This window comes from Salvelinus fontinalis, chromosome 17, assembly GCF_029448725.1.
Source record: "Salvelinus fontinalis isolate EN_2023a chromosome 17, ASM2944872v1, whole genome shotgun sequence".
Lineage (NCBI taxonomy): Eukaryota > Metazoa > Chordata > Actinopteri > Salmoniformes > Salmonidae > Salvelinus > Salvelinus fontinalis.
Window position 1 is genome coordinate 45,649,822 of NC_074681.1, and position 60,459 is coordinate 45,710,280.

Genomic DNA, 60,459 nt, shown 5'->3' on the forward strand with positions numbered 1-60,459 from the left:
GAGCATTTGTGTGCCCAGGCCCCATATTGAAAGGACCCCACCCATGTAGCTGAGAGACATTTAAATAATTTAGCAGCTGCTTTTTTCCCCAGAGCATCTTACAGGAGGAACTAGGGTTAAGTGCCTTGTTCAAGCACATAGACAGATTTATCACCTAGTCAGCTCAGGGATTCGAACCAGCAACCTTACGGTTACTGGCCCAACGCTCTTAACCGCTAGGCTACTCTGCCCCGGACTTGGATCTGCTACACTCCTCCTCTCACCGGACATCGAGGGTGTCTGACGCACCGGCTCCTTCGTCAGCCACAATGGGTTTTTCCTTCCAGCAAGAGTCACAAAAACTGCCGGACCTCCTCTGCCATCTCACCAACCGTTATCATTGGCAGTTCTATGGTGACAAACATCTCAGTTTTCAGGCAAAAACATTGTGCTCTCCTGGGGCTCGGGTACAGGACATTACTGGGCTGGTACCTACTGTTTCTTGCTAGTCCATGTGGCATCTAATGACATTAGGGTGGCTAGCTCAGAACGGCTGAAACAGTATTTTTATAGAACTGATTGGAACTCTGAAAGACTCTAAAAAGCGTCCAATTATTTCAGGCCCAGTGCCATCGCTGAGTCGTGGCAGCGAAAGATTCAGTAGGTTGCTGGCATTACATGACTGGCTATGAGTCTACTGTACTGGACCCTGTCCTTACATTTCAAGGCTGCACTGAGACATTGACTTTTCCACAACCCAAGTTTCGGGCAGATAATCCCAACCATAAATGATCATCATTATCAGCATTCTGCAGGCCTGCAACAGGTAACCCTCATTGACTCTTGTTTTAATCCACATCCTCATTCAAAGCAAAGTCCCAATTGTACAATTCTAGACAATCTTGTATGTATACCAATTCAAGCTAGCCCTATGGTATTTTCAAATAAGGGGTTACCAACTGAGCATGGTATGCTTGTATTAGAGACTCTGTCTGATCTGAAATCCCACGGCATTGGACTAATTAATGTAAATGCCAGAAGTTTGATATCGAAAATTGATTTTATTATAATTCTGGCCTCTTAAACCAACATGGACATTCTTGTAATATCTGGCTAAATAAGACTGTGCTGAAAACTGATGTATCTCTGACTGGTTATAATGTTTATAGATGTGACAGAGTTGGCAGAGGTGGAGGTGTTGCCATATTTACAAACGACAATTTAAATGTTTCTGTAGCAATTTGAATGTCTAGTCCTAAATCTGGGCCTTGGTAATAATGTCCAATTTACGCTAGGGGGAATTTATCGCCCTCCCTCTGCCTCAACATGTGCTCTTAGCAAGTCAGACATTTGGCTATCTAACTATGCTAAATCGGAATTATTAATTTTGTGTGATCTTAATCCTGATTGGTTGATGGCAGCTTCTGATATGCTGAAAAATATCTACATTGAGCTAAATCTAACTCAGATGATAACTGAACCAACTCAAGAAGTATCAGAGAAACTTAAGGACAGAAATTTAGCTTGGGCTAAGGCTGACTGATTTTAAGTCACACTGACAGTCCTTTAGAAATAGATGTTGATCCCTGGTTAGAAAAGCTAAATAGACATACTTCTTGAACTGTGCATCCGAAAATGGTGGGAATCCAGCTGCCTTCTGGAAGGTAGTCCAGTCTCAAACAAAACTCCATCCCCTCATTACCCCAACAGGTTATGACAGTCTCTGATCCCATGACAGATAAGATGGGCATTTGTGGTGCTTTTAATAACCACTGCCTCAGCGTGCCAACTAAACTCAGCAAAAAAAGAAACGTCCCTTTTTCAGGACCCTGTCTTTCAAAGATAATTCGTAAAAATCCAAATAACTTCATAGATCTTAATTTTAAAGGGTTTAAACACTGTTTCCAACGCTTGTTCAATAAACCATAAACAATTAATAAACATGCACCTGTGGAACGGTTGTTAAGACACTAACAGCTTACAGACGGTAGGCAATTAAGGTGAAAGATATGAATACTTAGGACACTAAAGAGGCCTTTCTACTGACTCTGGAAAAACAGCAAAAGAAAGATGCCCAGGGTCCCTGCTCATCTGCGTGAATGTGTCTTAGACATGCTGCAAGGAGGCATGAGGACTGCCGATGTGGCCAGGGCAATAAATTGCAATGTCCGTACTGTGAGATGCCTAAGACCGCGCTATAGGGAGACAGGCCGGACAGCTGATCGTCTTCGCAGTGGCAGACCACGTGTAACAACACCTGCACAGGATCGGTACATCCGAACATCACACCTGCGGGACAGGTACAGGATGACAACAACAACTGCCCCGAATTACACCAGGAACGCACAATCCCTCCATCAGTGCTCAGACTGTCCGCAATAGGTTGAGAGAGGCTGGACTGAGGGCTTGTAGGCCTGTTGTAAGGCAGGTCCTCACCAGACATCACCGGCAACAACGTCGCCTTTGGGCACAAACCCACCGTCACTGGACCAGACAGGACTGGCAAAAAGTGGTCTTCACTGACAAGTCACGGTTGTCTCTCACCAGGGGTGATGGGGGTTTATCGTCGAAGGAATGAGCGTTACACCGAGGCCTGTAATCTGGAGCGGGATCAATTTGGAGGTGGAGGGTGGTCGGGGGGGTGTGCAATCTCAACGCTGTGCGCTACAAGGAATACATCCTCCTCCCTCATGTGGTACCTTCCTGCAGGCTCATCCTGACATGACCCTCAAGCATGACAATGCCACTAGCCATACTGCTCGTTCTGTGCATGATTTCCTACAAGACAGGAATGTCAGTGTTTTGCCATGGCCAGCGAAGAGCCCGGATCTCAATCCCATTGAGCATGTCTGGGACCTGTTGGAGGATGAGGCCTTGGGCCATTCCGTCCAGAAATGTCCGGGAACTTGCAGGTGCCTTGGTGGAAGAGTGGGGTAACATCTCACAGCAAGAACTATCAAATCTGGTGCAGTCCATGAGGAGATGCACTACAGTACTTAATGCAGCTGGTGGCCACACCAGATACTGACTGTTACTTTTGATTTTGACCCCCCCCTTTGTTCAGGGACACATTATTCCATTTCTGTTAGTCACATGTCTGTGGAACTTGTTCAGTTTATGTCTCAGTTGTTGAATCTTGTTATGTTCATACAAATATTTACACATGTTAAGTTAGCTGAAAATAAACGCAGTTGACAGTGAGAAGACGTTTCTTTTTTTGCTGAGTTTATTTGATAAAACTTTAATTCCAGCAGAGGGAGTTCTTCACTCATCCTGATTTTCATTTCAACCATTTGATGTCTATGCTGTACCTTATTAAAGATCCAAAACATCCACTGGGGCTGACTCACTTGATCCCTTTTGGCTGCAGCTTTCTGCCCCACTTATTGCAGAATCATTAACCTATATTTTTAACTTGACAATTGAGGTTATTTCTGGGGTTACCCCTAAGATCTGGAAAACTGCTCATGTCCTCCCCCTACACAAAGGTGGAGATCCTTCTGACTTGGATAACTACAGTCCAATTTCCAAGCTATCTTGCCTTGCTACAGTTTTAGAGTCCCTAGCCAACTCTCATCTTAGAACTTTTCATTCTATTCTTAAATGAGCACCAATCTGCTTTTAGACCTACACATGACACTAAGTCAGCGGCTACCCTTAGATGATGTGCTATATTGTTTAGTTTAGGCCATACAAATCATTGTCCTGCCTTATTTAGTGACCTGTCGAAGGCATTTGGTACGGTTGACCATTTCTTACTTGTTCAAAGGTTGTCTGAAATAGGCCTAGATCAGGCATCTTGCAAGTGGTTCAAGAACTATCTAACGGAAAGGACACAGTGTCTGCTTGCTGACGGTATCAAATCTAGTTTCCTAAATGTTTACGAAAGGTGTGCCGCAGGCGTCGCTTTTGGGCCCTGTTCTCGTCACTATTTATATAAATAATATTAGTGTATCTGTTAAAATCTGTAACATTCATCTCTATGCGGATGATACAGTAATTTAGTCCTGTGCCCCCTCAATACAGCAGGCCATTCATGACCTTCAGCATGGTTTTGACTCAATTCATAAATCTCATATTGATCCAAAACTACTGCTAAATGCTAATATACCAAGTTTGTTGTTCTCTAGGTCTCATAATATTGACCCCTGAGGGCCTGCATATTTCCTCATTGAAGGGATCCCAAATGGTGCAAGTTCCCCATTATAAGCGCTTGGGTATTTGGATTGATGATAACCTCTCTTTTTAAAACACACATTAAGATCGTTTTTTTAATATGTAAAAAAAACTGTCTCGCTTTGGAAAGTTGAAGGAAGATTTTTCAAGCAACGCTTCTCTCAGTACTTGATTACGGTGATATAATCTAAATGCCTGCAACAGCCTCTGCTTTAAAACATTTAGAATCTATCTAAAGGTTCTGATTACCAGCATGGTAGACAGCACTGTTTTTTTTTAAATCATTGGGGAATTTTTTTGTACACATCACTGCGTTTTGTATACAATAGTTATGTTGGCTGGGAGTCTCGGACTACCAGAAGGGCCCAGCATTGCCAACTTTTTGTAAATAAAGCAGTTCTTCAGAGACTCCTTCAGCTCACTTATTAACTGGAGATCCAGCTATTTTTAGACCCGCTCTCTGGTCTGCCTGGTTCTGGAGGTCCCGCGGGTCGCCACTGACCTGGAGGAAAATGCTTTTAGTTTGTATGCCCACAGCTCATGGAATAGCCTTCAGGCCATCTTGAAATTAGACTTGCTTGTCTCCGTTGGGCAGTTTAGATCGAGTTTAAGGGTGTGAGTTGTGTTTGTTTTAATACCTGTAGTCTAATCAGATGGGACATTTACCTAAATCTAATGAATTCTAATAATAGCAGATAGGCAATTGCGATAGATAGAGCTGTGACCATGATCGTGCCATTTCCCTGGGGAATTGGCTGATGTATTTTATAAATTTGGCGCATTACAGGTTCATCTGAAAATATTAAACATTTAATAAGTGTGAAGCAGAGGTTGGTATTAAAAATATAGAGTAATATTGTTAGGGTGGACTACAATGAAAACATTGCCTTCTAGTAAGGAGAGAATAATCATGGTTTGGTTTCTTTTATTTTCTAAAACCTTACAATGCGTGACAGTGACGATGACATTGATAAAGAGGGTTGATGTAAATTTAATGAGTGCTGACAGTATGTGTATCTAATATGTTATTAGTGTTTTTTGGGGGGCTAAAACTCTAATTATGCAATATTTTAGTAATTTGAAGAAGCTGAGGTTTCAATACAATGTTTAATGATTGAGCCTTGAGGTTGTAAAATAGATTAGCTGCGGTTGACCTCGAGCGGGCTGTAAGGACGCAGTGGGACATTTTGCAGCAGAGATCCGAATAGTTGAATCGGAAACGTTCTTTGACAGTTTCTGATTACTGTTGCTGGTTTTATAGTTTAGGTAACACCAGTGAATTTGAGCAGGAAGTTAATGTATTCTAACGTTATAATCTGTTTCCATGATGTGGAACAGTGTCCAGTAATTAGAGTAGATTGAAATAATTATTGACTATTGCGCTGATGAGACAGCACCAACTTTTTGAAGGTTCTACATTTGTTAAACAACAGGTTTATATTTTGACTATATTAATGCAACAGGTTGCAATGATTAGATTACAGGTTATGAATATGGGTTAGTGCCGAGGTATCTTAAAGGGACACACACATGGAATTATTTTTATCTTTTAATTGAACACATGTAAATTCTTTGGATAGGAAATGTACTGGAAACTTACTGTACACCTGGGATACGATATGTATGAAATGTTTGACTGTTTTTCATTAATTAGTCTAATACAGTTATTTGAAGGGTTTATATGACCTCTGACCTGACTTTCCAGTGTGGTTTGATCGCCCTCAAGGGAAAGCCATTCAGATGAGGAATTTAAGGTCAGTTGTAATACTGATTTGAAGGTAATTTGTAATACTGATAATTATGATGAAGTTTATAGTTCATATCCCTATTTGTGATTTGGACAAACAGGAAGAAGGAGAGCGTTTGAATGAGAGTAGGCTGTCTTAAGTCTATTTTCCTATGACCGTATGGGTGAAATATTTTTTTTTTTTAACTTTTGACCCATTCTATACATCTGTCAGGAGGATGTACTTTGCTATAAAATGCTGTGGCTCAAATCCGCTCGTTGGGCTCTCAACGAATCATCTAAGGGTGGTTCGTCGACCAGCTTCATTATTGCAATAATTAATCTATGTTTTTAATACATTTTGAATAAAGCAATATCCTGATTGGTGATTGACCTTGTCTCTCCTCATTATTGATTAGTATTTCCATGACAAAAGTGAAAGACAAGAATTAATAAAATAAATAATCACAGCAAAGTAGTTTGCGAGCTACAAAATGAATATCTTGACAGTCTGAGGCAGGGTGCTCTGTAATCGTCCTACTCCAACTATTGACAGGGATAATGTGGCATTTCTTATTTGTCAGTAATAATTAAATTACTGGCTCCTGCCTTGATGGCTGTATTAGATTTACACCACTTGTCCTACAGATTTTTGTAGTCCTGAATTATTAGTGAAAGCTAAAACGCTCCTTCTCCCAGAATGTCATGCTAGCGATAAAATGATCTGCTCCTGCTAGCTAGCAACAGATCTACTAACTAGCAAGCTAGCTACATTACTGAGGTTGTAATGTTCTACATTACTACGGTTGCTGTGTTTACATCTTGCATTAATGGCATCACATTTCTATAACAAAATAAATAGATTACAAATTAATAAAAAATACTTTGCCTGATAGCAGTTTATCGGATGGAAATCTCTCTCTTGAGATGTCACCTGCTGTCTACTACCTTAGATACGGATAACGGGATTAGCAGACGTGATCAGCAGAGATAGTACATTTACTCCTGAGGTGCTGACTTGCTACACCCTCGATAACTACTGTGATTATTATTATTTGACCATGCTGGTCATTTATGAACATCTTGGCCATGTTCTGTTATAATCTCCACCCGGCACAGCCAGAAGAGGACTGGCCACCCCTCATAGCCTGGTTCCTCTCTAGGTTTCTTCCTAGGTTTTGGCCTTTCTAGGGAGTTTTTCCTAGCCGCCGTGCTTCTACACCTGCATTGCTTGCTGTTTGGGGTTTTAGGCTGGGTTTCTGTACAGCACTTCGAGATATTAGCTGATGTACGAAGGGCTATATAAAAAATAAACTTGATTTGATAGTACAGTTTAGTACCATGGATAGTACAGTTTAGTACTCTGAGGCATTTGCCTGCCCAGCTAGCGAACATAAAAATGTGTTCAGAAGAAATAAATATACACAATATGTAAAAAACAGCTTCTCCCTCAACAAAGATCGATCATCTCGAAAACTAAAGCAGATACAGTAGCTTGCTAAGGCCCACCACCTAAGGAGTTTACAGAGCTTGTCTCAACCTGTCCTTCTTTTTAGGGAGCGTGCAATTGGCATGCAAGAATGTCCCCCAGAGCTGTTGCCAGAGAATTTAATATTAATTTCTCTACCATAAGCCGCCTCTGTCGTTTTTAGAGAATTTGGCAGTACGTCCCACCAGCCTCAACCACGTGTATGGCGTCGTGTGGGCGAGCGGTTTTCCAATGTCAACATTTTCAACAGAGTGCCCCATGGTGGCGGTGGGGTTATGGTATAAGGTAGGCATAAGCTATGGACAACGAACACAATTGCATTTTATCGATGGCAATTTGAATGCACAGAGATACCGTGATGAGCTCCTGAGGCATTATTGTCGTGCCATTCATCCGCCACCATCGCCTCGTGTTTCAGCATTATGTATTCCCAGTCACGTGAAATCCATAGATTGGGACCTAATGAATTTATTTGAATTGACTGATTTCCTTATATAAACTGTAACTCAGTAAAATCTTTGAAATTGTTGCATGTTGCATTTATACTTTGTTCAGCATAGGAATGTCTCCTTTCTCTTTTCGTCCATCATCACTCTCTCCACCTCCTTTTTGTTCTCCTTCATATCCAATTTGACTATCAAAAAATGTTGTTCTACTTTTTCCAATAGAGTGGCTGGAGCTTCTCACTTTTTCTGCACAATGATAAAGATAATCTCATAAAGCAAAACCTACTTGGCCAAAAAAACAAAAATGTACTATTAGACTACATATCCCATAAGCCCACACAATGTCGAAATATTGGGCTCGTTTGAGTAATAAGGTGAACACAACAGACTGTAGACGAAAGTCCAGGAGTGAAGTCGGGGGAGGTGCATCTGCGACAGCTGAATGTCAGACACGTAGTTTTCCAACAGGAAGGCTCAGTGCAACATGGAGGTGTGGCAGTTGTTTACAAACATTTTTCTTTGTAATGTCGAAATAACAAGTGTCCAACTTCCATATCACACACGCACAACTGTAAATATATATGTGTACATTGTGGGGTACTAGGGGGTAACTGATAAAAACTGATTCAAACTGATAAAACTGATTCAATGGATTTTAACACACCCCTTTTTTGTTTTTGTCCTGGCACTACATAGCTAATTCAAATAACCAACTCATCAAGTTTTGATTATTTGAATCAGCTGTGTAGTGCTAGGGTAAAAGCCAAAACGTGCACACAGGTGAGGCCCCAGGACCGAGTTTGGGAAACCCTGCCCTATTGCAACACACTTTGGAAGGCGACTTGACAAAAGTGATCCGCTCGAACGCGCCCATTATCACCTCATTTCCTGTCCGACGGAATCAAGTATTTCCGCCGTATTACATTGACAGTTTAGTCTTCCGCATAATATGCCAAAGACAGCGAGAAGAAAACGATAGGTAGCTAGCTATACAATTAAAGGTAAGATAACAATTTCATTGCAACACAGCCTATGTCATTTGCATACGTTCATTAATCATTATTACAATGTTTTCAGTGTTGAAAACATTTGCTCCAATGAAGAATAATTTTCTTGGGCGCAGTACTGCCTGCTCACGAGCTGCCCAAAACGATATCGGTGGACTGTCTTGTTTTTTTCCTCGAGCGTCGGTCGGGTCTATATGTTGTTGTGCTGAATTCGATGCCATATATGGACATCTATTTAACCAGTTTAACGGATCATAATGATTTAATATTACTAACCCCAATTTGCATTAGGTAAAGTAACTGCACATTTGTGATTAGTTGATATAGTTGGAACAGAACTTGCAACAATGTAGCCAATTGCCCAATTACAAGAAACTCACATTGCAACATTAAGCACAACAGTGAGTGGTTAGTTGCAGTAGTCTCGCGTTGCGCTAACTCAAATCACGTCTTAGGGAAGACTGGACTCATCTATAGACGTTGTCTATACTCAACTTGTCCCAAAACTAATGATAGCATTGCATGTTTCACGCAAAATGTGGCATTTATAAAAACTGAACTAGACTTGAGAATTTGCTTGTCCTCCCGCAAACTTAGACCATGCGTACGACAGTTTCTAGTGGTTGAAGTATTGCATTGCAAGAAGGCTAAAGTAGCCTAGTGCAGGAATATAACACTTATTCATAACAAAAACGGGTAGATAAATTATAATATGAAAACATTTCCCGTTAGAGAGAAGAGCTAAAATCGATGCATTCTAAAATAATTAGAAAGGCATTAACGTTACATGTTATATTTCAGTAATTTAGCAGATGGCCTTATCCAGAGCAACTTAGTACATTCGTCTTAAGATGGATAGGTGGGACAAAGCACAGTCAGTCATAGTATGTACATTTTCCCTCAATCAAGTAGACATCTAATTCCAACTACTTATTTAATTTCCATGATCATTGCAGAATAAATTACTCACCTTTTCTGACTGATGGTTTCATACTCACGAAATAGCCTACAACAGGTTAGGATAGGGTACCATTAATCCCACATCTAATTTTTCCATTGACGTTTGTAGGCTACGTCTGAATACTGTAATGTCATATTTCGAGTAGACTGTCATTTATAAACATCATACATTGCACTGTGTACAAAACATTAGGAACATCCCCGTTTGGCCTCAGAACAGCCTCAATTCGTTGGGCATGGTCTACAAGTTGTTAAAAGCGTTGATGCTTCCCACTGTTGCTAAGTTGGCGGGATGTCCTTTGGGTGGTGGACTATTCTTGATACACACGGGAAACATGTGTGAAATACCCAGCAGCATTGTAGTTCGTGACACACTAAAACCGGTGCACCTGGCATCTACTACCATACCCCGTTCAAAGCCACTTACATTTTTGGTCTTGCCCATTCGCCCACTGAGTTGAACACATACACAATCCGAGTTTCATCATATATTCCCCATTTCCACAAGGCTACTACTAGTCTACTTTTGCCTGTTTGCAATGCAATATTTCAACCACTAGAAACTGTGCGTACACATTGTCTAAAGCCCTCACTCAATTCTGGACCTCTGGAAACCACCTTTTTTTTCAACGTTCCCCTCTAATCAGGGACTGATTTAGACTGGACACACCAGGTGGTTTCAATTAACTAACTATCAGGTAGAACAGAGAACCAGCAGGCTCCTGGCCTTGTAGGGTAAGAGTTGAATGCCTCTGGTCTAAAGATTGCAGGAGGATAAGCACAGTCTTGTCAAGTTCAGGTTTTATTAATGCCAACTTTGCGTGAACTGGTGCACGCAAGTTTTGGGGCATATTTTGTTTGTACAACACGTTTAGAAATGAGGCCCCGGGGATTGGCAACTCCAGACCTCTGGGGCCGGAGATGTGTCACTCTTTTCCCCCATCCCTAGCAAATACAGCTGATTTAAACTAATTGCATTCTAAACTGAATATCATGATTAGTTGATTATTGGAGTCAGGTTTGTTAGCTGGGGCAAAAGTGTAACACCAATCAGGCCTCCGAGGACTGGCGTTGACCATCCTATCAATGTAGAAAGTTGCCATTTCTACAATTGATTAGACTAATGTAGCTTCTGTACCTACTGTGTTATTGTACCTTAGGCCAGTGTTTTTTTTTATAACCCTGATCATAATTTTTTTTGAGACCTGAACTACCTCACCTCGTTAAGGGCTTGATGATTAGTTTTCAAGTAACCTAACATAGCAGATGTAAAAAAACGCCTGAGCTGCGTTTCTTTCTTTCTGGTCCTGATGAGGGGAAAAAACTGTCGGGAGGTTCTCTTCTGCATTGTTCAACCAATCCAATAAATGTGGCGGAGGAGTGTAGATGGCGTGTCGCCTTGTTAACCTCTCTGGGATCGTTCGGGACGTGAGCGTCCCACCTCGCCAACAGCCAGTGAAATTGCAGGGCGGAAAATTCAAACAGAAATCTCAATTAAAATTCCTCAAACATACAAGTATTATACAGCATTTTAAAGATAAACTTCTTGTTAATCCAGCCACAATGTTCGATTTCAAAAAGTCTTTACGGCGAAAGCACACCATGCGATTATGTTAGGTCAGCGCCTAGCCACAGAAAACCATAAAGCCATTTTCCAACCAAGGAGAGGTGTCACAAGTCAGAAATAGCATTAAAATTAATCACTTACCTTTGATGATCTTCAACTGATGGCACTCCCAGGTCTCCATGTTAGACAATAAATGTTTATTTTGTTCGATAAAGTTAATCTTTGTCCAAATACCTCCTTTTTGTTTGAGTTTAGTCCAGTAATCCAAATGCACAAAGCGCGGGCACAAAGTCCAGACAAAGTCAAAAGTTCCATTAAAGTTTGTAGAAACATGTCAATGTTTCTAATCAATCCTTAGGGTGTCATCATAAATATTCAATACTGTTTTCATTAGAAAGGAAAGGGAACGAACCTCTCGCTCACGGGCGAGACTAAACTAAAGGCTTTCAGCCTGACCACTTGTTGAAACGGCTCTTATTCGCTCCCCTTTCACAATACAAGCCTGAAACAACTTCTAAAGACTGTTGACATCTACTGGAAGCCTTAGGAAGTGCAATCTGACCCCATAGACACAGTATATTGGATAGGCAATCACTTAAAAAAACTACAAACCTCAGATTTCCCACTTACGGGTTGAATTTCTCAGGTTTTTGCCTGCCATATGAGTTCTGTTATACTCACAGACATTATTTTAACAGTTTTGGAAACTTTAGTGTTTTCTATCCAAATTTTATATTCATATCCTAGCTTCTGAGCCTGAGTAACAGATAATTTACTCTGGGCATGCTTTTTATCCAAACTTCCCAATGCTGCCCCCATTGGGATAGCCCAATGAATTTAACCGAGTTTATAAACCGAGGCGCAACATCGCAAGACTTCTGTGAACGCAATCGAAGCACACTTGGGCCCGGTTTTCCAAAAGCATTTTAAGGCTTAAGTTCATCGTTAGAACCGTCGTAGGAGCAATTTTAGATCTCCGAGATGTTTCCCAAAACCATCGTTATTAACGTTGCACTTGTAAACACTTGTAATCTAATGCCTGCCTTAGACCACTCGTAGAACAGTTAAGTGCGTCGTTAGATGCTTTTTTTGCCCTCCCAAGTCACTTTATCCACAAAGATCTCCGCTAAACAACTTCAGATCAAAGTTGGCTACCAATACAAAGTTGCCAATGTCTTTGCATTTGATACAAACAAGCGACGTTTAAAAAATATGCTTTAAATCAAGACAGAGATGACTGCATTAAAATATAAACAGTAGTATATATGTCTATTTCAATCATATTGAAATACATTAAATGTTCAATTGAGTTATTTTGCTACTTGTAGGCTACTGTCTGTAATTTGTCTCAAATATATTTCATGTGTGGCTTAACGTGTGCAATAGTGTGCCAAATCTGTGATTTTTGTGCATTTTTATTGGATATACATTAGTATAGGCATCTGTGATTTAGTTCATTTTTATTAGGTAAGCATTAGAATAAGCCGCCTCAACACTTGCAGCCGTAGGTGGTAATACCTCAATAGGAGCAATTTCAGTATTGTGAAATAATTCTGTTCAGGAAATATATTTGAATGGAGAAAGCTAATTCTAGAGCAGCGCTCCCTTTCTTTCGATCCTATCTGTATCGACACATGCTCCAATGATGCACTTAGCAACCGTTCTCTCTGCATGGTGTTTTGGGAAACGGCCGTTGTAGGAAAAATACAATGTTAAAACACTTGTAAGTTCCATCGCTATAGGGAAACCAGGCCCAGGCAAGGAGTGCCTTTTGATTTGATGACCGTTAGACCCGATGACGTGTTTCTGCGCATGAGCTTAGCTAGCTAACGTCGAAGACATCGCCAAACGGGGAAGCAGTTTCTGCCTATGTTTTGGGGGGCTATATCAGCTTTAATATGGCATATAGATTGTAGCTTCCATCAATGTAATTGTCTGCATCATGATGCGGTTAGGGGAACATAAAGGAAAATATGTTCCCCTAACCCCACCACTAATTGGAGTAAACTAATGGAAAACAAAACTTAGGCTTCTACTTCCAGCTTATACACACTATATACATTTTACGGACACAACATATTTTACAATTGTTCTTTTTAATCCCGTCCTTCAGCTGCTCTATTTCCCCTCCCATCTACAGTGCATCCAGAAAGTATTCAGACCCCTTGACTTTTTCCACATAATGACAGAACAAACAGGTTTTTAGAAATGTTTGCAAATTTATAAAAAATAAACGGAAATATCACATTTACATAATTCAGACCCTTTACTCCGTACTTTGTTGAATCGCCTTTGGCAGCGATTACAGCCTCGAGTCTTCTTGGGTATGACGCTACAACCTTGGCACACCTGTATTTGGGGAGTTTCCCCCATTTTCTTCTCTGCAGATCCTTTCAAGCTCTGTCAGGTTGGATGGGGAGCGTCGCTGCACAGCTATTTTCTGGTCTTTTCAGAGATGTTCGATCGGGTTCAAGTCCGGGGTCTGGCTGGGCCACTCAAGGACATTCAGAGACTTGTCCCGAAGCCACTCCTGCGTTGTCTTGGATGTTTGCTTAGGGTCGTTGTCCTGTTGGAAGGTGAACCTTTGCCCCAGTCTGAGGTCCGGAGCGCTCTGGAGTAGGGTTTCATCAAGGATCCGTCTGTACTTTGCTCCGTTCACCTTTCCCTCAATCCTGACTAGTCAATGCTGCCTCCACCGTGCTTCACCTTAGGGATGGTGCTAGGTTTCCTCCAGACGTGACGCTTGGTATTCAGGACAAAGAGTTCAATGTTGGTTTCATCAGATCAGAGAATCCAAGCTGGCTGTCGTGTGCCTTTAACTTAGGAGTGCCTTCCATCTGGCCACTCTACCATAAAGGCCTGATTAGTGGAATGTTGCAGAGATGGTTGTTTTTCTGGAAGGTTCTCCCATCCCTAGTCCCCAGCTCTGTCAGAGTGACCATCGGGTTCTTGGCCACCTCCTTGACCAAGGCCCTTATCCCCCGATTGCTCCGTTTGGCCGGACAGCCAGCTCTAGGAAGAGTCTTGGTGGTTCCAAAGTTCTTCAATTTAAGAATGATGGATGCCACTTTGTTCTTGGTAACCTTCTATGCTGCAGACATTTTTTGGTACCCTTCCCTAGATCTGCGCCTCGACACAATCCTGTCTCGGAGCTCTACGGACAATTCCTTCGACCTCATGGCTTGGTTTTTGTTCTGCCATGCACTGTCAACTGTGGGACATTACATAGACTGGTGTGTGCCTTTCCAAGCATGTCCAATCAATTGAATTTACAACCGGTGGATGAAGTTGTAGAAACATCTCAAGGATGATCGATGGAAACATGATGCACCTGAGCTCAATTTCGAATCTCATAGCAAAGGGTCTGAATACTTATGTAAATAAGGTAAATTTGAAATATTTTTTTCATACATTTGCAAACATCTCTAAAAACCTGTTTATGCTTTGTCATTATGGGGTATTGTGTGTAAATTGATGAGTGATTAAGTGCATTTTCTAGTCTTAGAATAAGGCTGTAACGTAACCAAATGTGGGAAAAGTCAAAGGGTCTGAATATTTTCCGAATGGAGTGTATGTACAGTATGTGTGATGGGATGTATGGATAGAATCTGTAGTATATCTGAAGAATATATGTACAGCAATAGTTAAATATGTTATGTACAATATACATTCAGTCACACTTGAGGGAGGCTTTTAATGCAAGTAATGAGGATGAAAGGTTTTAAGCCATAGATGGCTCTGCTTTCAAGTATTATTTTACATGGGGTAATATACTAAAGTAAATGGCAGTAATGCAAATAGGTCTACTGCCTGCATTTGAAATAAAAGCAGGCAAGCAAATCGAATTGACCCTTACCTTGATGTGAAATGTAAACCGCATGTACTGAAGGCCTGGCTTTTCTCTTTTTCAGCTGAGGCAGGGATGCATCTGACATCCACCTGCAGCAATCGTCACTGGATGTGATAAGTAGGCGTGCCTTCTTCTGACCAGTCGACGGGGCCAATACCTGCAAGCAGCAGGTGTGGGCACACCCCTTGAGTGGTGTGCGTTGCCAAAGCTCCTCGGCCTTTACTGTCATTGGCTGTGACTGGAGGAGCAACCAAGTAGCTGACTGACGCTTCATTAGTGGGTGGAGCCAGCCCAGAGTGAAAGGCGTGGCCAGTTATGGAGAGCATAAGTGGTAGCAGCGTGGACTCGAGAGCCACCCTTCGGGGCATAAACACCACACCTCTCTTGGCCCGCATAGAGTCTTATGAGGCGAGCGAGAAGAAGTGTATCTCTGATGTCAGGAGGACATTCTGCCTCTTTGTCACCTTTGACCTCCTCTTCATCACCTTGCTCTGGATCATTGAGCTCAATGTAAGTTTAAATTTTTTTTTTATCCACCATGAAAGTGAATACAGACTCCTGGTAAGTGCAATCTGGATATGTGCGAACTCCTGTAATGAGGTATTTCAGTCCCAATTCAATTCCATTATAATGAATCGCTCCTGTTAACGTCATGCTCCGGTTTAGTGCACACTGTCACTAGATGACAGTTGTACCAAGCTGTTGTATTTATCAGGCCCTTTCATAGCTTATTAAAGTATTGATAGAGCTCAATATTGACTACTGTAGTTTAAGATAAATGTATCGATGTATGAATCATTTTGATACCTTTTGTTACTGGGAAAAGTTTGCAGTTACTGGTAACGTGTATCCAAAGGGCACTTAATTTACTATAACAGGCTTTTAAAAGCTATATGGCTTTTTCTGAACAATTTCTACTTAAAATATCAAAAGCACACTTTACAATAAAATGTGTACATTTTTTTTTTTTGTCCTGCATACTGAGTTTACATAACACGGCCTTTTACTTCCCAAAACAGGGGTATTTATTATGCCGAGTTTTGCAACCGTTTACTCCAAACGGAAACCGTTTTGCAAAAGAATTTTGTTTCAATTGGAAAACTTCAATTAGGTACCTTTTCGTTCTGTTTTGTTCTTAAACAGTTTCCATTGCAAGACGTATTGAATACACTCCTGGTTTCAGTGTCTTTTCACTGTGGTAAGATAACACTTCTCATTGTTAAACAGATTAGGCCAATTGTAACCAGCATTGGCCACTAGACTATTGCCAGCTGATCTCTCCTTAAACCATCAAAACACACTAAAATCACCCGCACAGCTGATCTCAATTGCAACCATCATCCGCCACCATTTCCCCGTTCCATAAAGTGAATGGCAAATTTACCATTTACTTGTAAGGCGTCTGTTTCTCAAACTCAACACTCTAATGTACTTGTCCTCTTGTTCAGTTGTGCACCGGGGCCTCCGACTCTTTCTATTCTGGTTAGAGCCAGTTTGCGCTTTTCTGTGAAGGGATTAGTACACAGCATTGTACGAGATCTTCAGTTTCTTGGTAATTTCTCGCATGGAATAGCATTTATTTCTCAGAAAAAGAATAGACCGATGAGTTTCAGAAGAAATTCTTTGTTTTTGGTCATTTTGAGCCTTTAATTGAACCCCCAAATGCTGATGCGCCAGATACTCAACTAGTTTGAAGGCCAGTTTTATTGCGTCTTTAAATCAGCACAACAGTTTTCAGCTGTGTTAACAAAATTGCAAAAGGATTTTCTAATGATCAATTAGCCTTTAAAAAAAATAATCAACTTAGATTAGCTAACACAACGTGCCATTGCAACACAGGAGTGATGGTTGCTGATAATGGGCCTCTATACACCTATGTAGATATTCTATTTAAAAAATCTGCTGTTTCCAGCTGCAATAGTCATTTACAATATTACCAATGTCTACACTGTATTTCTATGGTATTTTAATGGACAGAAAAAAATGTGCTTTTCTTTCAAAAACAAGGACATTTCTAAGTGACAAACCTTTGAACGGTAGTGTACATGTAGGTAGGGGTAAAAGGAACTAGGCAATCAGGATAGATAATAAACTGAGTAACAGCAGCGTGTGTGTGTGGGGTGTAGTGTGGGTATAGTTCAGTGAGCGTGCATAGAGTCGGTCCAAGAGAGTCCGTGCAAATGGGCAAGGTGGCCATTTGATTAACTGTTCAGCAGTCTTATGGCTTTGGGGTTAACGCTCATTAGGAGCCTTTGGGTCCCAGACTTGGTGCTCCGGTACCGCTTGCGGTGCGGTAGCAGAGAGGACACTCTGTGGTTTGGGTGGCTGGAGTCCTTGAAGATGTTTAGGGCCTTCCCGCCTGGTCCTGGATGCAGGGAGCTCGGCTCCAGTGATGTACTGGGCCATATGCACTACCCTTTGTAGTAGCGCCTTACGGATACCAAGCAGTTACCATAACAAGTATTGATGCAGCCAGTCAAGATGCTCTCAGTGGTGCTGCTGTATAACTTAGTGTGGATCCTAGGGCCCGTGCCGACTCTTTGGGGAAGAGGTGTTGTTGTGCCTGTTGGTGGGTTTGGACCATAATAGGTCCTTCGTGATGTGGACACCGAGGAACTTGACGCTCTCAACCCGTTCCACTACAGCCCCGTTCATGTGAATTGGGGTGTGCTTGGCACTACGTTTTCTGTAGTAAACAAAACTGCCAGGTCACTGACCTCCTCCTCCTCAGGCTGTCACGTCATCGGTGATCAGGCCAATGTATTCAACTTTTTCTGGCCCATGGTGTTGCGTGTGAATGTTTATCCTTTTAAGTTTAGAAAAGAGACATTTTCAGTCTGACATTTTAAACCTAGACTTGGACCACACACCCTCTCCACCGAATAGCAGACGGGAAGCAAAATAGTGATTGCTTTGTGTCACAGTTAGCCATTGATTCCTTCCAAACCACACATTGTTGAATTTGCAATTTCTGCCTTGTGTAATGTTTATGTCCAATGGCCGATGAGCACCGATATGTTTTATCATTAATTGAGAAGGATTTGCCAGTAGATTGTCAACGATGATAACTGCTTGTCTAGTTAGCCAGCTAAGATTTTGCTTTTGACGTGATCAGTCCATTCAAAGCTATGGTAAATATAACATCATTTGATGTCTTTTTATCAGTGGCCAATGACCTCGAGCTTTGGACGGGCACTTCTAATGTAAATCTATGGCAGCACCCAAGGGGGCTTGAACTGCGTAGTGCTCCCTGAAGATTCTGCGGCAATGTAGTGTCCCCATGAGTGACAGAACACTGAGCCAATCACAGCGCAACTAGACAAAATGACCAACACGTACGCTCTGCTTTTGCTAGCTGCTCCTCCGAAACACCTGCATTTTGGAGCTGCCTTACTCAGGAGTCCGTGTTTGTTTGCAGCTTTATTAACTCAAGGATAGTTTTTTTTTTTACATTCCACGAATCGCTTTCTCCTTTGCTTGAGTCTCATATTGCAGGAGTTTCCCCTTGAAATCATGTCCGTGGTAAGAACAACTTGGTTGCTGATTTTGTCTTTCGAGGGTGGGCAGTCAAAGTTTTTTTGTTTAGTCAGTGTGTAGCCCTGGCATACATTTGACTGCATGTATTTCCGTATTGAAAATGAGCATTGCTTTGGTTAAATCCCCAGTGATGATTAAATCCTTCCAATAGAAAAAATAGTTACAAATTGAACTTTAATTAAATGAGTTGACTCTTCACATGGGAAGATTTCACTGAACTACAAAAGAAAGGGAATATTGAATGATCCATCGCATCTCTTCAAAAATGTTTTCAACATACATCTGTAAAATGATACATTTGTGGCCTGCTGGAGGTCATTTTGCAGGGCTCTGGCAGTGCTCCTCCTTGCACAAAGGCGGAGGTAGCGGTCCTGCTGCTGGGTTGTTGCCCTCCTACGGCCTCCTCCACGTCTCCTGATGTACTGGCCTGTCTCCTGGTAGCGCCTCCATGCTCTGGACACTACGCTGACAGACACAGCAAACCTTCTTGCCACAGCTCGCATTGATGTGCCATCCTGGATGAGCTGCACTACCTGAGCCACTTGTGTGGGTTGTAGACTCCGTCTCATGCTACCACTAGAGTGAAAGCACCGCCAGCATTCAAAAGTGACCAAAACATCAGCCAGGAAGCATAGGCACTGAGAAGTGGTCTGTGGTCACCACCTGCAGAACCACTCCTTTATTGGGGGTGTCTTGCTAATTGCCTATAATTTCCACCTTTTGTCTATTCCATTTGCACAACAGCATGGGAAATTTATTGTCAATCAGTGTTGCTTCCTAAGTGGACAGTTTGATTTCACAGAAGTGTGATTGACTTGGCATTACATTGTGTTGTTTAAGTGTTCCCTTTATTTTTTTGAGCAGTGTATGAACATAAGATTCAACAACTGAAACATAAACTGAACAAGTTCCACAGACACGTGACTAACAGAAATTGAATAATGTGACCCTGAACAAAGGGGGGGGGGGGGGGGGTCAAAATCAAAACAAACAGTTAGTATCTGGTGTGGCCACCAGCTGCATTAAGTACTGCAGTTTATCTCCTCCTCATGGACTGCACCAGATTTGCCAGTTCTTGCTGTGAGATGTTACCCCACTCTTCCACCAAGGCACCTGCAAGTTCCCGGACATTTCTGGGCGGAATGGCCCTAGCCCTCACCCTCCAACAGGTCCCAGACATGCTCAATGGGATTGAGATCCGGGCTCTTCGCTGGCCATGGCAAAACACTGACATTCCTGTCTTGTAGGAAATCATGCACAGAACGAGCAGTATGGCTAGTTGCATTGTCATGCTTGAGGGTCATGTCAGGATGAGCCTGCAGGAAGGTACCACATGAGGGAGGAGGATCTATTCCTTGTAGCGCACAGCATTGAGAATGCACCCCCCCCCCCCCCCCCCCCCCCCACAGACCACCCTCCACCTCCAAATTGAACCCGCTCCAGATTACAGGCCTCATTCCTTCGACGATAAACCCCCATCACCCCTGGTGAGACACAACCGTGACTCGTCAGTGAAGAGCACTTTTTGCCAGTCCTGTCTGGTCCAGCGACGGTGTGTTTGTGCCCATAGGCGACATTGTTGTGGGTGATGTCTTGTGAGGACCTGCCTTACAACATGCCTACAAGCCCTCAGTCCAGCCTCTCTCAACCTATTGCGCACAGTCTGAGCACTGATGGAGGGATTGTGCGTTCCTGGTGTATCTCGGGCAGTTGTAGCCATCCTGTACCTGTCCCGCAGGTGTAATGTTCGGCTGTACCGATCCTGTGCAGGTTTTACACGTGGTCTGTTAGGACGGACAGCTGATCGTCCTCGTGTGTCTCCCTGTAGCGCTGTCTTAAGCGTCTCACAGTACGGACATTGCAATTTATTGCTAATTCCTCTTTTTTAGGTTTTTCCAATTTTTCCAGAAGCTGTTTGTTTATGGACTCCTCAATCAGTGTCAGCTGCTTGCTGTTGTACTGTGCTTTTTTGGTTCTGAGTGTACGTTAATACAGTTAATGTCTCACAGTAATGAAGGTGTAGTTCACCATTATTTGGGTCTCTGTGCTTTTGGTTTGATAGTGTTCTAATGTTTATTTATTTTTTCCCTTTATCATTTTACAATCTGCATAAAAACAGTTGTCATCTGGTCTTTTTGTTTTTTATCCATTTTTTTTTTTGCCTGAATATATCGCTGATGTTTTTTATTGCTAGATTGATGCCTTAGTGTTAGTGGATGTACTATCCCAGAAAGTTATCTAAGAGTGTTTGGATATTTTGGTTACTGGTTGCTTTCTGGTATTCTTCTGTGCTGTTTTGGGCTCATTTGTATGCATTTCTGATGTTGTACAGCTTACTGGGCTGTGAATGTGTGGTTTCCATATCTGTTCTTTTGAGGAACAATGTAATTTTGCTGATCAGACAGGGGTGTTAGTGGCTTGACAGTGAATGAGCTCAGAGCGGGGTCAATGTCTGTAATCATACTGTCCTGTGGCCAAGAGGTGAGCAGTAGGTGAATCTCCCCAAAGAGTCCCCCCGTAACCTACCATTGACAAAGTACAGACCCAGGCTTCTACAGAGCTGCAACAGATCCCTTCCGTTTTTGTTGACGGTGCTGTCACTGTTGTTTCTATGGGAGAGATTAAGAAAGTTAGAAACATAATGGCCTGTAATAAAGCTGTCCCCTCGTGTGCTCGTTAGATCAGGTAGTGTTCCTGTGCGCGCATTTGTGTCTCCACAGATGAGCACATTTCCCTCTCCTCCTCAAGGGTGGGGAATATCTCCTCTAACTAATATGGGGATTCTGATGGGTGTGTATATAATATATATATATAGTGCCAATGAACACATATTTTTCTGATATTACAAGTGATTTTCCAACCAGATGTGATGATATTTACAAATTGAGGGGATCAATTTGATTTTGTAGTTCGGATTTGTACCAAATGTTCAAACCTCCAGAGCCGCTTTCTCTCTTTCTAGTGTGTAGGTACCCAGGCGCAGCACTGCCTAGTTTACCAACCCTTGAACTGTGACTGTCTCCCCTCATTCTTTCTACTTATGGATTACCACTACACACACACATTATGTTCTGGTGCATTTCGGGCAATTTAAAGTATTGATTGGGAACTTATTTGCGGAGGAATGTAACTTTTTCTGGGTGATTTGGGATGTTTTATTTGTGCTTACCCTTTCTGTGTGTGTGTGTGTGGGAGTGCTACAAACAAAAGACAATGAATACATTTAAAACTCATAAATGGAATGAAATAAACCAAAATGTGTTCCAGGATGGCACATCAATGCGAGCTGTGGCAAGAAGGTTTGCTGTGTCTGTCAGCGTAGTGTCCAGAGCATGGAGGCGCTACCAGGAGACAGGCCAGTACATCAGGAGATGTGGAGGAGGCCGTAGGAGGGCAACAACCCAGCAGCAGGACCGCTACCTCCGCCTTTGTGCAAGGAGGAGCACTGCCAGAGCCCTGCAAAATGACCTCCAGCAGGCCACAAATGTGCATGTGTCTGCTCAAACGGTCAGAAACAGACTCCATGAGGGTGGTATGAGGGCCCGACGTTCACAGGTGGGGTTGTGCTTACAGCCCAACACCGTGCAGGAAGTTTGGCTTTTGCCAGAGAACACCAAGATTGGCAAATTCGCCACTGGCGCCCTGTGCTCTTCACAGATGAAAGCAGGTTCACACTGAGGACGTGACAGAGTCTGGAGACGCCGTGGAGAACGTTCTGCTGCCTGCAACATCCTCCAGCATGACCGGTTTGGCGGTGGGTCAGTCATGGTGTGGGGTGGCATTTCTTTGGGGGGCCGCCTCCATGTGCTCGCCAGAGGAAGCCTGACTGCCATTAGGTACCGAGATGAGATCCTCAGACCCCTTGTGAGACCATATTCTGGTGTGGTTGGCCCTGGGTTCCTCCTAATGCAAGACAATGCTAGACCTCATGTGGTTGGAGTGTGTCAGCAGTTCCTGCAAGAGGAAGGCATTGATGCTATGGACTGGCACGCCCGTTCCCCAGACCTGAATCCAATTGAGCACATCTGGGACATCATGTCTCGCTCCAACCACCAACGACACGTTGCACCACAGACTGTCCAGGAGTTGGCGGATGCTTTAGTCCAGGTCTGGGCGGAGATCCCTCAGGAGACCATCCGCCACCTCATCAGGAGCATGCCCAGGCGTTGTAGGGAGGTCATACAGGCACGTGGAGGCCACACACACTACTGAGCCTCATTTTGACTTGTTTTAAGGACATTACATCAAAGTTGGATCAGCCTGTAGTGTGGTTTTCCACTTTAATTTTGAGTGTGACTCCAAATCCAGACCTCCATGGGTTGATAAATTTGATTTCCATTGATAATTTGTGTGTGATTTTGTTGTCAGCACATTCAACTATGTAAAGAAAAAAGTATTTAAAAAGAATATTTCATTCATTCAGATCTAGGATGTGTTATTTTAGTGTTCCCTTTATTTTTTTGAGCAGTGTATATCCTAGATGGGTGCCCCACTAAGCGCCATCTCTGGGTTGGCATTATGCCCATTATCTTAACACCGCCCATCTGACACTCCAGGCAGGCTAGCGAACTCTCAAATTATAGTATTTTGAACATCTGTCTGACACACACACATTTTTATTTCCTTACAGGTCTGAAAGATAATCCACACAATCTTCTGTGTCCCTGTCCGATTACGAAAATCATGTCATGAACATTTCCAGCGAACTCTATCAATTTGCTTTGTTTAACTTCAAGTAGATTTACAATTCAACTCTTGACTTGAGGTTCCCCTTGGGGGCAGAGGTGGTTCCCACTGATCCCCCCCCCCCCCCCCCCCCCCCCTCCAGCTCAGAGGACTTCAAGAACATCACGCTGTCTTCCAAACCGTTGTGATAAAATAAATGTTTTATTGAAAACTTCACCAATGACTCCTTGTCTTCTGTACTCTATAAAAATGTTCATATACTGCTGTATTCTAGTAGGAGTGTATACAAGTGTAGTAGTCTGAGTGTAGTTATTTGTAATAAAGTGTGATCTAACTGTCCCACAATATAAAGTACTAAGGTTGACCAATTATTTGACAAAGTTTAACTTTGCCTATATTTAAGTAACTTTTTAAACTTAAACTACCACAAAAATACTTCACTACAGGTAAAGCAAGTCTCAATTGTATTTAATTTAAAATGGCCTAGTTAAGTTGATCTTCAATAACATTATATTCGCGGAAGAGGAGCCTCGACGTAGGCATAATTTGGTTGAGTAATTGTCTGCAATTAAATGTTAACTAAATCATAGTCTACATTTACAGTCCAGTCAATTTTATTTCAGTTGTAATGTCACATTCTTCCATTTGTTCCTGATAAGATGTTTCGTCATTGGGGCAGGAGTAGTGACCTTTTACCATGCCTTTTCTGCTGTCTACTATTAAGCCGGCTTGACTAGTTTTTAAAAATTTATTCTGCTGTTTTTTTCATTGCAACTAAGGTTATTTTAGCTCGGCTCGCTGCGTAATCTCCCGTTAGTAGTGTGTTAAGAAATACAGCAGTAACCTGCAGGTAAGGCGCAGGTTCCGCGATTTAGTTGCGAACAGGCCAGTGTTCATGTTTGAATCCGGTTAAGGTTGAGCTTATCAGTTACAGGGTTATCATTAGGGCTCATAATGGAAAATGAAAATGAGCTTTTGTTATTGGAGAAGTCCAGATAGTTCCTCCCTGGTTCGGTCTGTTTGATTCCATTTCTTTTTGAGTATGTTGGTGTAGTATGAGTGCATTTATGGTTATGCAACCACAACTTTGAGAAAGGGCTCCACAGGAGGAAGTCTTTTTTTTTTTTTATCTTCCTTTTTTTTAACTACAGGACAACCTGTTTGTACCAGTTTCTACACTGACCCTTTGACCTTTTTTAAAATAGTAACACACACACAGACTTCTCAGGCTTTTCAATCTATAAATGAACTGATATCATCCTCTTCATGAAATATTAACTCTTCTGTCTACATTGCCAATGCCAACATTTAGTCGTTACTAAAGTGCATGCAAATCACGGATAACATAGCAAGTCGCATATTTGAAAGGGGGAACATTTGAAAATGTTTGGTATTTTAAGAATTCATTTAATCTGTGACAAGATAACTCAATGTATTGACTACAGATTTGGGTATTTTGCACCTGTCTTATCTGTCAAATCCATTCCTTTTTTGTTTTTGTCTTCATAGGTGAACGGAGGAATCGAGAAGCGGCTCGATAAGGAGGTCTTACACTATGACTACCACGCCTCATTCTTCGACATATTTGTAAGTCCATTATGCTGCATCTTTGCTCAGTCAGAGTACAGTGCTCATTTGTTATCCAGCTCAGGCAGACATGACGATGTAAATTGCGACTGAATATCCCCTAGCTCCTGGCTGTGTTGCGGTTTGCAGCCCTAATCTTGGCCTATGCTGTTTGTAAACTGCGTCACTGGTGGGCCATAGCGGTAGGTGAACCATCCTATGACTCAAACGCATTTTCACATTTGCTACACTAGAGGACGCTGTTTCCCCTGTGCAGGTCCTGTTTTACATGTTCATTGTGCCTGTTTTCAGTCAAGCAATCAATCGAATAGACAGTAATTGCATGGCAACACATTTCCTGTTTTTTTTTTGTTTTTTTTCAATAGTCCACTTATGATGCAGTGACATTTTCTTTTCATGATTTCATTTTTACTGACGTAATATATTTAATGCCAACTACAAGTAGTAACTGTTTTCTGATCTGTCTTTCCATCACAGATAACCACAGCAACCACAAGTGCTTTCTTGATCGCAAAAGTCATTTTATCAAAGGTATGTTTTTATTAAAGTATGTCTGACATAATTTTAACAGGAGGAATGAAAATATATTTCATCATTTGAATACAATAGGAGGGATATGCAATACATCTTTGCAATACATCTAACATATTTGAAGGATGGTAAGATGTTTGTATTTTCATGTTTGGATTGTGAATCGAATAATGTAAGCATTACTGTAGGTCTTGGTGTTGGCACATTGGTTCCTCCTTTAATAGTTGCGAGCATACGCCGTGGTAACTTAGAGGTACCCAGCGTCACGGGTTCATTGCCTCAGACCACCACAAGGGGGAGTTAGAGCACTCATTATGCATTTGGGTCCCAAGGTTTGTATATGACTAATCATTTTGAGTGATTCCAATGACGAACTTGATGCGAGCCACCCGTCCCTGGTGACTTTCTTCAGCAAAGATGGCTGACTAAACATTACGGGGGAAGCAGATGTAAGTAGTTACAACGTCATAACAAGTTAAGCAAAACATTTACAATTGAGAGGAATGTGGTAGTTAATGTAGAGACAAACGATTGTGCATATTTTTTTGTCATAAAGTTCATTTACGAAAATCGCTATTTAGCAAGTTTTGTTTTAGTCATATCTAATACCAGGTGTATCAAACTCCATTCTTTGAATGATGCTGTGTCTGCATGTATGTATTACAATTATACACTTCAACAATGTTTACCGCTCCTGGGACATCAATGATTACACATTGTAACTATGCAATAGACTAGAAACATGATTTAAGTAAAGGCTGCTTTATAATTCATATATACAGAATAAAAAAACGGTACATCCTGCCAGCACACCCACAAGCGTGCTGAATGACGCGTGGAAGAGAGCGAGGAACGAGATTGGATTAACAATCCAGGCTAATTGTCTGAGACAATTAGCCTGGATTGAAACAAGCAGGGAGCAGGTTTCGAAACATCAACATTCTAGCCAGAAGTCCAGCACGCTATCGACTGTGCCCAAATGAATGAATTGGGGTTGGGGCCGATTGTGGCTAAAAACACTATCAAGGGGAAAAGGTATTCGTTTTTCACAGGCATAGCAGGATGGGCTATTAGCTGAACAATAGACTATTCAACTTTTTTACAAAATAATTGTCTAATAGCCAAGCTAGGTGTGAACCCCCCCCCAACTTGCAACAAATCATTAGTATCTACCTACACACATTTAATGTTCTGGGGGGAAAAAGTGTGTGTTTCATTGGTCCCGAGTGGTGCAGCGGTCTAAGGCACTGCATCTTTGTGCAAGAGGCTTTTTTCTACAGTCCCTGGTTCGAATTCAGGGTGTATCACATCCGACCGTGATTGGGAGTGCCATAGGGTGCACAATTCGCCCAGCGTCATCCGGGTTTGGCCGGGGTAGGCCGTCATTGTAAATAAGAACTGGTTCTTACCTGACTCGCCTAGTTAAATAAAGGTTCAATTTAAAAATCAACTGGCAGCAACCGCAGTGCAATCAATAGGAGGTGAACAGTGGCTGGTGCTGAAAATATAGCAAACTTGTTATGCAAGTGTTGCACACCAACAGATCAACAGACCAAACCTACACCAGTCGAGCAATTCATTTTAACAATTTAAATTTGACTTTCCAATTAAGCCCTCTTGTTTGCAGTCTATTTCTTCGGAGCTTAGACCTATATAAAATAACTTAGCCTACCTCAGCCAGTTATGAGGCTTAACAGCCTAATAGAGGTAGGATTTATTTTATTAGGCCTACTTACAATTGCAACTGGTCAAAAATTTTGCATCGTAGCACTTAGCATTTTTTAAAAGTCTTCACGTTCAAACTACTGTCCCTCAACTTGCAATGTATTTGATGCTTAAGTACTGTAGTGTTACATTTCTAACTCAAAACACAATTTCTTCATCAACATCTTTATGCTTTCGTTAATCTTCATGATTAACAAGCAAATTGCTCAAGGGCCACGGTTGATTCGACAGTGACGATGACGTTTATTAAATGTCTCGCCAGCCTTGATCCATGCCTGGGCCTGCACGACGCAATGTTCTTTGTTTGTCAGACGAATTATTGGAATCATTGACTCACTCGCGCGTTGAAAAGGGCGAGGAACGAGATGGGAAAAGGGCGAGGAACGAGATGGGAAAAGGGCGAGGAACGAGATGACGTCACAATCCTTGCCAGGTACACCTGTGAGCTCTGGAACTACACCTCAGACAGGCAGAGTCAACATACGTGACGGCTTCGTCAGGTCTTCGGTTCACCCTGACATTTCCATTCCTCTTCTGACAAACAGAACTTGACCAACTGCTCACCAGGCACAGCAAGGGCCGCCCGGACCGTTATGCTGTTCTGCCATTCCAAGGATGTGTAACCGAAGAGATGCCATGAGTAGGCACAGAATACATAGCCTTCCCGCTGTGGATGTCTATTTCAGCACCATTTCACGCTGCTCTTAGACAAGCATGGAGAAATGAAAATGTTAAAATATTCCATGATATTCTTAAGATATGTGTTGACTGAATATAAGCAAGTGATGTCTGCTAAATAATCAAGTTAGGTTTCTCCAGAAACCAAATGGAAAATGCCCCTTTAGATATTAATTTAGAATCCTCCAATCCTCTATATGTAATTATTGGCGGAGAGTCACGTCATATTTTTCGATATACTGTAGGCCTACTGTAGGTGACATGAGTCTCACTAGTGTTGAGTAATGTGCTGTTAAAAGTGGTGTAGGTCTTATTTATTTAAAGAGCATATTGACGTTAGAAGCAATAGGATTTGAAGCAAAAGCCTACAACTATTTTAGCAATGTTTCGCGTTGCTCTGAGACAAGCATGGGGACTCTGAGACAGACTTCCTCCCCATCAGGGATTTGAACCCCGGTCTCTCGTCTGCACGACACAGGAATTCTTTAGCTAAATAGCCCAGTACTGTACGGCCGACCGTCGTGTTGTACAGCGCCATATTTTCCGTTCCAGCAGGTACCAGTCAAAAGTTTGGATACACCTACTCATTCCAGGATTTTTCTATAATTGTACTATTTTCTACATTGTGAAATAACACACATGGAATCAGTTAAGAACAAATTCTTATTTACAAGGACAGCCTACTCCTTCCTCCCCAACGGGCCGCATTCTGTAGTACAGACAGCCTGTTCTCCCTTATGTAAGAAATTAGGCACTTTCCCATGTTTACTACAGTATTTATTGTAGACTGCACATTAGCCTAATAAACAAATAAACACATTTTTAAATAAAATAATGAAAGTATTTCAAAATGCAGATGTTATTTACTTATGGATCCATAATGAATTACTATGGGAATAAATATCACTGATTTACAGAAATATTGGAGCAAAGTTGTCTAATGAAGGCAAAAAATGTAGAAATCCTGTAGCCTACTCCCGACCGGCACATTGTACAGCGCCATATTTTCCATTCCATCCTAACGGAGACCCTGAGGGTTTCGTTTTTCTTTTTTCTCTGAACAGAAACACCATAATATTAATCAAATGAATTAAGCCACATTTCTTAATCAATCCCATATACTATGTTATTACAAAAAAGGTTTTAAATTCTCTGGTAATGCCAATACGGAATACTATCAAATGCTTCTCAAAGATGCCCTCTGGTGGTCAAACTAGCAATAAGTTGCAGAAACAAATGGCTCGCAATTAAATGACGTGCCACAGAATGCTGCGGCAGCACGCAAGGTGTTCCGCAGTTAGACGCAACTTTTAAAGGAGGAATCGCTGTACATGTTTAGTGTCTGTGCATGTCAGTGTTTTTGACAGTATGCTTATGTGTTTTTTGCTATTTGAACTAAGAGCAAGTTAGTTTTTTGTGTGTGCATGTTTCAGCTCCTTTCCCAGGGGGCCTTTGGGTACCTGCTGCCCATCGTCTCTTTCATCCTGGCCTGGATAGAGACGTGGCTACTAGACTTTAAGGTCCTACCTCAGGAGGCTGACGATGAGAACAGTGAGTATAGGAAACTCTCCCATTGCACTCCTAGGGTGCATCCCAGTAATATCTCCTTTCTCCTGAGGTGTACACCCGTTCACTACTTCCCACAAATCTAAAAGCATTGGATTGGTGGAGGTATGGGCTAGAGGGAGTCTTCACCACATGTTCCAACAAAATAAGTAAATGAAGGGAAAGGGAAGTGAACAAGTACACACTTTGGGAGGAAGCGATAATCTTCTAAATTGACTTATTTGGATTTATACTCACAGTTTATAGAAACGGAAGAAATACACATTTTGAATCATAATGTAATATAAAAACACATGTAGAGGCAAATGGGTTACATATCCTTTTGTCTTGATTGGAGTCATTTGTATTGTTAAAAGCTCAAACTATTGTAGTGGGTCTCTTTTGACTAACAAACTTGCCATTGCGCTTGCTGCCACAGTGTTTTCCTTCACCGCATTCAGCAAAACATCACCGCATCTGTATATACAGTGCGTCTGGAAAATATTCAGACCCCTTCACTTTTTCCACATTTTGTTACGTTACAGCCTTATCTTAAAATGTATTAAATACATTTTTCCCTCATCAATCTACACAAAATACCCCATAATGACAAAGCGGAAAACAGGTCATTCAGACCCTTTGCTATGAGACTCAAAATTGAGCTCAGGTACATCCTGTTTCCATTGATCATCCTTGAGATGTTTATACAACTTGATTGGCGTCCACCTGTGGTAAATTCAATTGATTGGACATGATTTGGAAAGGCATACACCTGTCTATATAAGGTTCCACGGTTGACAGTTCATGTCAGAGCAAAATCCAAGCCAAGGATTTTGCGTTACACCTGAATTCAAAATGGATTAAGTTGTTTTTTCTCACCCATCTACACACAGTACCCTATAATAACAAAACATGTTTTAAGAAATGTTCATTACTTGCAGAAATATCAAATTTACATAGGTATTCACACCCTTATAGTCAATACATTTTAGAATTACCTTTGGCAGCGATTGCAGCTGTGAGTATTTCTGGGTAAATTTCTTGACAGCCTTTTAAAATTCTTGCCATAGCTTTTCAAGACGATTTTAAATTAACTGTAACTAGGCCAATCGGGAACATTCAATGTTGTCTTGGTAAGCAACTCCAGTGTATATTTGGCCTTGTTGTTTTAGGTTAATATTATTTAGGTTATTGTCCTGCTGAAAGGTGAATTTGTCTGTTGGAAAGCAGACTGAATGAGATTTTCCTCTAGGATTCTGCCTGTGCATAGCTCTATTCCGTTTGTTTACTGCTGAACTTATTTAGGCTTGCCATAACAAAGGGATTGAATACTTATTGGCTCAAGACATTTCAGCTTTTCATTTTTAGTTGATTTGTACACATTTCAAAAAACATAATTCCACTTTGACATTATGGGTGTATTGTGTTTAAGCCAGTGACACAATCTCAACACATTTTTATACAGGGTATAACAAAACAAAATGGGGAGAAAGTCAAGGGTTGTGAATAACTTCTGAAGGCACTGTACAAGTGGTACTATGTTACAGCGACACTTACGTGTCATCGTTGTGTTTTCATCCCATCAGGATTTCTTTCTATAATGGACGCCCCTGAAAGGGCCCCCTTCATGCAACCAGGACCACTTTCAGATGGGCAGTTCTACTCCCCACCCGAGTCTGTGGCAGGTGAGAATGTGTGAATCTAAGGTTTGAATTGAAATTTTACAGGCCTGTTTGTGGATTGTTTTCCATAGCGAATGTTGTGGCTGTTTAAACTGGGTTTAATCTCTGTGTGGGATTCACAGTGTATAAGTGTCTTTTAAACAACGTAAATGAGAAATATTGTTTTGGCACCAACGACTGGTATGACAAATATTGGAGAAGCTCTCTGGCGACCAAGACAGCATGAAGTGTCATCAGAATAATATTTGATCTCATATCCGTATACTCTGATATGTGTCACCGCATGGTGATATTGTCATTTTCAAATCCATTTATTGCACAACTTATTTATGCTATTTCCTATGTCTGTGTGTGTTTTGGCATTTTCTTAGATCTATTTGATTTTTTGTTGTTTGCTTGCTCCGTTTGTAGACTCTGATGAGGAGCTTCTGGAAGATAAACACGACACGGAGAAGGCTCTTATTTAGCAGGTAGCTATACTGTCTTTACCACTCAAACTAATGAGGCGGGTAACTGAATAAAATCAATAGTCTTTTGGTGTTTAGAATGGTGCATATAATAGGTAGGATTTATTTATAGCATCATAAATAAGCGTTTATAACATTCCAGCGTTATGGACGTTACATTTGCACGCAAAATCACAACTTTAGTCTCTCACAGAATGGATAAACAAAATAGAAATTGGCCTTTTTGATCTGTGTCTATAGTACCATTTAGGGCAGTGGTATTCAAACTTTTTCTGCGGGGACCCCACCCCAGATCTAATGACACAACCTTCAAATCTGTACATTTTGATTTTTACGTCAACAAATAACTTTAAATTCATTGCATTTTCATCTCTTATCAAAATTAAAAGAAACAAATACATATTTTTTTCTCTAAAATAGTATTTAGTTCATTATTTTTCTCAATTTTTGTATATGGTCCCTTAGAATCTGTCCTCTAAATGTTTTGTTCCTAAATTATTCTTGGATTTTTTTGGGGGGTGACCCCACTGCAGTTCTCCCGTACCGCGACTTTGAATTCCACTGCCTTAAGGCGTCTGCATGCTTCCCAGCCGAAACAGTTCGGAAGAGTTTGTGCATACACTGCTGTTCAAAAGTTGGGGGTCACTTAGAAATGTCCTTGTTTTTTGAAAGAAAAGCACATTTGTTTTGTCCATTAAAATAACATAAAATTGATCAGAAAAAATACAGTGTAGACATTGTTAATGTTGTAAATGACTATTGTAACCGGAAACGGCAGATAAGAAATACAAAATGGAATATCTATATAGGCGTACAGAGTCCCATTATCAGCAACCATCACTCCTGTGGCACATTGTTAGCTAATCCAAGTTTATCATTTTAAAAGGCTAATTGATCATTAGAAAACCTTTTTGCAATTATGTTAACACAGCTGAAAACTGTTGTGCTGTTTAACCTGTTTGGGAGGATGAACCGCTAGAGGGATACCTACGACAACATCCGGTGAAATTGCAGAGTGCGAAATTCAAAATACAAAAATCGTAATATTAAACATTCATGAAAATACAACTGTCATACATCATTTAAAAGCTTAACTTCTTGTTAATCCAACCGCGTTGTCGGATTTCAAAAAAGCTTTACTGCGAAAGCATACCAAGCAATTATCTGAGGACAGCGCCCCACATCAAAATACTTTTTCAACCAGCACAGGCGTCACAAATAGCGATTAACTTCTCATGGGCAGGTGGGACGGTAGCGTCCCATCCGGTGAAATAGCGGAGCGCGAAATTCATACTACAGAATTATCATTATTTAACTGTCATAAAATCACAAGTGTAATACATCAAAATAAAGCTTCACTTCTTGTTAATCCAGCCGCTGTGTCAGATTTCAAAAAGGCTTTATGGCGAGGACAGCGCCCCACATACAAAACCATGAAAAACATATTTCAACAGGCAGGTGCGACATGAAAGTCAGAAATAGCGATATAACATATTCCTTATCTTTGATGATCTTCTTCTGTTGGCACTCCAAAAGGTCCCAGTTACATCACAAATGGTCCTTTTGTTCGATTAATGTCCTTCTTTATATCCATAAAAACTCAGTTTAGCTGGCGCCCTTCAGTCAATAATCCACCCAGTTTCCCTCCATCAAAATGCATACAAAATGAATCGCAAACGTTACTAATAAACTTTTCCAAACAAGTCAAACAACGTTTAATCAAACATTAGGTACCCTAAAACGTAAATAAACGAACAAATTTAAGACGGAGAATTGTTATCTTTACCGGAGAAAAATACCAAAAAACGTGCTCTCTTCCACGAGCTTGGAAACACTACAGACAAAATGGGAGCCACCTAGAAAAACAACAATTTCTTGCTCATTTTTCCAAAAAAACTGCCTGCCTGAAACTATTTCTAAAGACTGTTGACATCTAGTAGAAGCCCTAGGAACTGCAATCTGGGAGGACTTCGCCTTATAATAAAAATGACAGCCATTGAAAATAGTGGTAGGCTGAATTTTATTTTTGATGGTTTGTCCTCGGGGTTTCGCCTGCCATATCAGTTCTGTTATACTCACAGACATTATTTGAAAAGTTTTAGAAACTGTAGTGTGTTTTCTATCCGAATCGACCAATTATATGCATATCCTAGCTTCTGGGCCTGAGTAACAGGCAGTTTACTTTCGGCACGCTTTTCATCCGGACGTGAAAATACTGCCCCCTACCCAAGAGAGGTTAAATAATCACTTACCTTTGAAGATCCTCTGTTTGCAATCTCAAGGGTCCCAGCTACACAATGAATGGTCATTTTGTTGGATAAAGTCCTCTCTTTATATCCCAAAAAATCTGTTTAGTTGGCGCCAATGATCTCAGTAATCCACTCGTTCAACATGCATACAAACGAATCCAAAAAGTTACCTGTAAAGTTCGTCCAAACAAGTCAAACGATGTTTCTAATTAATCCTCAGGTACTCTAATATCTAAATAAACGATAATATTTAAGACGGAGAATAGTATGTTCAATAGGGAAGATGAATAACGAAGAACGCACACCTCACTCACGCGCCAGCAAGACTTCTTTTATAATGAGACACCTTGGAAAAACTACACCTACTCATAAATTTTTCAAAAAACAAGCCTGAAACCCTTTCTAAAGAAGTTTGACATCTAGTGGAAGCCATAGGAACTGCAATCTGGGTCCTATCTATATTTGTTTTTCCCATAGACTAGCATTGAAATGGCCTGTGACCTCAACAACAACAAAAAATTCGGATGGATTTTCCTCTGGTTTTCGCCTGCCATATCAGTTATGTTGTACTCACAGACATTATTTTAACAGTTTTAGAAACTTCAGGGTTTTCTATCAAATGCTACCAAGTATATGCATATCCTAGCTTCTGTGCCTGAGTAACAGGCAGTTTACTTTGGGCACGTCAGTCATCTGAAATTCCGAACAATAACCAGTATGCTAATAAAGTTAAAGAAGCAATACAACTGACCTTAGTGGGTTCGATTACAGGCTCAAAATGGCCAGAAACAAATAATTTTCTTCTGAAACTTGTCAGGCTATTTTCATTCTGAGAAATTAAGGCTATTCCATGCGAGAAATTGCCAAGAAACTGAAGATCTCGTACAACGCTGTGTACTACTCCCTTCACAGAACAGCGCAAACTGTCTCTAACCAGAATAGAAAGAGTGGGAGGCCCCGGTGCACAACTGAGCAAGAGGACAAGTACATTAGAGTGTCTAGTTTGAGAGACAGACGCCTCACAATTCATCAACTGGCAGCTTCATTGAATAGTACACGCTAAACACCAGTCTCAATGTCAACAGTGAAGAGGCAACTCTGGGATGCTGACCTTATAGGCGGAGTTGCAAAGAAAAGCCATATCTCCGACTGGCCAATAAAAACAAAAGATTAAGATGGGCAAGAGGAACTCAAAGACTACTGTATTTCTGATCAATTTGGTGTTATTTTAATGGACAAAAACTGTGCTTTTCTTTCAAAAACGAGGACATTTCTAAGTGGCCTCAAACTTTTGAACAGTAGTGTATATTATGATGACGTTTATGTGTATTTTGTACTTCAGTAAGAGTTTTTTTTCGGTTGTTTGGTGGGGGCACTTTTTTTTTCTCAAGGCCAGCCGAAGTTTGGGAGCCGACATGTACGCCCCTTGGTCTGAGATTTGTTAACGGTAGGGATTCTTCAATAAAGTTTGTCATTCATGAGAGATGACTCGTTTTCATGCACCTTTATTCATTGAGAAATACTGCACCAACCATCTTAGTTAGATGTAGAATTGCACGACTAAGATCTCAACGTCAAACTTAATGACAGATTTCTTGAGTTTTCTTAGATTAAATCTGACTATTTTCAGGATGTGTATACTGGCAACGGCATCTCAAAATGGACAAATAGTATTATTTGCCACTTTTTTCTCATTTTTTAAAATGTATTATTATAATATATTTTTTACCCCCTTTTCTCCCCAAGTTCGTGGTATCCAATTGTTAGTAATTACTATCTTGTCTCATCGCTACAACTCCCGTACGGGCTCGGGAGAGACGAAGGTCGAAAGCCATGCGTCCTCCGAAACACAACCCAACCAAGCCGCACTGCTTCTTTAACACAGCACGCCTCCAACCCGGAAGCCAGCCGCACCAATGTGTCGGAGGAAACACCGTGCACGTTGATCAGGCACTGCGCCCAGCCTGCCACAGGAGTCGCTGGTGCGCGATGAGACAAGGATATCCCTACCAGCCAAACCCTCCCTAACCCGGACAACACTAGGCCAATTGTGTGTCGCCCCACGGACCTCCCGGTCGCGGCCGGCTGCGATAGAGCCTGGGCGCGAACCCAGAGTCTCTGGTGGCTGCGATGCAGTGCCCTAGACCACTGCGCCACCCGGGAGGCCCCTTTTTTCAAATTTTTCAAGAGAAGGTATTTTTTAAGGGAGTTTGAGCACACTCGTCCGGTTTGCCTAGTAGACTTCGGCTGGCCAAACTGAAGCATGCTGACGCCTTTAGGGGGAGTGTATAAGTGTATATTGATAAAAGTGAACTTCAAAAATATTGTTATGTTGGAGAAATAAAACAAATAAGAAGCATTATGGATGTTACATTAAATAGACCAGCTTTTTGGGGAGACTGAACATATTAGCAAAAGTCTGTGCGTTTCTAAGTCTTAGGTCAAAACATGGATAGCCATTCTCAAGGAATTGAAAAAGGATAATATGGAAAATATGGCCGTTTCCATGATTACTTTAGAGCGCAAAAACAACCGTTTTGGATGTTAGTCTGAAATCATGAAATCTATCATGTCATTTGGAATGTTTAAAAAAAGACAGCATAAGGCATTGTACCTGCATAATTACAGTTAGCCTTAATAGTATACACAGCCAGGCACCACACCCTAATAGGTTAACCATTTACCAGTTGATTGTACACCCAAAGATAAGTGTTTTTTTTTTTGTATAAAAAGTCATCTGAAATATTGTAATGCAGATGAGGCATGTGCCTATACTGCCAATCCACTTTCTGAACACTGGATGAAGTCTGTATATTTTGGGGGGCTTTCATTTGAAAAAGACACTCCAGGACTATTCACAGTTTGTTGATTAGCACTCTTATCTTTCTATCTAAAAAAAAAAGTGTACTGCCATGTATGAGAAATCAATTTCAGCATATGTTTTCCAAGATAATCGTAGCTAGAACACATCATTTTCAAGATATCAACAATTGCGTCACTGAAAGTATGAAGAATATATTTCAGAACAAGCACATAAAATGTGGTGAATGCACAAGCTTCTGCTAAGATACAAGCTAAGATATGATAATTCAATATCCATCACATCCACAACCGTTATGGATCTCATAATGCTAAAAACGGATATTAAAATTCAAGAGAAACCAATTACAGACCATATAAAACCTTGATGAAAGAAAGTTGGCTTTACAGACAGTTTCAAGATCAGATGTAAGGTGCATGTTTTACAAAAACTTTTCGTAAAAAACTTTATGTACGGTTGAAGTCAAGTGTTTACATACACTTATGTTGGAGTCATTAAAACAAGTTTTTCAACCACTCCAAAATGTCTTGTTAACAAACTATAGTTTTGGCAAGTCGGTTAGGATATCTAATTTGTTCAACAATTGTTTACAGACAGATTATTTCACTTATAACTCACTGTATCACAATTCCAGTGGGTCAGAAGTTTACATACACGAAGTTGACTGTGCCTTTAAACAATTTGGAAAATTCCAGAAAATGATGTCATGGCTTTAGAAGCTTGTGATACGCTAATTGACATAATTTGAGTCAATTGGAGGTGTACCTGTGGATGTATTTCAAGGCCGACCTTTAAACTCAGTGCCTCTTTGCTTGACATCATGGGAAAATCAAAAGAAGCCAAGACCTCAGAAAATAAATTTTAGACCTTCACAAGTCTGGTTCATCCTTGGGAGCAATTTCCAAACGCCTGAAGGTACCACGTTCATCTGTACAAACAATTGTACGCAAGTTTAAACACCATGGGACCACGCAGCCGTCATACCGCTCGGGAAGGAGACGCGTTCGGTCTCCTAGAGATGAACGTACTTTGGTGCGAAAAGTGCAAATCAACAGCAAAGGACCTTGTAAAAATGCTGGAGGGAACAGGTAAAAAAGTATCTATATCCACAGTAAAACGAGTCCTATATTGACATAACCTGAAAGAACGCTCAGCAAGGAAGAAGCCACTGCTCCAAAACCGCCATAAAAAAGCCAGACTACGGTTTGCAACTGCACATGGGGACAAAGATCGTACTTTTTGGAGAAATGTCCTCTGGTCTGATGAAACAAAAATAGAACTGTCCATAATGACCATCGTTATGTTTAGAGGAAAAAGGGGGTTGCTTGCAAGCCGAAGAACACCATCCCAACCGTGAAGCACGGGGGTGGCAGCATCATGTTGAGGGTGCTTTACTGCAGGAGGAACTGGTGCACTTCACAAAATAGATGGCATCATGAGGCAGGAAAATGATGTGCATATATTGAAGCAACATCTCAAGACATCAGACAGGAAGTTAAAGCTTGGTCGCAAATGGGTTTTCCAAATGGACAATGACCCCAAGCATACTTCCAAAGTTGTGGCAACATAGCTTAAGGACAACAAAGTCAAGGTATTGAAGTGGCCATCACAAATCCCTGACCTCAATCCTATAGAAAATTTGTGGGCAGAGCTGAAAAAGCGTGTGCGAGCAAGGAGGCCTACAAACCTGACTCAGTTACACCAGCCCTGTCAAGCGGAATTGGCCAAAATTCAACCAACTTATTGTGGGAAGCTTGTGGAAGGCTACCCGAAACGTTTGACCCAAGTTAAACAATTTAAAGGCAATGCTACCAGATACTAATTGAGTGTATGTAAACTTCTGACCCACTGGGAATGTGATGAAAGAAATAAAAGCTGAAATAAATCATTCTCTCTACTATTATTCTGACATTTCACATTCTTAAAATAAAGTGGTGATCCTAATTGACCTAAAACAGGTCATTTTTACTTGGATTAAATGTCAGGAATTGTGAAAAACTGTGTTTAAATGTATTTAGCTAAGGTGTATGTAAACGTCTGACTTCAACTCTGTTACATTGCCTGTAAAATCCCCTTTAAAATCCGTAAATTTCAGATAGAGATGTTTCTTTAAATTATTATTTGTTTTGCTATACGACCCCCTCGTCTGAAGTCTGTTTGTAGCGTTCAAACCGAACCTGCTCTTTCCATGATATAGACTGACCAGGTGAATCCAGGGTGAAAGCTATGATCCCTTATTGATGTCATCTATTAAATCCACTTCAATCAGTGTAGATGAAGGGGAGGAGACGGGTTAAATAAGGAATTTCATGCCTTGAGACAGTTGAGACATGGATTGTGTATGTGCCAATCAGAGGGTGAATGGGCAAGGCAAAAGATTTGTGCCTTTATTAACGGGGGTATAATAGTAGTGTGTATCAAGAATAGTCCACCACTCAAAGGACATCCAGCCAACTTGACACAACTGTGGGAATCATTGGAGTCAACATGGGCTAGCATCCATGTGGAACGCTTTTGAAACCTTGTAGTCCATGCCCCGACAAATTGAGGCTGTTCTGAGGGCAAATGGGGGTGCTACTCAGTATTAGGAAGTTGTTCCTAATGTTTTGTACACTCTGTGTAAATTGTATTCGCAAAGAAATGGGGAAATTATGTTATTTTATACCACCACAGTTGCTCAGAGGAAGATTTTGTTCAAGTTAATAAAACTAAATTATTGCCACCCCGGTTTTCAATGCTCTGGCACCTTCACCTCTGAGAGGATATTGCCACTGACTTTTTACAAAAGGTTTTATGAGGTTGAAAAACAAATTAGGAAGGATCTTAGACCATTCCTCCATACATAATCTTTCTAGATAATTGATATCCTTCGTCTGCGCTTATGGACTGCCCTCTTCAATCAAACCAACAGATTTTCAATGGGGTTCAAGTCCAGAGACTGATTGCGGAATGTTGATTTTTTGGTAGTCAATTGACCATTTCGTTGTGGATTTTGATGTGTGCTTGGTTAATGTTTTTTGGTGGAAGATCCGCTTGCGGCCAAGTTTCAGCCTACCTGGCAGAGGCATTTTAGTTTTAGACTAAAATGTCCTGGTACTGGGTCAAGTTCATTTTGCCCTTTTTGACCTTAACAAGGTCCCCAAGGACCAGTGGAAGCAAAGAAGCCCCATAACATCAAAGATTCACCACTATATTTTATTGTATGTATGAGGTACTTTTCTGCATGTGCATTCTTCTTTTGAAGAATGCCAGTGCCGTTTAGCAAATTCCAGGTGTTTACGTTTGTTGGATGACATGAAAATGGAGCTCTTTGGCTATGCAACACCAGTGGTGGGTCTGGTGTTGAAAGAAGGATACGTATGCAGAAAAGTACCTCATACTTACTGTAAAATATTGTGGTGGATCTTTGATGTTATGGGGCTATTTTGCTTCCACTGGTCCTGGGGCCCTTAAAGTTAACGGCGTAATTAACTTTACCCAGTACTAGGATATTTTAGTCAAAAACCTGGTTGCCTCTGCCAGGAGGCTGTTTCATAAAAATATTATAATTTAATATAGCAATATAATATACAATATATTTCAGTATTTGTATTTATTTTAAGAATGCCAAGAATTTTGGATCTGACTGTATGTATGTTTCTAATTCCTAATATTGAGTTACACCCCCCACCTTAACCCTCAACAGCCTCAATTCGTCAGGGCATGGACTCGACAAGATGTCAAACGTTCCACTGGGATGCTGGCCCATGTTAACTCCAAAGCTTCCGGCAGTTGTCAAGTTGGCTGGATGTCCTTTGGGTAGTGGACCAATCTTGTGGGAAACTTTTGAGCGTGAAAAACCCAGCAGTGTTGCAGTTCTTGACACACTCAAACTGGTGGGCCTAGCACCTACTACCATAGCCCCCGTTCAAAGGCACTTAAATCTTTTGTCTTGCCCATTCACCCTCTGAATGGCACACATACACAGTCCATGTCTCAATTGTCTCCAAGGCTTAAAAATCATTCTTAAACCTGTATCTTCATCTACACTAATGAAAGTGGATTTAACAAGTGACATCAATAAGGGATCATAGCTTTCACCTGGTCAGTCTGTCATAGGAAGAGCAGGTGTTCTGTTTTGTACACTCAGTGCATATATAGTACCAGTCGAAAGTTTGGACACACTTACTCGTTCAAGGGTTTTTCTTTATTGTAGAATAATAGTGAAGCCATCAAAACGAATAAATAACATATGGAATCATGTAGTAACCAAAAAAGTGTTAAACAAAATATATTTTAGATTCTTCAAAGTAGCTGCACTTTGCCTTGATGGCAGCTTTTTGCACACTCTTGGCATTCTCTACCAGCTTCATGAGGTAATCAACCTGGAATGCATTTAAATGAAAACTTGTTAAAAGTTAATTTGTGGAATATCTTTCAGTCTTAATGCATTTGAGCCAGTCAGTTGTGTTGTGACAAGGTAGGGGTGGTATACAGAAGATAGAGCTATTTGGTAAAAGACCAAGTCCATATTATGGCAAGAACAGCTCAAATAAACAAAGAGAAATGACAGTCCATTACTTTGACTGACCTTCATGTCTTAATCTGGGAAATTTCAATAACTTTGCAAGTCTCTTTAAGTGCAATTGCAAAAACCATCAAGTGCTATGATGGAACTGGCTCTCATGAGGACTGCCACAGGAAAGGAAGACCCAGAGTTACCTCATTTGAGTTACCAGCCTTAGAAATTGCAGTCCAAATAAATGCTTCACAGACTTCAAGGAACAGACACAACATCAACTGTTCAGAAGAGACTGTGTGAATCAGGCCTTCCATGGTTGAATTTCTGCAAAGAAACCACTACTGAAGGACACCAATAAGAGGAGACTTGCTTGGGCCAAGAAACACGAGAAATTTACATGTGGAAATCTGTATTTTGGTCTGAGTGTGAATTTGCAAATTTTGGTTTCAACCGCCGTGTCTGTGAGACGCAGAATAGGTGAACGGATGATCTCCGCATGTGTGGTTCCCACCGTGACGCATGGAGGTGTGATGGTGTGGGGGTGCTTTGCTGATTTATTTAGAATTCAAGGCACACTTAACCAGCATGGCTACCACAGCATTCTGCAGCAATACGCTATCCCAACTGCTTTGAGCTTAGTGGAACTATCAATTGTTTTTCAACAGGACAATGACCCAACACACACCTCCAGGCTGTGTAAGGGCTATTTGACCAAGGTGAGTGATGGAGAGCTGCATCAGATGACCGGACCTTCACAATCACCCGACCTCAACCGAATTGAGATGGTTTGGGATGAGTAGGACCACAGAGTGAAGGAAAAGTAGCCAACAAGTGCTCAGCACATGTGGGAACTCATTCAAGACTGTTGAAAAAGCATTCCAGGCAAAGCTGGTTGAGAGAATGCCAAGAGTTTGCAAAGCTACTTTTCTGGGGGGTTACTACATGTTTTGATGTCTTCACTATTATTGTGCAATGTAAAAAATAGTAAAAAGAAAGAAAAACCTTTGAGCACGCGTGTCAACTTTTGACTGGTACTGTATGAATATACACTCAGCATCCCGTTCACGAAAATGGTTCGCTCCTACATGCACTGAGTCACATGGCTGTGGCTTGGAATATAAAGCAGGCAGACTGGCATCGAGGGGTTCAGTTACATGTTAGAATAGACAAAATAAGTACATAAGCGACTGACTAGTGGTATCGTCGTCGGTACAAAGTGCACTGGTTCCAGTATCTCAGCAAAATCCAGCCTCCAGGGCCTTTCATGTACCACGGTGTCTAGGGTTTACCGAGAATGGTGCGTCAAACAAAAACCATCCAGTCAGCAGCAGCACCATGGTCGAAGGAGAATGGCAAGAATCTTGCAAGCTAACAGGCGGGCTACAAATGGCAAATAACGGCGCAGAACGGCATCTCGGAACGGATGGGCTATTGCAGCAGACAACCACACCAGGTTCCACTCCTATCAGCTAAAACCAAAACTCTGCCATAGTGGGCACGCGATCACCAACATTGGACAATTAAGTGGAAAAACATTGCCTGGTTCGACAAATCCCTGTTCCTGTTTTATGCTGAGTCAGGATTTGGCGTAAGCAGCATAAATCCATAACCCCATTAAGCCTGGTGTCAACGGTACATGCTGCTGGCAGTGGTATAATGGTGTTGGGAATGTTTTCCTGGCACATGATACCAATTGAGCAATGTGTCCATGCCCTGAAGAATTCAGGCTGTTCTGGAGGAAAAGGGTTGTCTGACCTGGTACTAGATGGGTGTACTTAATAAACTGTCTGCTGAGTGTATTTGTAAATATTAAAGCTGAGTGACTCTATTGTCAAAATGTCATTTTGTGAATGTTGACATGAAACTACTTCCATAATACATTTTTAGGACATTATTTCTGGTTTGATTAATTATGTAGGTTATAATATAATTGGTGTTTGCTTGCTTATAATATGCTTTTTTTGTTGTTTTTGAGAAGTACCAGTGGTCATCCTGGAAGGTGGAACCCATTTGAAGATTCACAACTTTGAGTGACTGCATCTGAAGTGCTCACAGCAGCTGCCCCATCGAACCACGGGGAAGACTTACGACCACTGCATGTTCTGTATTCCTCCACTGAGAGATCGACATTCCTCAGCCTATCACCCTCTACACACCTGCTTCATATCCCCGTCGCCTCTTCACTCAAGCTTCCAAACAGTTGTTTTTAAAGAACTGAGTGCCAACTGTTTTTTTTGTTGTCGTCGCCAGATATAAGTTCCTAATGTGCTTATTCTTCTATCTCTTGCTGATAGGGTTAGAAGCTTCAAAAGTTTCCGAATTGAAGACTGAGAAGTCCGCATGGGCAGTGTGTGCCAATTTCAAGTGTGGCTACAGGGCTGTTGAGCCCTAAGGATGGCACTTTAATATAAATAGATTACTCAGAAAAAAACGTATTGATATTAAACAAACTCCTTTGGACAACTGTCAAGGGGGAAAATATAATAGACTACATAACCAACACAGCTGTGCCTGCATATGTAACAACTTCAGTTGGTGATCTATATATGTCTGAATGCATGACTTTGGGAACTCAATGATGCAATGTTTTTTTGATTTCTTCTTATGATTATGACCTCTCTTCATCATAGGAAAGGAAGAAATTGTATACAGCACCTTTTTTTATCACTGGAAAGTGTTATACCGTTTGTTTTCTATGCTGACCATTTGGAAGTAGAAGGGCATTAGCCCGGAAGCTTCTTAGTAAACTTTCCACTTGGCTTTGCAAATTGTATCAATATACAAATAAAAAAAATGGCCGAATACATTTCCCATGAATTCATATTAGAGTTCAACACTGGTATCTTTCACACCACCTGGAAGTTTCAAACTTTTCATCAAACAATATCTGCGCTCATTCACATCTGCATGTTTATGTTTTCAAAGTGAACCGTCCGAAAGCTTTTTATGCAGAAGCAGACTAATGGAGTTTGTGCTCTTATCATGGCGAATGCAGCTCCACACATGGGAATACACAAACAAACAGCTAACACAGAAGGAACCGTTTAATGTAGTTAACCAACAGAAGTTGTGTCAGCATGAATTAATATAACGCCCACCACAATTTCCATTCACCATGACAAGACTATGAAAATGGCAATAAAACATGCTTCCTCAGATTATTGCAGATCCCAGTTGTGTGTACATATCACCATGGAAATAACATGGGTAGGATGTAGATTTTACACTGAAATGTATCTTTGATAACCTTTTATTAGGTTCACTTCTGAAAATGAATGTGTGTTGGCATGTAACACTCTTAACTTGCATTCAGAATTAGTGTATGCTGATGCATGGACCTGTAATCAAGAATTTCAATGCGATCAGCGGTAGATCTGCGTAATAGTGGGCTTAACATTTTAAAGTAATTTCCGATTGAGCCGAAATACAGTTTACATCACTTACCGTGATTGCAGTTTCCGTGAACATGGGAACATTGGCTTTTTATAAAAGGTGCATACTGTAGCCGACAAACCGCAATCGGATTGAATACCCACTAAAGAGAGTATAGTCTTCACATTTATTTTTTATTTAACTAGGCAAGTCAGTTTAGAACAAATTCTTATTTGCAATGACTGCCTACCCCGGCGAAACCCTAACCCGGACGACGCAGGGCCAATTGTGCGCCGCCCTATGGAACTCCCAATCACGACCGGTTATGATACAGCTTGGAATCGAACCAGGGTCTGTAGTGGCGCCTCTAGCACTGAGACCGCTGCGCCACTCAATACAGTAAAATAATAAGGTTCACCGTTCAAGACACCAAGTTCATTTTCAAAGTGGCAAGCCTGTGTGCATTTAGGAATGAATGGTTGGTTACCACGTTTGATCAAGAATTACATTGCTTGTCAATTCAATTAAGCAATAATGTGTATCTAGCTTTTTATGAGTTATTGGTTTTACTCATCTTTGTATTTAGTTTTGGATTAAAGTGAAAATTGTATGATTTGTTAATGATGGTATATGTTCTGTTTTTGCATTTCATTCGATTTTAATAAAAAATAAATTGCACATTGTTAAAGGGCCTTCTTTGGGAGGTGTGTAGTTTTATTTTTTACATTTCGGTAGCACTTTATATTACAGCACAGATTAAATGGGTAATAACATGATATTAATATACATTTACAGTGGCTTTCGGAAGTATTCACCCCCTTGGCATTTTTCCTATTTTGTTGCCTTACAACCTGGAATTTAAATAGATTTTTTGGGGGGGTTGTATCATTTGATTTACACAACAAGCCTACCACTTTGAAGATGCAACATATTTTTTTATTGTGACACAAACAAGAAAAACAGAACTTGAGCATGCATAACTATTCACCCCCCCAAAGTCAATACTTTTGCAGCAATTACAGCTGCAAGTCTCTTGGAGTATGTCTATAAGCTTGGCACATCTAGCCACTGGGATTTTTGCCTATTCTCCAAGGAAAAACTGCTCCAGCTCCTTCAAGTTGGATGGGTTCCGCTGGTGTACAGCCAACTTTAAGTCATACCACAGATTCTCAATTGGATTGAGGTCTGGGCTTTGACTAGGCCATTCCAAAACATTTAAATGTTTCCGCTTAAACCACTCGAGTGTTGCTTTAGCAGTATGCTTAGTGTCATTGTCCTGCTGGAAGGTGACCCTCCGTCCCAGTCTCAAATCTCTGGAGGACTGAAACAGGTTTCCCTCAAGAATTTCCCTGTATTTAACACCCTCCATCATTCCTTGAATTCTGACCAGTTTCCCGGTCGATTGCAGATGAAAAACATCCCAATAGCAATGCTGCCACCACCATGCTTCACTGTGGGGATGAGAGGTGTTCGGTGTGCGCCAGACATAGCGTTTTCCTTGATGGCCATAAAGCTACATTTTAGTCTCATCTGACCAGAGTACCTTATTCCATATGTTTGGGGAATCTCCCTCATGCCTTTTGGTGGACACAAAACATGTTTGTTTATTTTTTTCCTGAAGCAATGGCTTATTTCTGGCCCTTCTTCGTTAAAGCCCAGCTCTGTGGAGTGTACAGCTTAAAGTGGTCCTATGGACAGATACTCCAATCTCCGCTGTGGAGCTTTGCAGCTCCTTCAGGGTTATCTTTGGTCTCTTTGTTGCCTCTCTGATTAATGCCCTCCTTGCCTGGTCTGTGAGTTTTGGTGGGCGGCCCATTCTTGGCAGGTTTGTTGTGATGCCATATTCTTTCCATTTTTTAATAATGGATAATGGATTTGCTCTGTGGGATGTTCAAAGTTTCTGATATTTTTTTATAACCCAACCCTGATCTGTACTTCTCCACAACTTTGTCCCTGACCTGTTTGGAGAGCTCCTTGGTCTTCATGGTGTCGCTTGCTTGGTGGTGCCCATTGCTAAGTTGTGTTGCAAACTCTGGGGCCTTTCAGAACAGGTGTATATATACTGAGATCATGTGACAGATCATGTGACACTTAGATTGCACACAGGTGGACTTTATTTAACTAATTATGTGACTTCTGAAGGTAATCTATCTAATTTAGGTTCTTCATAGCATTTTTTTTTTGTAACAAGTAGTTTTTTTCATTTCAATTCACCAATTTGGACTGTTTTATGTATGTCCATTACATGAAATCCAAATAAAAATCAATTTAAATTACAGGTTGTAATGCAACAAAATAAGAAAAACACCAAGGGGGAACTTTTACAAAGCACTGTACATAAATAATTATTCTAGCCATGATTTCATTTGATTTCTGTGTAATTTCATTTGTTTCAAGGTGAAACATTAACAAGCTTGTTTTGCCATAGGCATACAATTCTGCAAATGTATGAACCATAAGCTCTGGTTATGTAATTATTATATTCTCGACTGTTTGCGAGACTCGTACCCACAAATGGAGAAGAAAAAGGGGAAAGCAAAAAATTAAGCATCCAGCCAGCATTGAATAACCAACAACTCGTCACACGATTGAGCTGGGGTCATGCAGCTATATCTTCTTTCCAGTAACTACCGTTTCACCTTTAATCAGAAAACCAACGAAACATATAACACTAGACAAGCAGTTCTTATAGCCTTTAGCCGTACTCATATCCTACTCCTCCTCTTCCTCTGGTGATGTAGAGGTTATCCCAGGCCCTGTAGCCCCCAGTTCCACTCCCAGTGGAGTGGAGTGGAGCTAGGTGCCCTCCTTTGTTGACTTCTGTAACCGTAAAAGCCTTGTTTTCATGCATGTTAACATTACAAGCCCCCTCCAGAAGTTTGTTTTATTCACTGCTTTAGCACACTCCGCCAACCCGGATGTCCTAGCTTAGGCTTAGGAAGACCACCAAAGATCCTGACATTTCCATCCCTAACTATAACATTTTCCGACAAGATAGAACTGCCAAAGAGGGCGGTGTTGCAATCTACTGCAGAGATGGCCTGCAGAGTTCTGTCTTACTATCCAGGTCTGTGCCCAAAAAATTCGAGCTTCTACTTTTAAAAATCCACCTTTCCAGAAACAAGTCTCTCACCGTTGCCGCTTGTTATAGACCCCCTTCAGCCCCCAGCTGTGCCCTGGATACCATATGTGAATTGATTGCCCCCCCATCTATCTTCAAAGTTCGTACTGTTAGGTTACCTAAACTGGGACATGATTAACACCCCAGCTGTCACGAATCCCGCTTCCCAAGTCTGGGTTTGCCTGTCTGTCTGTCCTGGAGTGTGTTTCCGGTGTCCTGGAACGCACCCTGTCTGGTTGCCGGGCGAATTAGCTTGTTGGGAGATTGATGTTCACCCGCACCTGTGTCCCATCAGTAATCTGCACACCTGTCCTGATCATCACCCCTCCACTTCATAAGCTCTGACCTGACATCCATTCCCTGCCGGATCGTTAGCCATGAACAGTATGTTGTGCCATAGTATCAGACTCAAGTTGGATAGTATTTGTTTTGTTGTTTTTGTTTACGTATTGCTTGCCTTGAACTTACCTCCGTTTGTTTTGCCTTCAGTTACTCACCCGGATCATTCACCCCATTCCCGCCTGGTTGATGGAGGATTCCGCTACTCCATTGGATTCACCTATTTCCTCCCATCAATTCACCACCGCTACCCGCTACGCCATCTGGATATATCTACCCTTTCACATTTACTTGTAAATAAATACTCACCTTCTTCCTACGCTCCTTGTCCTGGTCTGCTTCTGGGTTCGATTTTGAAAGAACGTGACACCAGCCTTCCTACAACCTAAGCTAGAAGCCCTCAATCACACAAATTATCAAGGAACCTACCAGGTACAACCATAAATCCGTAGCCATGGGCACCCTCTTAGATATTGACCAACTTGCCCTCTAAATACACCTCTGCTGTCTTCAACCAGGATCTCAGCGATCATTGCCTCATTGCCTGCGTGCGTAATGGGTCTGCGGTCAAATGACCATCCCTCATCACTGTCAAACGCTCCATAAAACACTTCAGCGAGCAGGCCTTTCTAATCGACCTGGCCCGGGTATCCTGGAAAGGATATTGACCTCATCCCGTCAGTAGAGGATGTTGCTCTCGATTTGTTGCTCTTTATTTGTGCTTTCCTCACCATCTTAAATAAGCATGGCCCATTCAAAAAATGTAGAACTAAGAACAGATATAGCCCTTGGTTCACCCCAGACTTGACTGCCCTTGACCAGCACAAAAACATCCTGTGGCGTTCTGCATTAGCATTGGATAGGTCCCGCGATATGCAACTTTTCAGGGAAGTCAGGAACCAATATACTCAGTCAGTTAGGAAAGATACGGCTAGCTTTTTCAAACAGACATTTGCATCCTATAGCATTAATTCCAAAATGTTTTGGGACACTGTAAAGTACATGGAGAACAATAGCACCTCCTCCCAGGCTAGGTAACACTGTCACCACCGATAAATCTACGATAATCGATCATTTCAATAAGCATTTTTCTACGGCTTGCCATGCTTTCCACCTGGCTACCCCTACCCCGGCAAACATCTCAGCACCCCCTGCAGCAACTTGCCCAAGCCCCCCCCCCCACTTATCCTTCACCCAAATCCAGACATCTGATGTTCTGAAAGAGCTGCAAAATCTGGATCCCTACAAATCAGCTGAGCTAGACAATCAGGACCCTTTCTTTCTAAAATGATCTGCCGAAATTGTTTCAACCCCTATTAATAGCCTATTCAACCTCTCTTTCGTATCGTCTGAGATCCCCAAAGATTGGAAAGCTGCCGCGGTCATCCCCCTCTTCAAAGGGGGAGACACTAGACCCAAACTGTTATAGACCTATATCCATCCTGCCCTGCCTTTCTAAAATCTTCGAAAGCCAAGTTAACAAACAGATCACCGACCATTTCGAATCCTACCGTACCTTCTCCACTATGCAATCGGGTTTCAGAGCTGGTCATGGATGCACCTCAGCCACGCTCATCCTAAACGATATCATAACCGCCATTGATAAAAGACAGTACTGTGCAGCCGTCTTCATCGACCTGGCCAAGGCTTTAGACTCTGTCAATCACCATGTTCTTCTCGGCAGACTCAATAGCCTTGGCTTCTCAAATGACTGCCTCGCCTGTTTCACCAACTACTTCTCAGATAGAGTTCGATTTGTCAAATCGAAGGGCCTGTTGTCCGGACCTCTGGCAGTCTCTATGGGGGTGTCACAGGGTTCAATTCTCAGGCTGACTCTTTTCTCTGTATATATCAATGATGTCGCTCTTGCTGCTGGTGATTCTCTGATCCACCTCTACGCAGACGACACCATTCTGTATACATCTGGCCCTTCTTTGGACACTGTGCTACAAACCTCCAAACGAGCTTCAATGCCATACAACACTCCTTCCGAGGTCTCCAATTGCTTTCAAATGCAAATAAAACTAAATGCATGGTCTTCAACCGATCGCTGCCTGCACCTGCCCGCCCGTCCAACATCACTACTCTGGACGGTTCTGACTTAGAATATGTGGACAACTACAAATACCTAGGTGTCTGGTTAGACTGTAAACTCTCCTTCCAGACTCACATCAAACATCTACAATCCAAAGTTTAATCTAGAATTGGCTTCCTATTTCACAACAAAGCATCCTTCACTCATGCTGCCAAACATACCCTCGTAAAACTGACCACCAATTATTTTGCCTCTGGCCTTTTTATTTCCTTACCTCCCTACTCTTCTACATTTGCACACACTGTACATAGATTTTTCTATTGTGTTATTGACTTTACATTTGTTTACGTGTAACTCTGTGTTGTTGTTTTTGTCGCACTGCTTTGCTTTATCTTGGCCAGGTCACAGTTGTAAATGAAAACTTGTTCTCAACTGGCCTACCTGGCTAAATAAAGGTGAAATAAAAAAATATGAACCACATTTTCCAACCACTTTTGAGTCTAGGCTCAACGCCTGCGTCTGAAAATGCAGAATCAAGCAAACCGTACGGTTGAAATCAGAATGTGATCTTCTATTATTGTTCCACTTCAGAATTATTTTTTATTTTTTAAACAATAAGAATAGGTGATCTTATAGTAAAGAAATCCAATGTTTTGGGGGGTTTAAGTAGCCTTTATCTTCTAGAATGGTAACAGTTTCCTCAGACAAAACGGCACGGAAATGTACGGAATCATTTTTGTAACTTTTCTTTCACGAAGGCAGCAATTATTTAACCTGTCGTGGAAATTTGAATAAAGTGAGAAAGACTTTAATTTCTTCAAACAATCTTCATTTGACATTTGATTAATTATTCCAATAATGGAGCTGGTCAACGACCCACCCCTAGGTGATTCATTGAGAGCCCAATGATTGATTCTGAGTTGGGGCTTGCCTTATATAGCCCAACCTTTGTTACTTTTCCTTAATCCACTACCAACTGTCTCAATGTGTCGAACCAACCCATATCTACTGGATGAGGTGGGCAAATATTCAGAGTCCTCTGTGTTCTCCTGTGAGTACTAAGAACTGTTTGTTCTTAGAATAGAGGATAAGGAGAGACTTCGTTCGGAACAGAGATACCTCGTTCTGACAATGCACATTTCAGAGTACAGAGAGTGGGGGTAAGAACACAAGATGTACACAGCCGTGTTGAATTAGGTACAGAGTTATGTGAAAACAGCAATTTACACAACCAGAGTAACATGATTGTACATATCTATCGTTTATATAAACCTTAAAGTAACGCTAATACTCATTTTTCTCTCACAAAGTAAAATGTCACTTCATACAAGCCGTATCAATGTAAATTAAATTATAATAATGATTTCACTCATAGACCAATTTATCTTCTCGGTAAGCGCTCAGCATTTAGTTCTTTAAAGCAGCAATCAGCAGTTGAAACTAACAAAGCATTTTCCCCACCCCTGTTTCGGTAAAAAGGGATGGGACTGGAGAAATGTAACCACTCTCAAATTCATAGACAGAGCTTTGGATCCAAGGACTGAACAGCTATGATATAACAATTATAGTTTGAACCATGTTTTGAGGCTACATGTACTTTGTCTACAAACATTGGAGTAAAACAAGCTTACTGTGGCTTAGTTGGTAGAGCATGGCTCTTGCAACACCAGGGTTGTGGGTTTGATTCCCATGGGGGACCAGTATGAAAATTGATGCACTTGTCACTCTGGATAGGAGCGTCTGCTAAATTACAAAAAGTAAAACATATAAATACACTTTTTTTATGCAAAAGTTTGTGGACACCCCTTAAGATTTGTGGATTTGGCTATTTCAGCCACACTCGTTGCTGACAGGTGTATAAAATCGAGCACATAGCCAAGAAATCTCCATAGGCAAACATTGGCAATAGAATGGCCTTACTGAAGAGCTCAGTGACTTTCAACGTGGCAGTCATAGGATGCCACCTTTCCAACAAGTCAGTTTGTTAAATGTCTGCCCTGCTAGAGCTGCCCCGGTCAACTATAAGTGCTGTTATTGTGACGTGTCAACGTCTAGGAGCAACAACGGTTTAGCCGTGAAGTGGTAGGCCACACAAGCTCACAGAACAGGACCGCTGAAGTGTGTAAAAATTGTCTGTCCTTGGTTGCAACACTCACACCAAGTTCCAAACTGCCTCTGTAAACAACGTCAGCACAAGAACTGTTTGTCAGGAGCTTCATGGTTTCCATGGTCGAGCAGCCGCACACAAGCCTAAGATCACCATGTGCAATGCCAAGCATCGGCTGGAGTGGTGTAAAGCTCGCTGCCATTGGACTCTGGAGCAGTGGAAATGCGTTCTCTGGAGTGATGAATCACGCTTCACCATCTGGCAGTCCAAAGGACAAATCTGGGTTTGGAAGATGCCAGAAGAATGCTACCTGCCCCAATGCATAGTGCCAACAATGAAGTTTAGTGGAGGAGGAATAATGGTCTGGGGCTGTTTTTCATGGTTCGGGCTAGGCAACTTAGTTCCAGTGAAGGAAAATCTTAACGCTACAGCATACAATGACATTTTAGATGATTCTGGGCTTCCAACTTTGTGGCAACAGTTTGGGGAAGGCTCTTTCCTGTTTCAGCATGACAATGCCCCCGTGCGCAAAACAAGGTGCATACAGAAATGGTTTGTTGAGATCGATGTGGAAGAACTTGACTGGCCTGCACAGAGCCCTGACCTAAACCCCATTGGAGTGAATTGGAACATTGACTGCGAGCCCGACCTCACTAATGCTCTTGTGGCTGAATGGAAGCAAGAGTGGAGGCTGTTATGTCAGCAAAGAGGGGACCAACTCCATATTAATGCCGATGATTTTGGAATGAGATGTTCGACGAGCAGGTGTCCACATACTTTTGGTCATGTAGTGTATTTTGGGTTCTGGTGGGGTATGACAGTTGAACTAAGGCCTAGATTCAATCAGATCAAGCGCTAACCGGTCTGGTGATAATGATGGTTTGTCGGCACTGGTGATTTGTTTACATAGCATGATAAGATAACTAACGCAGCAGGTTAGGAGATTTAACCTGGCAGGTTAGGAGAATCAACGTAGCAGGTTCGGAGAATAAGGTTTAGGTAAGGTAAAGGGTTAGGCTTGGCTAAAATGCTACAATTGTTATCCCCGACGCTACAATTAGATGGAGCTGTACTGGTAGCCACAACTGTACAAACCATCAGTTTTGGCAAACCATCAGTATCATAACACTGGCGATAGCCGACACCCTCGTAGCTGATGTTTTGGTGGTGTCATAGGTGTAACTGCATTGGAGCTGTCAATTCAGTGAGCGCTTGCTGGTCTGGTCATTGTCAAGAATTCCCACCCTTCCCACTCGTGTAAGAAGTTCAGAACGAGAAAGTGTAGGCCAGGGGTGTCAAACTCATTCCACGGAGGGCCTAGTGTCTGCAGGTTTTTGGTTTTTCCTTTCAATAAAGCCCTAGACAACCAGGTGTGGGGAGTTCCTAACTAATTAGTGATGTTAATTCATCAATCAAGTACAAGGGAGGAGCGAAAACCCGCAGACACTCGGCCCCCCGTGGAATGAGTTTGACACCTGTGGTGTAGGCTATAGAGAAATAATGACACTCAAATTGAGTATCATTAAACAAAATAATAAGGATTTATATTAGGCTAATTGAGGTGTATATTACAACGCACATTCAATTGTTTGAATTTTTAACAAGGCTGCATAGGATTATTACTAACGTGACTCGGCGCATCCAATGGCAATGTCCGTGAAAGGTATTATTTGCTGATTTGACATCTCCAACGCAGTTACACCTCCGACATCTCCTAAATAAAACTGTTATCACGGGTTAAGGCAGTACTGATTGAATCTAGCCCTAAACTCATGAGGCATTTAAATTATATTCATAAAGAATCAACGATTATGTTTAATGCAATCTTTTGAATTATTAGGACCTTAATCTGCGTTCCTGCTGTGTATTGAATCTGCGCATGTACCAGCACTGTTAGCGCAAGATTCCCTCTTATGCATGAGTGAATTGAGTTCGGAAAAACTGAAAGTATGCATTTTAGAAATAGTTTTCACGTACAAACATTATACACCTGTATGTCCGAACTCAAAATAAAAAAGAACATGGTAGAAAGTTTATTTTGATTTCTGCGATTTTCTGCGTTTATTTAAATCCTATCAGGTAGCCTGATTTCAGATTTGTCCACGTAAACAGGATTATTAGGGAAATCGTTATTCTGGCAAAGCATGTAAACATTTAAAACACATGTATATTAATCTGACTATGTAACCATCTTCAATGGGTACATATTGTGAAGGATGGTTTTGTTCTCTTTTTTAACAAATATAGGCCTTAAAGAAATAGGACATGTTAATCACAAAACATAGCGTGCCTGCTGAATAACAAGAAAACAGGAACTGAGCAGTGTAGTCACCGACAACTCAGCTCAAGCTTCACAACAAACACTTCCGGATATCTGGATCCTGTGTGCTGTGAGGCTGGGACCAGCCTGGGCACCACCGATAGGCTAGCAAGTTTAAGCCACGCTAAGCCTCTACTGTGACAGGCCAACTCTAAAGTTGGAACTACATCTGTCACAGTATAAAAGAAGATGTCTGTACTATTTCAGTCAGTTCTCTGCTTTACCCTGCGTGGTGATACAGTGAACCTGTATATACAAAAATTGCATTTACCATTTATCACTTATGTTAAATAAAAATACTTAAAGTATATTCGGTGACTTTGAATCACATTTTATCCTGATACCAGATTCGATTGACGCAACCTTTTACAATATCATGCATTTATACTGAGTGGCTGGTGGTTCTGGATTTTCTGGAACACGACTTTCCATGGCTATTGATAGAGATTTCTGTGCATGTGTGGCATATTTTTTTTTAAATGTAGGCACTACCCACTCTGCTGCCTACTTAGCTTCTGCTCAGTGCTCCACTGCTCCGCTGCCGCTTCCCCCTCATTGACATGGAGAGGGAAACTTCATGTTGTACACTAAAGATATGGTCGACATGTTCGAACTATGCATCCCATGCCTCAAGGGCCATTTCATGATATTTTTTCATGTTGTAGCCTACACCAGTATATTTGTAACAGTTTATCTGTTGGCTGTCGTATAATGGTAAATCTGATCCCCAAGGTCCTCATAGGCCCACTTGGATATATAGAGTTCGAGGTAAAGGAAAAAAAACATTAAAACACTGGCAGAATTCTTTCATCCACATCCATTCACATAAAATATGTATTTTAAAGTATATATACCCTTCTAAGACCACTGTCTTTCTGGATGTATTAAAAGGTTTGCAAATACTTCTTTCTGCAAGGAATTTGAATTGAAAGGGACATGGTAATACCTATGTAGGTGACGTAGTTTCTCCACTGGTATAATGGGTATAATGTGTGGTAGTTGCACACCTCCCTGCTGAATTATGCAGAGCTGATTTGGGCCAGTTTATTTATTTTTTCATGATCTTTTATGAAAAACCACATTTTCGCGTAGGCTTTGTGCTAGCAGTTTAAGAGAGAAAGAGAGAAAATAGCACAGGGATAGCCTGGTTGAAGTCCTAGTTTTTAATGGTTAATGCCAGTAGATTGCAGAGGGGTTCACATACAGTTCAGAGGCAAATCATAATACATTTAGCCCAAAAACAAAACATGTACCGTCCACTTCTTACATTAGTGCTTTTTATTGTTATCCACCCTCTGGTATCTTTCAATACCATTGCTAATACATATATACAGTATATACGTACATTAGCATACAAAAGTTTGGGGTTACTTAGAAATGTCCTTGTTGAAAGAAAAGCAATTTTCTTGTCCATTAAAATAACATCAAATTGATCAGAAATACAGCATGCCCTCTATCAAATCAAAACTGGAATTTTTACTCAAAACAAAAATTGGAAAATTATGCTAGACATTTATAGAATAAATCATACATAGATTGATGTTTCTGTGACCAACGGTGAATTAGTTATTGATTTATACCGCTTTAAATGGCATTTTATACATTTGATGTATTTCTATCAAGTCAAAACTGGCATTTTTCCTCAAAACAAAGGTTGTAAAAGTATGCTAGTCATTTATAGAATGAATCATACATAGTTTGATGTTTCTGTGACAAATAGTGAATTAGTTATTGATTTATACCACTTTAAATGGCATTTTAGAGATTTTATGTATTTCTACAAAATCCAAACTGGAATTTAAAAAAACAAAGGTTGTAAACGTATGCTAGACATTTATAGAATAAATCATACCTAGTTCTATGTTTCTGTGACAAACAGTGAATTAGTTATTGATTTAAACTGCTTTAAATGGCCTTTTATAGATCTTATGTAGGTCTATCAAATAAAAACTGGTATTTGTATTCAAAACAAAGGTTGGGAAAGTATGCTTGACATTTATAGAATAAATCATATATTGTTTGATGATTCTGTGACAAATGGTGAATTTTTAAATGGCTTGTGGCGAATGTCTGTTGAATGTCCGTTGAATGTCTGAATGTGTGAATATAAAACCAACTTTACCTCTGTCTTTTACAGGGAATTAAGCCACACAAAAATGCATGAAATCTGCAGAGAATACGGTAGACAGCATGTGTCAAAAGGTGATTTTTGGTGTCCTGTGTTTATGCCCTTTTATGGACATCCTGTCCGGATGTTCTCACGCTATGGAGTGAGTGCTTATGTAGTAACATGATAGTGCAGCTGTTTCTTTTTGGTAAAGCCAATGTTTGCAATAAAAATGTCCTGGTGATTGACGTGTAGTGACCTTATTGAACTGACAGAAAATGTGAAACAGTTGGGAAATTTTGTAGTGAAATTATGGATTTGCTGTGTGTCTTGTGACCCCTTGTATATAGGTAGGTCTGCCTGAGTATACGTAAGTGTTAGACTTGTCCTGTGCCAAGTCTAACACAGATAAACTACAGAAAACATGTCTCCTAGACCAATTCTAGGTGTGTTGTGTCCTTCATGTCTGGGACACAATGACGAAACCATCTTAAGTCATTTTCTCCTGCGTTTCACTTGAGAGAATGGCTTAAGATAAGACTTGCTCTATGTCAGACCGAACAGGACCTGAGTGGAACATCCCAGCCTGGGTACGCATTGGAAGAGGAAGTCTGCGGGCGAGATGATTTGAAAGCCAAAAGAATATCTTCAATGGCCTATGGTCCAGACTCCAAAGTGAAATCTGTTAGTTCGTATGTATTTTCAAAAGCATGCACAGAGATCACCTATTTGGGCCTGTCTTTAGCTTCAGGTGGGGAGATTATTTGAAAGTGCTTGATATGATGAAACAAGTACAGCAGTTTCTCCACCATCGTGAACATTTACGAAGATGGGCCCTTCTGTCCTCAAGACATTACTAGGGCGTAACGGCAAGAAGGTTGATCTATCAGGGAAAAGAAAACATACAAAACCTGGAAGGCCCTGGAGATCTAGCGTGGAAGAGATATTGTCTGAGGCGCTCACAGCTTGAAGATGGGGATTTAGAGACTGATGGGGGTGTTGGTTTACAATAGACCCTTTTCAAGGCATTTTTCTCTAAGAAAAGAAGTAAAGAATAATTATAAATATAAACATGTAGTGTAGTGAAGTGACTGATATATAAAGAATTCAAATAAAATGTAGTTTTTTCAAAATGAATGAAATCTCTCCTATGAGAGGTGAGAGAGAGAGAGAGAGAGAGAGAGAGAGAGAGAGAGAGAGAGAGAGAGAGAGAGAGAGAGAGAGAGAGAGAGAGAGAGTGTCCCAGCCTGACCAGGACACATTATTATTCACACTGGCACCAACCTGCGAGAGGAGCAGGAGAGGGCAAAAAAAAAAAATCTTGATCTTGTCTGATTTCTTTTGATTTTCCCATGATGTCAAGCAAAGAGTCACTGAGTTTGATGGTAGGCCTTGAAATACATCCACAGGTACACCTCCAATTGACTCAAATGATGTCAATTAGCCTATCAGAGGCTTCTAAAGCCATGACATCATTTTCTGGAATTTTCCCAGCTGTTTAAAGGCACAGTCAACTTCGTGTATGTAAACTTCTGACCCACTGGAATTGTGATACAGTGATTTATAAGTGAAATAAACAATTGTTGGAAAAATTACTTGTCATGCAGAAAGTAGATATCCTAACCGACTTTCCAAAACTATAGTTTGGTAACAAGAAATTTGTGGAGTGGTTGAAAAACGAGTTTTAATGACTCCAACCTAAGTGTATGTAAACTACTGACTTCAACTGTGCATGTTATTAAAAAAATGATGTGTATTAAAAATGAAGGCTATTTATCCATTGAGCAGTAGCCATTGTTTTTATTCTTACTGTTTGTAGACAATAGCTTCTGCCCTCTTAGGTTCTATTTGACCCTCTTATTATATCAAAACCTCTCAGACTAGAAAGTATGATTAGAAACTATGTTCAAACTATGATTGGAAATGATCATTAGAAACTATGACAAACTATGATAATAAACTATGAACAACTATGAAGCCATGTCTGTGTGTGTGAGTGATGATCTATTAATGAATTGTGTAATATTACTCTCTCTCTCTCTCTCTCTCAATGTATAACATTTCACTCAATGTATACCAAAGTAACAAATATTTAACAATGTTTCAATGTTTTGTATTGCAACAGTTATGAAAGACATTGACGACCAATCTTTAGGGAATTATTAATATATTGTGTTACATTGTGTGCATCTGTTATAAATTTATGTAAATAGATCCTCTCTCTCTCACTCTCTCTCTCTTTCTCAGGCTACGAAAAAGACAAAAGACAAAAGACATGACATTGACTCCTGAGTGTTGAACTTTTGCCCACTCTATAGCCACCCTGGTTATTATATGACCCCGATGGTCATCTCCTAACGTTGGAACCTCTTGAATAACAATAAGGGGCACATGTACTCTTAAACGTCCACTCAGCACAGCCCTGGGAGCCCGTCCACTCAGCACAGCCCTTACAAAGTCACTTCTCATGGTGTACATTTCGAGGTTTCACAAACATAAACAACTATCCAGTTAATGTTTGATTCATGTCTCATTTTAGGATAATTCTGTTAATTTGTATTTTACTTCAATTGTATAATTTATGTTGTTTCATACCATGCTAATACACTACCAAGCAATGCAAGCAGATGTGGAATTAACCCCCAAAACAGTTGTGTCTTTTTGGATCAAGAATTGATCCAGAATACCAATAGACATGATCAGATCCTCTTTCCTATTCAGGCATCATATAATATAATGCAAATCCATAAACTCCACCAATAAAACATTGAAAACCTTCACATGACTACTGTCAATGTCATTATTTTTATCACCATCCATCAATGGTTGAATTGCGTCCTTTTTCTTTGTACATGCACCGAGCTTCCAATGGCTGGAGCCAATCAACGTGGTAAATGAAAAAGACCCAAATAAAACGTATGTGAAAAGATGTGGTCAAAGTATAAATCTTGGCTGTTTTTTTGTTGTTGTTGTTTTTGTTACAACAACCAGGTCTTCCTAACATTTGCCATAGCTAGTAAGCCTTACATCCTGAATGTACATGTGCTATAAAATATGCATGTAACGCGTGTTGTCGTCGGATGAAGAGGAATCGGACCAAAGCGCAGCGTGGTAAGTGTTCATGACTTTTTATTTAAACTGAACAGGAAACAAAATAACAAAGAGAATGAATGAAAACGAAACAGTCCAGTCAGGTGCAGAAACACAAAACAGAAAACAACTACCCACAAAACACAGGTGGGAAAAGGCTACTTAAGTGTGGTTCTCAATCAAAGACAACGATAGACAGCTTCCTCTGATTGAGAACCACACCCGGCCAAACACAAAGAAATAGAAAACATAGAAAAATTAACATAGAATGCCCACCCAAATCACACCCTGACCAAACCAAAATAGAGACATAAAAAGCTCTCTACGGTCAGGGCGTGACAATGCGCCTGGGTATACATGGGAGGGGTGGGACCACATGCCCTTCTAAGTAATTGTGGCGAGAACATAATTGCTATATTCTAATTAAAACCATTGACCCATAAGAGAACACATGACCAAAGCAAGGCATGACCCATATAGAATTAAAACAACATTATTCTTAATGAGAAATTGTTAAAGGAATTTTAATTCCTGTTTATCAACCAATTCAATTAAAACACTCTGCCCATAAATAAGAATTTGTAAGATAATTATCAGCATTAAATGGACAGAAACCAGTCTTAAAATCAATCAATCAATAGCGTTTATTCTCGAGAGTACTGAATCATAGTACAATTTACATCAGGTTATATAATAAAGATGATGTCATAGGTTTTAATGTCCAACCTCCTCTCGGATACAATGGCAATACAGTTCGAG

At 41.0% G+C, this 60,459-nt stretch overlaps 1 protein-coding gene across 4 annotated transcripts; it reads left to right on the top strand.

Moving 5' to 3' along the window:
- Positions 1 to 8,709: 8,709 nt before the first annotated feature.
- On the top strand, positions 8,710 to 45,269 carry stard3nl (STARD3 N-terminal like). 4 transcript variants are annotated; one of them, XR_008753265.1, is made up of 10 exons: positions 8,710 to 8,817; positions 15,262 to 15,710; positions 24,933 to 25,010; positions 25,115 to 25,192; positions 25,488 to 25,541; positions 29,378 to 29,495; positions 31,076 to 31,174; positions 31,583 to 31,641; positions 35,279 to 35,334; positions 43,185 to 45,269. XR_008753265.1 is itself a non-coding variant. In XM_055867592.1 (9 exons), the coding sequence occupies exons 2-8, from the start codon at positions 15,516 to 15,518 to the stop codon at positions 31,636 to 31,638; spliced, it is 678 nt and encodes a 225-aa protein (XP_055723567.1). In that variant the 5' UTR covers positions 8,710 to 8,817; positions 15,262 to 15,515; the 3' UTR covers positions 31,639 to 31,641; positions 43,185 to 45,269. The 4 variants fall into 4 exon arrangements, 2 of the variants coding, with proteins under 2 accessions (XP_055723567.1, XP_055723566.1); XR_008753263.1 differs by having other exon boundaries at positions 43,188 to 45,269; XM_055867592.1 differs by lacking the exon at positions 35,279 to 35,334.
- Positions 45,270 to 60,459: the final 15,190 nt, after the last annotated feature.

Coding starts and splice junctions, on each gene's coding strand:
- stard3nl (XM_055867592.1), top strand. CDS start 15,516: ATGGAGAGCATAAGTGGTAGCAGCGTGGACTCGAGAGCCACCCTTCGG. Junction 25,011..25,114: donor CCTCATTCTTCGACATATTT/GTAAGTCCATTA, acceptor AATATCCCCTAG/CTCCTGGCTGTGTTGCGGTT. Junction 29,496..31,075: donor GGAGGCTGACGATGAGAACA/GTGAGTATAGGA, acceptor TCATCCCATCAG/GATTTCTTTCTATAATGGAC.